This window comes from Bufo bufo, chromosome 1 (genome assembly GCF_905171765.1).
Source record: "Bufo bufo chromosome 1, aBufBuf1.1, whole genome shotgun sequence".
Taxonomy (NCBI): Eukaryota; Metazoa; Chordata; class Amphibia; order Anura; family Bufonidae; genus Bufo; species Bufo bufo.
This window is the reverse complement of record NC_053389.1, coordinates 423,778,027-423,850,115: the sequence shown is the minus strand read 5'-3', so window position 1 is coordinate 423,850,115 and position 72,089 is coordinate 423,778,027. Positions and strand designations below refer to the sequence as shown.

Below are 72,089 nucleotides of genomic sequence, written 5' to 3'. Positions count from 1 at the left end.
GTTCAGTGGGTGACCTCAAAGAATGAGGAGAGCATCAAAAAAGGGACGTGGCCCTGGTCGTGGTGCTGCTGGTGTTGGTGGAGCTCCTGTTGCAGGGAGAGGACATGGTCGATCTGTGCCAGCTACACGCCCCAAATGAATGACCTTCCTCAGGTGCACGTAGGTGACAGAATGTTCAGCGTTATTTTGTAGGCCCGAATACCGGTGTACGAATGGTGAGGCCAGAACAAGTAGAGGCGGTAGTAGATTGGGTGGCTGACAGCGCCTCCAGTTCCTTCACATTGTCTCCCACCCGGTCCCCTGCTGAAACTGCTTAGTTGGCACCTGCAGCCAATGGGCATCTGTCTTTCACCTCACCCCCTTCCAAATCAGGCAAGCAGTCTGAGCCCCAAGTCATGCAGCAGTCAGATGATTCTGCTAGCGGGGTTTCCGTGGGCCATCCACCTAGCCCTGCCCAAGAAGTGGAAGAGATTGAGTGCACCGATGCCCAACCACTTATGTTTCAGGATGTGGACAAGGGAGGACCACAGCAGGATGTCTCTGATGATGATGACAAACCATATGCAGACCGGCAAGGAGGGCAGGGATGAAGAGTGGGTGGAAGATGATGTGGAGGATGATGAGGTCCTAGACCACACATGGAATCAAGGTCATGCGAGTGACGTGTGCAGTTCGGAGGAAGAGGCGGTGGTCACACAGTGCCTGTCGCACAAGCAAAAGAGGGAGCAGGGTGCAAAAGCAGATTGGCCGTCACCCAGTCAGTATGCCTGCTATTGCCCACCGCACCCAAGAACTGAGCAAACCAAAGCCAGCTCCAAGGAGTTCCCTGGCGTGGCAGTTCTTCAGACAATGTGCTGGCGACAAGGCGCAAGTGGTTTGCACGCTGTGCAATCAGAGCCTGAAGCGAGGCATAAATGTTCTAAACCTAAGCACCACCTGCATAACCAGGCATCTAAATGCAAATCACGAGCTGCAGTGGAGTACACATCTGAAAAACGACAAAAGATCTCAGGCTCCTCTTGCTCCCTCTTCTGCTGCGGTCTCGGCCTCTTCCTTCCCTTCTGGAGTGACAGTGGCACCTGCCACTCCGCAAACAGAGGATGTGGAAGCAACACGACCACCGTCACCCAGAATGTCCACACTGTCCCATGGAAGCGTTCAGCTGTCCATCCTCCAAAAACTGGAGAGAGAGAGAGGAAGTACCCTCCAACCCACCCGCGATCCCTTGCCCTGAATGCCAGCATTTCAAAATTTCTGGCCTTTGAAATGTTGTCATTCCTTCTGGTGGAGACAGAGACTTTTAAAAACCTTATGGCAGTGGCTGTTCCACAGTACGTGTTTCCCAGCCGCCACATATTTTCCAGGCGAGCCATCCCTGCCCTGCACAACCAAGTGGTGGACTTCCATGCGGGACGTGCGTGCCGTGTTGCGCTGTTTCGAGTACTCCACCAACATGGCCAGTGCCAATGACGCCGTCCTCAGCGTTACTATCCCACTTCTATGTCTCCTTGAAAAAACGCTTTGGGCGATGATGGAAGAGGATGTGGCACAGGAGGAAGAGGAGGAGGAAAAAGGATAATTTCCACGGTTATCAGGCCAGTCATTCACAAGTGGCTCGGAGGGTGGGTTCCTGCACCAACAGATGCCAGGTACACAACTGTCCAGCCAGGACACAGTTCTGGAGGAAGAGGAGGATGAGGAGGAGAAACAGTGTTCACAGCAGGGTGGCACCCAAAGCAGCTCATGGGCATCACTGGAGCGTGGCTGGGGGAATACAGAGGACACAGACGATACACATCCCACAGAGGACAGCTTGTCGTTGCATCCGGGCAGCCTGGCACACATGAGCGACTACATGCTGCAGTGCCTGCGCAACGACCACCGAGTTTCCCACATTCTAACGAGTGCTGATTACTGGGTGGCCACCCTACTGGATCCCCACTACAAGGACAATGTGCCGTCCTTAATTCTGTCACTGGAGCGTGATCGGAAGATGTGCGAGTACAAGCACACGCTGGTAGATGTGCTGCTCATGGCATTCACACCTGACAGCAGGGACTTAGTGGAAGCACAAGGCGAGGACAGAGGAGGAAGAAGTCTTCAACGCAGCTGGAGCACCGCCAGCACCTCAGAAGGGAGGGTTAGCATGGCTAAAATGTGGAAAAACGTCAGCACGCCACAACAACCAAGCACTACCAGCTGATACGGAAGTTCTTAGCAGGAGGCAGCATTTCAGCAACATGGTGGAACAGTACATGTGCACACGCCTACACGTACTGACTGATGGGTCTGCTCCATTCAACTTCTGGGTTTCCAAATTGGGCACTTGGCCTGAGCTTGCCCTTTACTCCTTGGAGGTGCTGGCCTGCGCTGCAGCCACTGTATTTTCCAAACGTGTGTTTAGCATAGCAGGGGGGGTGATCACAGACAAGAGCAGCCGCCTGTCCACAGCCAACATGGACAGGCTCACATTCATTAAAATGAACCAGGCATGGATCCCACAGGACTTGTCTGTACCTTGTGCTGAGTAGAAAAGTATACAGGCCGTACCCAGCCATTGTTATACTCCAGCGGAATTTCTCTTTGAATTCTCTTTTCTATTTCACAATATTTTGGGGTCTTCCCAAATTTATAAAAAATAAATAAATAATGGAAAATAAATAAAATAAAAAAAACAGTGTTGGCTACCTCCTCCTTCCACCATCGCCACATACACTGCATCCTCAACCTCCTACTCCACTTTGACCTCCGCCTCTTAGTTCAAGATTTTATATTTTTGTTTTATTCTATGTTATTTTAAGTCATTTCCCTATCCACATTTGTTTGCAGGGCAACTGTCCTGCTCTTACCCCCATTTTGCTTCCTTTTGCAGCCCTCTATTCCTTACTAAGACTATTTTACAGCCATTTTAGTGCACCAAAGTTCAGGTCCCCATTGACTTTAATGGGGTTCGGGTTTGGGTTCTAGTTCGGGTGAAGTTCAGGTCCCAAACCCGAACTTTGACCTGTAGTTCGGCCGAACCAGAACATCCACAGGTCTGCTCATCCCTACTAATAATAAAACAATTTTTTTGTTGAACATATACCATTCTTTTCTTTTTGTTAACCAATTGCTGCGGAACTGCCTTACACTTAGTCCATTAGTCCTGGTTAGCTGATTACTGTGCACACCTTGGTTAGATTAGGGACAAGTTCATGATTGGTTAGCCTTCCTTAAGGAAGTTGTCTGGATTCAGAGCTGAACCCAGACATATCACCATTTTCACCCAGGCAGCCCATTTCATGCTCCGAAGCTCTCCTTTGCCCTGCGCTGAATTGCACAGGGCAAAGGCATTTTCTGGAGATCCGGTGACGTACCAGGCTCTCCATGGGTAAAGCCAGGCGGAGGCTTCCACCTAGCAGTGAGCCCAGTGACGTCACCGTCAGTAATGGGCGGGCTTTAGCACTGCCCTAGCCTGTAAAATGGCTAGGGCAGTTCTAAAGCCCAACCATCAGAGCCAGTGATGTCACCACTGCTGTATGGAAGCCTCCACCTAGCAGTGTAAAAATATAAACAAAAGGCCCTTGCCCTGCACGATCCAGCACATGGCAAGGGAGAGCATCAGAGCATAAAATGCTCCGATGCTAATATCAGGGGGCTGCCTGGGTGAAAATGGGGATATGTCTGGGTCTGAATCCCAGACAACCCCTCTAAAATATTCCTCCTTTTACACCCATTCACATGACATTTTTTCCCACGCTGAAATTCCTCCAGTGGCCGCTTCTGCCTTCGATCCTATTCAATGGGGTGCAGCATTGAAGATCATACAGCAGCAGTTTAAAGCTGCGACCATGCTAAGAGGGCACATGTCCCTTCTCGGCATAGTTGCAGCTGCTCCACGATCTTAATCTCTGCTTGGGAGGCAGAGAAAAGAATGGGAGGCAGATATAATGCAGCTGCCGGCAGAATTTGGTCACGGGTGTCCACACTAAAATGCTGCAGATAAAAAAAAAGGTGTGTGAACAGGCCCTAAAGATGCAGTATACAGCATGAGCTCTGTTCATGTATCCATAATCCTTATTACTCTTTGTAAGCTGATTGTAGCCTACATGTGTAACTTGTCAGTTTAGCTGGGTATTTCTAGTCCTCTTAGACCTTAGTTTGTTTCTAACCTTTTAAATCTGAGTAAAACCTGTAGACTCTGTTACGCCTCTTTCACAGGAGCGATATGGTATGTGTCAGGGTCTGACACAAACCAATGGGTTTTCATAAAAATTCTATCACTTTTGGATTGCATCTGTTTTTCATGTGAAAAATGCATTGCATCGAGATACTTCATGCAACCTTATTCATTTCTATCGGGCAAGGGCTACATGAAAAATTATATAGAACAAGATTTTTCCTGCAAAAATGACCAGTGATAAACAATGCTCATGTGCACATATCCAGGGTCAGGATTCAGTCTGGAGGCTGTCCATTCATAGCACGCAACGCATCCGGACGAAAAACTCGCTTATGTGAAATCATCCTTAGTTGTTTATTTTTAAAGTTTCATTTTTTGTTTTCTTGTCTCTGGGTTCTAGAGCCGTTTTGTTATCTTGCTAGGGTTAGTATTGCAGATTAGTGTCAGAATCCGTCAGTGTCATTTATTTCTGTTCGCCATCATTTACTCTCTCCCAATCTGTATAACATCAGCATCATCCATCTGCTGCCTGAGCAGTACAGATGGAGACTGTACACACGGTGCACATGTCTGGGTACACCTGGAAGCATAGCGGCCCATGCACAGTTGGCCTCTGTGCTTACGCTGCTACTCAGAGCAAGACATAGGCACAATATTAAGGGGCTCTAAACCCAGACATAAACACATTTTCACCCAGGCAGCCCCCTGATATGAGCATCGGAGCATTTCATGCTCTGATGCTCTCCCTTACCCTGCGCTGTATCACGCAGGGCAAGGGCTGTTTTTTTTACTAGCCTCCGCCTAGCAGTGCTGCCGGTGACGTCACTGGCACTGATGGGTGGGCTTTAGCCATTAGTGCCGTTGACGTCACAGGGCTCACTGCTAGGTGGAAGCCTTTGCCTAGTTTACCCATGGAGAGCCCGGTACGTGACCGGATCTAAAAAAAAAATTCAAAAAGATTTTTCCCTGCCCGATTCAGCGCAGAATAAAGGAGAGCAGCGGAGTATGAAATGCTCCAATGGTCATATCAAGGGGGCTGCCTGGGTGAAAATGGGAAAATGTCACCCCTTTAACAGGGCCAGGTAAAATGTTTGTCCCGGTCAATTAAATGAGTGGGGAGATGTCTCTTGAGCAGCAGGGCCAGGCCCTCGCTGCTCAAGAAGGCCGATTTTTTTATGAATTTGATTTGTACGAACTGATTCTCTCATCTCTAGTCCCAGGTCAACCCTCTTTTGACTTGATCTATAAACAAGAGAACGGAAAAGAACAAAATCCCTGTTCTTGGCCGAAAAGCAGCATCATCCCTCACTACAGAGATCCTGCTCATTTGGTTTCACAGCAAAGTACCTGAAAGTTAAACTTCTCATTTCTCTTTATAAAGTGACATTGATAAATATACCCTGTAATGACCAGAACAAAGAAGATACAGCTCTCTGGAATGGACAAAAAAAAAGTTGTAGAGACAAGAACAAAAGGCAACTAGCAACATGATGCATGGATACAAAAAAAAAAAAAAAAAAAAACATTAAAAAACCTGAAGATCTAACAACAGTAGTGACATACTGAACAAACACCACTGTCACCATAAGCTGACACTAATAATATTGTTATTGGAATAGCGCCCCCTAATCTCCTAATGGGTTGATTTATCAAAACTAGTGTAAAGGAAAACTGGCTTAGTGGCCCATAGCAACCAATCAGATTCCACCTTTCATTTTTCAGAGCTCTTTTGGAAAACGAAAGGTGGAATCTGATTGGTTGCAATACGCAACTAAGCCAGTTTTCCTTTATACTAGTTTTGATGATTTCCGCCAAAAGGTTTTATCACTTTAAAAAAATTCAATATATTAGAATAGTATAAAGATAGAAATGAGGCCTAGTGATACAAAAAAGCACTACGGTATTAATACCAGATGAAAGGCATCATGTGAAATACCTACTCTTTATAGAGTATTCCATTTCCTTCTAATGAGCTTTAGGAGGGAAATGAGTATAGGAATGACACTGTGTTGTTACATGACAGCTAGTGAAGACAGCAGCACCTTGAACACACAGACCTCACATCCAGAATGTATTACTGGGAAGAACATTCCCCCATTCCCCCAAAAATTATGGTTTCGCATAGATTTTCATAGAATTTTAATAGAATAGTTAACCATGTCTTAAGATTTTTGTCTTCATTACTGCAGTTCCGCAAGTCTGGAATTGGCCTTATACATGAGCATGTGGCAAATGCCCTGGATTTTTGACCTGGTGCCCCAGATCCAAGGGAAAGTGCAACTATAAATTGTAGCCATGTCCTCAGGACACAAATATAGTAGGTATCTATGGTGGAGCAAAGAATCATTGGCTCCCTGCCCGGCTGTTCCCTCTCGTAGGCCGCAGGCTAGGTAGGCTTGGAGTGACATCACTGCGTTCCACCGCCTGTGCTGAGTCACTGATTGTGCAGTGAGATGGAGGCCCCACTTGTCATGGGTACTATTAATGGGGTGGGCAGTGAACAACGGAGATACTACTAATATTTGGGGGCATATTAGGGGATATTACTACTGTTGGGGCACAAAAGGAGGCACTAATTAGAACCATCATTTCTGAGGAGATACCTGAAGGCGACACTGTGACTGTAGGGGCACCAAAAGCTGCACTATTAATGTGTGAGACCTAATGGTGGCTTTAATACTGTATCTGGGTGCACTAATATCATGTGGGGACACAAAAGGGGCACTGCCACTTTGGCGGCACAAATGGAGGCATTACTGTTGTGCATTATTATAGAATGGAGACACAAAGGGTGAATTATTATTAAGTGGGAAAGTAAAAGGGCACTATTACTGTTGGGCAACACAAAGCAGATCTGTGAGTATGTGGGGCCTAAAGGGGGCATTATTATTATGTGGAAGCACTAAAAGTAGCACTATTACTATATGGAACATATATATATATATATATATATATATATATATATATATGAGGCTCTGTATCCTTTTGGGGCACTTTGAATGGGGACAGATGAGGGGGAAGTACTGGAAAAGCGAGGCATCAGGGAAATGTCACCTGTGAGTCACTGGCTGTAAGGCCTCTTTCACACTTGCGTTGTCCGGATCCGTCGTGCACTCCATTTGCCGGAAGTGCGCGCTGGATCCGTAACACCGCAAGTGAACTGAAAGCATTTGAAGACGGATCCGTCTTCAAAATGCGTTCAGTGTTACTATGGCAGCCAGGACGCTATTAAAGTCCTGGCTGCCATAGTAGTAGTGGGGAGCGGTGGAGCGGTATACTTACAGTCCGTGCGGCTCCCGGGGCGCTCCAGAATGACGTCAGAGCGCCCCATGCGCATGGATGACGTGATCCATGCGATGACGTCATCCATGCGCGTGGGGCGCCCTGACATCACTCTGAAGCGCCCCGGGACCCGCACGGACGCTAAGTATACTGCTCCCCCGCTCCCCACTACACTTTACCATGGCAAACAGGATTTTAGTGTCCTGGCAGCCATGGTAACCATTCAGAAAAAGCTAAACGTCGGATCCGGTAATGCGCCGAAACAACATTTAGCTTAAGGCCGGATCCGGATTAATGCCTTTCAATGGGCATTAATTCCGGATCCGGCCTTGCGGCAAGTGTTCAGGATTTTTGACCGGAGCAAAAAGCGCAGCATGCTGCGGTATTTTCTCCGGCCAAAAAACGTTCCATTCCGGAACTGAAGACATCCTGATGCATCCTGAACGGATTTCTCTCCATTCAGAATGCATTGGGATAATCCTGATCAGGATTCTTCCGGCATAGAGCCCCGACGACGGAACTCTATGCCGGAACACAACAACGCAAGTGTGAAAGAGCCCTCTATTGTAATAACTGATATGGTCTGCAGGGCACCTGTGAAGCACTGGGGTCTACCACTCTATGGTCTCTGTATGGGGGTAATATTGGTCTAGTAACAACAGTATGGTGGTATTATCCAGCCACTGATAATGAGTTCTTAGTCTGATGGTAGCATTTGGCCCTTATAGACTGGTAGTATCGGTACTAGCCTTATCATACTGCATTTTTTTCTGTAACAATATGGTGATATTTGCTCCTCTTTTGTGGTATTATTTGTTAGCTGTTATTTAGAAGTATACTATTATACACATATTGCATTAAAAGAGAACTATTTGTAGACTCCACAGTGCTGATTTTCATTTTAAAGTATGGTATATCCATATATCCAGGGGTGGTGTACTGCTGAGTCTGTGTAATGTTTTGTTTTTTTTTTGGAGGGAAAGGGGGTGCTGGGGTGTAGACAAACTTGGACTTGTGCCCATGATCTTTAAAGACCCTAGCAATGACCCCTGCTTGTACCCCATTATTTAAGCTTATCCGTAGAATTTTTTATGACTATAGTTTAGATGCTCTTGGAATCTGTACGTTTGAACAGCTGCAAGCATTCAACATGACTATTAACTTACTGCAATGGGGTTATCAGTCAACAAGGGGATTTCACATAGTTTTATAAGGTTTATTTGACAAATCTAGTTGGAGTATGTGATTGCTGGCGAATGAGAGCGTATTAAATTCTTTAACATAACAGTTGTCCGTTAAGTCACTTACTTAGTTCGTTACTCACAGGGGTGGTCAAATATCTAAATTTTCGGAACCAATCACACCACTGTATAATTCGGTAGGAAATTTTACTTGCCAAGCAATAAGAACTTCCATAACCATCTAAATCAGGAATGCTCAACCTGCGGCCCTCCAGCTGTTGTAAAACTACAACTCCCACCATGCCCTGCTGTAGGCTGATAGCTGTAGGCTGTTCGGGCATGCTGGGAGTTGTAGTTTTGAAACAGCTGGAGGGCCGCAGGGTGAGCATGCCTGATCTAAATAAAAGGAGCAAAAAAGTAATGAACCTGCAGCAAATTTCTAGATGCATTGGTTATCTGACTTCTGGGAGTAATCCAACCCTAAATAACAGTAATACCAAGTAATTATTGAATATTGTGCACTTAAAGGGTGTCTGTATGTTTGCCAATCCTAAATATGAGTGTCTGCATTTGCAAGCTGGCACCTTTTAAAGAGGACCTGTAACATTTCTACTTTAGTAACTATTTGAATCCCCCTTGTAATAACAATTTGGGCGCATCTATTCTGTGTTGTGCCATTACTTTATTATTTCCGCTAGATGTTATGAATTATCGGAATTTTGCAAAGAAGGTGCAGATGGATGTTACCAGTTCGGGGTGTGGTCCCTGCACTGCCTGATACTATCTAGTCAATATCAGTACCCCAACTGGTAACAACCATTTGGATCTTCACTGCAGACTACCAGCAATTCATTCATGCCTTTCAGAAGGAATAAAAGGAATGGCACAACCTACAGTCATGAGAAATGGATGCTTCAGAATTGTTAATTCATGGGGAAAGCAAGTAGTTCCTAAAACGGACATGTCAGAAGAGATTACATGTCCTCTTTAAACCCTCATGCCTATACAGCGAACCATGTAGACAGAAAGCACACATTGATATCAGTCTTGAGGACTGGTTTTCAAAAGACAATGGGGTACATGTATTATTAGTGTCTTACAATTAGACAGCTTGAAACTAGACCAGGCAGGTACAGCATACGCCAAATTTATCACAAGGGCTCATGGTGTGTAACAGATTTGCTCGCAATGTTACACACTATTCTTTCCTTGTTATTGTCACTATAAGGGTCCATTCACACGTCCGTTTTTTCTTTCCTGATCTGTTCCGTTTTTTCTGGAAAAGATCTGGACCAGATCTGGACCCATTCATTTTCAATGGGTCCTGGAAAAAAACGGACAGCACAATGTGTGCTGTCCGTTTCCGTTGTTCCGTTCCGCATGTCCGTTTAAATATAAAACATGTCCTATTCTTTTCCTGAAAAATCGGATCCTGGTACAATACAAAGTCAATAAATCCGTAAAAAACGGAAGACATTCGGATTTCATTACGTATGTCATCCGTTTTATACGGAATCCGTTCCTGGAAATTACCTTAGGCTACATTCACACGTCAGTATTTTTCTATAATCCGATTTTCGGTCTGTTTTTTGCGGATCCGTTGTTCCTGAAAATGTTTTCGTATGTCATCCGTTTTTTGCGGATCCACAAAAAACGGAAACATGTATAAATTTCAATAAGCAAATAAAGTTGTTTGGATTTCTTTAAAAAAAAAAAAAAATAATAAATTTAATGTCATTTCCAGGAACGGATTCCGTATAAAACGGATGACATACGTAATGACATCCGAATGTCTTCCGTTTTTTGCGGATCCATTGACTTTGTATTGTACCAGGATCCGATTTTTCAGGAAAAGAATAGGACATGTTTTATATTTAACCACCTCCGGACCGCCGTACGCAGCGACGCGTCCTGGAGGTGGTTGATTGATTCCGCCTGGACGCGCCGACGCGTCCTCTCGCGAGACGCGAGAATTCCTGTGAACGCGCGCACACAGGCGGGCGCGTTCACAGGATCGGAAGGTAAGCGAGTGGATCTCCAGCCTGCCAGCGGCGATCGTTCGCTGGCAGGCTGGAGATGTGTTTATTTTAACCCCTAACAGGTATATTAGACGCTGTTTTGATAACAACGTCTAATATACCTGCTACCTGGTCCTCTGGTGGTCCCCTTTGTTTGGATCGACCACCAGAGGACACAGATAGCTCAGCAATATGTAGCACCAAGCACCACACTACACTACACCACCCCCCTGTCACTTATTAACCCCTATTAGCCCCTGATCACCCCATATAGACTCCCTGATCACCCCCCTGTCATTGATTACCCCCCTGTCATTGATCACCCCCCTGTAAAGCTCCATTCAGACGTCCGCATGATTTTTACGGATCCACTGATAGATGGATCGGATACGCAAAACGCATACGGACGTCTGAATGGAGCCTTACAGGGGCGTGATCAATGACTGTGGTGATCACCCCATATAGACTCCCTGATCACCCCCCTGTCATTGATCACCCCCCTGTAAAGCTCCATTTAGACGTCCGCATGATTTTTACGGATCCACTGATAGATGGATCGTATCCGCAAAACGCATACGGACGTCTGAATGGAGCCTTACAGGGGCGTGATCAATGACTGTGGTGATCACCCCATATAGACTCCCTGATCACACCCCTGTAAAGCTCCATTCAGACGTCCGCATGATTTTTACGGATCCACTGATAGATGGATCGGATCCGCAAAACGCATACGGACGTCTGAATGGAGCCTTACAGGGGCGTGATCAATGACTGTGGTGATCACCCCATATAGACTCCCTGATCACCCCCCTGTCATTGATTACCCCCCTGTCATTGATCACCCCCCTGTAAAGCTCCATTTAGACGTCCGCATGATTTTTACGGATCCACTGATAGATGGATCGGATCCGCAAAACGCATACGGACGTCTGAATGGAGCCTTACAGGGGCGTGATCAATGACTGTGGTGATCACCCCATATAGACTCCCTGATCACCCCTCTGTCATTGATTACCCCCCCTGTCATTGATCACACCCCTGTAAAGCTCCATTCAGACGTCCGCATGATTTTTACGGATCCACTGATAGATGGATCGGATCCGCAAAACGCATACGGACGTCTGAATGGAGCCTTACAGGGGCGTGATCAATGACTGTGGTGATCACCCCATATAGACTCCCTGATCACCCCCCTGTCATTGATTACCCCCCTGTCATTGATCACCCCCCTGTAAAGCTCAATTTAGACGTCCGCATGATTTTTACGGATCCACTGATAGATGGATCGGATCCGCAAAACGCATACGGAAGTCTGAATGGAGCCTTACAGGGGCGTGATCAATGACTGTGGTGATCACCCCATATAGACTCCCTGATCACCCCCTGTCATTGATTACCCCCCTGTCATTGATCACACCCCTGTAAAGCTCCATTCAGACGTCCGCATGATTTTTACGGATCCACTGATAGATGGATCGGATCCGCAAAACGCATACGGGCGTCTGAATGGAGCCTTACAGGGGCGTGATCAATGACTGTGGTGATAACTCCATATAGACTCCCTGATCACCCCCGTCATTGATCACCCCCCTGTAAGGCTGCATTCAGATGTCCGCATGATTTTTACGGATCCACTGATAGATGGATCGGATCCGCAAAACGCATACGGACGTCTGAATGGAGCCTTATAGGGGGGTGATCAATGACAGGGGGGTGATCACCCCATATAGACTCTCTGATCACCCCCCTGTCATTGATCACCCCCCTGTCATTGATCACCCCCCTGTAAGGCTCCATTCAGAAATTTTTTTGGCCCAAGTTAGCGGAAATTATATTTTTTTTTCTTACAAAGTCTCATATTCCACTAACTTGTGTCAAAAAATAAAATCTCACATGAACTCACCATACCCCTCACGGAATCCAAATGCGTAAATTTTTTTAGACATTTATATTACAGACTTCTTCTCACGCTTTAGGGCCCCTAGAATGCCAGGGCAGTATAAATACCCCACATGTGACCCCATTTCGGAAAGAAGACACCACAAGGTATTCCGTGAGGGGCATATTGAGTCCATGAAAGATTGAAATTTTTGTCCCAAGTTAGCGGAAAGGGAGACTTTGTGAGAAAAAAAAAATATATATCAATTTCTGCTAACTTGTGGCAAAAAAAAAAAATTTCTATGAACTCGCCATGCCCCTCATTGAATACCTTGGGGTGTCTTCTTTCCAAAATGGGGTCACATGTGGGGTATTTATACTGCCCTGGCATTCTAGGGGCCCTAAAGCGTGAGAAGAAGTCTGGGATCCAAATGTCTAAAAATGCCCTCATAAAATGAATGTGGGCCCCTTTGCGCATCTAGGCTGCAAAAAAGTGTCACACGTGGTATCGCCGTACTCAGGAGAAGTTGGGCAATGTGTTTTGGGGTGTCATTTTACATATACCCATGCTGGGTGAGATAAATATCTTGGTCAAATGCCAACTTTGTATAAAAAAATGGGAAAAGTTGTCTTTTGCCGAGATATTTCTCTCACCCAGCATGAGTATATGTAAAAAGACACCCCAAAACACATTCCTCAACTTCTCCTGAATACGGCGATACCACATGTGTGACACTTTTTTGCAGCCTAGGTGGGCAAAGGGGCCCACATTCCAAAGAGCACCTTTAGGATTTCACAGGTCATTTACCTACTTACCACACATTAGGGCCCCTGGAAAATGCCAGGGCAGTATAACTACCCCACAAGTGACCCCATTTTGGAAAGAAGACACCCCAAGGTATTCCGTGAGGGGCATGGCGAGTTCCTAGAATTTTATATTTTTTGTCACAAGTTAGCGGAAAATGATGATTTTATTTTTTTTTTTCCTTACAAAGTCTCATATTCCACTAACTTGTGACAAAAAATAAAAACTTCCATGAACTCACTATGCCCATCACGAAATACCTTGGGGTGTCTTCTTTCCAAAATGGGGTCACTTGTGGGGTAGTAATACTGCCCTGGCATTCTAGGGGCCCAAATGTGTGGTAAGAAGTTTGAAATCAAAATGTGTAAAAAATGACCGGTGAAATCCGAAAGGTGCTCTTTGGAATATGGGCCCCTTTGCCCACCTAGGCTGCAAAAAAGTGTCACACATGTGGTATCTCCGTACTCAGGAGAAGTTGGGGAATGTGTTTTGGGGTGTCATTTTACATATACCCATGCTGGGTGAGAGAAATATCTTGGCAAAAGACAACTTTTCCCATTTTTTTATACAAAGTTGTCTTTTGCCAAGATATTTCTCTCACCCAGCATGGGTATATGTAAAATGACACCCCAAAACACATTCCCCACCTTCTCCTGAGTACGGCGATACCACATGTGTGGCACTTTTTTGCAGCCTAGGTGGGCAAAGGGGCCCACATTCCAAAGAGCACCTTTCGGATTTCACCGGCCATTTTTTACAGAATTTGATTTCAAACTCCTTACCACACATTTGGGCCCCTAGAATGCCAGGGCAGTTTAACTACCCCACAAGTGACCCCATTTTGGAAAGAAGACACCCCAAGGTATTCGCTGATGGGCATAGTGAGTTCATGGAAGTTTTTATTTTTTGTCACAAGTTAGTGGAATATGAGACTTTGTAAGAAAAAAATAAAATAAATCATCATTTTCCGCTAACTTGTGACAAAAAATAAAAAGTTCTATGAACTTACTATGCCCATCAGCGAATACCTTAGGGTGTCTACTTTCCGAAATGGGGTCATTTGTGGGGTGTTTGTACTGTCTGGCCATTGTAGAACCTCAGGAAACATGACAGGTGCTCAGAAAGTCAGAGCTGCTTCAAAAAGCGGAAATTCACATTTTTGTACCATAGTTTGTAAACGCTATAACTTTTACCCAAACCATTTTTTATTTACCCAAACATTTTTTTTTTATCAAAGACATGTAGAACAATAAATTTAGAGCAAAATTTATATATGGATGTCGTTTTTTTGCAAAATTTTCCAACTGAAAGTGAAAAATTTCATTTTTTTGCAAAAAAATCGTTAAATTTCGATTAATAACAAAAAAAGTAAAAATGTCAGCAGCAATGAAATACCACCAAATGAAAGCTCTATTAGTGAGAAGAAAAGGAGGTAAAATTCATTTGGGTGGTAAGTTGCATGACCGAGCAATAAACGGTGAAAGTAGTGTAGGTCAGAAGTGTAAAAAGTGGCCTGGTCTTTCAGGGTGTTTAAGCTATGGGGGCTGAGGTGGTTAAACGGACATGCGGAACGGAACGGAAACGGACAGCACACATTGTGCTGTCCGTTTTTTTCCAGGACCCATTGAAAATGAATGGGTCCAGATCTGGTCCAGATCTGTTCCAGAAAAAACGGAACAGATCAGGAAAGAAAAAACGGACGTGTGAATGGACCCTAACATTGTGAAATCAAGACCAAATCATGTTTCACCAGCAATATATTTTAAGTTTAATTTTGACATTTATCCTATTCCTCCACCAAAAAAGATAGATCAAAGCAGGGGACAAACATAATGCAAAATAAACTGTGAACTGTATCAGTTATTAAACCACATGGGTTTTAAAAGTTATAGAATTCTGCCACAAATGGAACCAACTTGTATGTAGATTATGTGTGCCAAATTTATTATACATTTCAGATCATTTTTAAAAACTGTCTATAAAATGGGATGTTGCTGTGTTGTAAAACGCACCAAATTTGTTTAAGATGGTGTATACCTAACCTATGGCAGCCATAAAGTGGTGTAAAGAAGAGATGTGTGTCTTGCCGAGCATGTGCTACATTGATACATCTGGAGAAGTTAACACAATTTTCACCCCGTTTCTCCCCCATTATCTTCAGCATGCCTAAGGTCATGTTTGGATGAAGGACACCTGCTTCGGTCTTAACTCACCTGCCTGTGTGTTCTGTATGAACACATCTGCGGGAGGGGTGATGGGATGTTCAGTGTCAACAGCCATCTTCTGTTCAGGATGTGGCAGATGCTTCACTTGTGCAGCACCAGATCTCTGAAAAATGACTTGTATGGAAGAAAAAGAGGAACAGATGAACTGTGAACAACCAAACATTTATCTCCACTTCCTTTCCTAAAATGACACAGGGAAGGTCAAGCAACACAAGTGCTGCTCAGAGATATTCCCCAGAACCAAGGCTCTTGGCAACAGTAATAGTAACTTGACTTGTCTTCAACAACTTTAAGGAAATAGCAGCCTTGCCTAAGCTGGACAGAAAACTGTCTCCACAAGATATGGGAACTAGAGGATATTTGTATGTTCTTTGTTGTCTGAAGGTCTGAATGTAGTTTGACCTTTATATATAGAACATAGCACCAATACACCTTGATGAGAGGATTCTGGCCTACACAGCCCAGTTTAAAGTGTGAGAATAGGAGACCTTTCCCCTTGATCAGTCTAAAGGGTTGTCTCACTGGGGCACATGGACGTTATATTGGGGGTCCTCCTTCTCAGGAAACAGACACACTTCTTTGAGCTAAAACCGCTATGTAAATGTGGCTTCTACTCTGCTGGTCACATCCAGGGGAAATGCATGGTGAGATGCTACTTAGTTTAGCCAGACAGGCAACATTCCTATTTAAAAAGGTGGTTGTAGTCATAAGTAGAGTTGAGCGGACACGAACTTGACCCCGAACCCGAACCCCATTGAAGTCAATGGGGACCCAAACTTTGGAGCACTAAAATGGCTCTAAAAAGTAATGGAAAGGGCTAGAGGGCTGCAAAAGGCAGCAAAATGTGGTTAAGAGCATGGCAAGTGCTCTGCAAACAAATGTGGATAGGGAAATGATTTAAAATAACATAAAATACGTAAAAATAAAACATAATAATCTTGATCAAGGAGGAGGAGGTCCATATGGAGTAGGAGGTTGAGGATGCGGTGGATGTGGCGGTGTAGGTGGAAGCGGCGGTGGAGGAGGAGGAGGTGGTAGCCAACACTGGTTTTTGTTTTTGATTTTATTATTATTTTTTTTGTTTAAATTTGGGTAGACCCCAAAACATTGGGAAATATAAACAATAAAACAAAGAGAAAGTGCGCTGGAGTACAACAATGGCTGGGTGAGGCCGGTATACGTGTCTATTTTGCACAAGGTACGGACAAGTCCTGTGGGATCCCTGCCTGGTTCATTTTAATGAACGTGAGCTTGTCCACGTTGGCTGTGGACAGGCGGCTGCGCTTGTCTGTGATAACGTCCCCTGCCGTGCTAAACACACGTTCAGATAATACACTGGCTGCAGGGCAGGCCAGCACCTCCAAGGCGTAAAGGGCTAGCTCAGGCCATGTGCCCAATTTGGAGACCCAGAAGTTGAAGGGGGCAGACCCGTCATTCAGTATGTGTAGGCGTGTGCACACATACTGCTCCACCACGTTGCTGAAATGCTGCCTCCTGCTAAGACGTTCCATATCAGCTGGTGGTGCTGGTTGTTGTGGCGTGCAGACAAAACTTTTCCACATTTCGGCCATGCTAACCCTGCCTTCTGAGGTGCTGGCGGTGCCCCAGCTGTGTTGGCGACCTCTTCCTCCTCCTCAGCCTTCGCCTTGTGCTTCCACTGAGCCCCCGCTGTCAGGTGGGAATGCCATCAGCAGCATGTCTACCAGCGTGCACTTGTAGTCGCGCATCTTCCGATCAGTAACAGATGTTTTTACTAAGTTTAGTTCCCTGTCAGCAATGCAGAACAGGGGTTTTTCACTGGCAAAAATGGGTTAATGTCAACCATCAATGTAACAGACGAATTTGAGAAATTTAGGTCCCTGTCACCTATGCAGAGCAGGGGTTTGTATATGGCAAAAATGGTAAAATGTCACCCGAGACTGTAACAGACGATTTTTAGAAATTTAGGTCCCTGTCACCTATGCAGATCAGGGGTGTATTCATGGCAAAAATGGTAAAATGTCACCCAAGAATGTAACAGACGCTTTTGCACCCTGCTCCCTCTTTTGCTGTGCTGGTGCCTCTGTGCGACCACCGTCTCTTCCTTTAAACTGCACACGTGACTCGCATGACCTTGATTCCATTTGGGGTCTAGTACCTCATCATCCTCCACCCACTCTTTACCCCTGACCTCCTTGTCGGTCTGCAGACTTCAGAAAGCCGCAGCAGTTGGCACCTGTGTTTCGTCATCATCCGAGACGTGCTGCGGTGGTCCTCCCATGTACTCATCCTGAAACATTAGTGGTTGGGCATTGGTGCACTCAATCTCTTCCACTTCTGGGGCAGGGGTATGTGGATGGCCCTGGGAAACCCTGCCAGCAGAGTCATCAAAAAGCAGATGAGACTGCTGCATGACTTGGGGCTCAGACTGCTTGGCTGATTTGCAAGAGGGTGAGGTGAAAGACTGATGGCCATGGGCTGCAGGTGCCAACTCTGATCTTTCAGCAAGGAACTGAGTGGGAGACAATGTGAAAGAACTCGAGGCACTGTCAGCCACCCAATCTACTTTTGCCTGTACTTGTTCTGGCCTTACCATTCGCAGAGCTGCATTCGGCCCTACCAAATAACGCTGCAGGTTCTGTAGCCTACTCACACCTGAGGAAGGTGTTTCACTTGTGCGTGTAGCTGGCACAGATCGACCACGTCCTCTTCCTGCAAAAGGAGCTCTACCAACACCAGCAGCACCACGACCAGGGCCACGTCCCTTGTTTGACGCTCCTCATTGCAGTGCAGGCAGAAAAGGTACTTTATTGCCCAAAAAAAGTTTTTTTCTCACACACAATGAAACAGATGGATTTAACTGTATTTCTTTAACTACCAGAAATGCAGCACAGGGCAAAAAGGTACTTTATTGCCCACCAAAAAGGTTTCTTTTTTAACCCTAAATGAAACAGATGGATTTAACTGAGATTATATTTCACTCTCACAAATGAATCACAGGGGTTTTTTACATTAAAAATGGTGGATATGTCACCCCTACAATGGAACAGATGGATTTGCTGAATTTATGTGCCTGCCTGTCACATATGCAGTGCAGGCCTCAGAGGTACTTTACAACAAAAAATTTAAATATGTCACCTCACAATGGAACAGATGGATTTAACTGATTATATTTCACTCTCAGAAATGCAGCACAGGGGTACTTTACAGAAAGAAATGGGGATTTATCACCCCCTGGGTCTCTGAACTCACAGATGGTATTATTTTCCTTTCCCCTGGCATATATGCAGTGCAGGTGCACTTTAAAAATGGGTGTATGTCGGCCACTGAACTACAAGAACAGGATTAAATGATTGTCCCTGGCACATATGCAGTGCTGGTGCACTGCTCTTGCACAAAATGGCCGCCGACGCCCACCTAACAGACGGATTAAAACTTTTTTTCAGTCTCACTGGGCTCAGGGCAGGGTATAAAAATGTTGCATTGCACCCCCAAACAAAAAACGCTGTAGATCGCAGACTTCACACCAAGTGCAGATATCAGAGTCTTTCCTAATCTCTCCCTCACAGCAGCAGCATCCTATCCCTACAACTAGTAAGAGCAGAGTGAAGTGCGGCGCTACCTGATTCCAGCTTATACAGAGGCTGGGTCACATGCTGCACTTGGCCAATTACAGCCATGCCATTAGTAGGCATGGCTGTGATGGCTTCTAAGGGCACACGAGTTAAACGCTTGTTGATTGGCTGACCTGCAGCCTTTCAACAAGCGCCATTAAATCGCTGAACACCGAACTCGAACTTTTACGAAAATGTTCGGGTTTGGGTACAAAAAACCCTAAAGTTCGGTACGAACCCGAACTTTACAGTTCGGGTTCGCTCAACCCTAGTCATGAGGCAACTACTTTAACCTATATTCATTATAATAACCCAATGAAGTGATAGAAATTAGATTTTTCATAGAGATTACATTTTTCATCAAGATGTTTCAGTGTACCTATTTTGGTCTATAAGTTAGTCTTGCAGTAAATTCACTTCCTTGGGTACTAGCTGCAGTGTACCTTTTCTAAGGTTGTCTTAGGACACATTTAATATTCAATGTAGTCAACAGGGGTCTGGGCCCAGTTTCTATTTAGTTAGAGGCTTTGGGGTCTGTATTTATTTTAGGGTGTGTACTTACTCTGCAGTCTAGTCTGTATTTGTTTGAATTTTGGGGTTATTCTGGGGTCTGTACTTATTTTGGGGTCACTTCATTCTAAGGTATGGTCAGGGTGTTTATTAATTTTGGGGTTTGATAAAGGATAGCTGCACTATTTGTGCTTGGTACGCGGTTGTTTAGCATTGTATGGCGGCATGGCATATGTAAATGGTGGGCTTATGTTAAAAAACGTGGGCGCTTATTATCACACCTCTTTTCAAAATCTCCAAACCAGATGCTACCATGGCAGGCTTCCTGCACTCTCATATCGTGCCAGCCTAGTTGTAGACCAGTACTTGGGGCACCAGACAGCCTGAAGAGGTGTGTAAACCACTGGACACCAGGTACTTGACTTAGAAATGTGCCCTTTAACCCATTCATTTCATTCCCATGCATCACCAGTGTTCACATTAGCTTCTTCTCTAAGAATTGGCAAACATTTTAAATTGATTTTCTTATTTACTTTTCTTATCTGCCTAGGTCACCAAAACACCTTGTCGGCAGGCACCTCATGTGCTGCAAAATAGAACCTGTATTAGAATACCTCCATAACGTACACTGCCTGTCCAAAAAAAAAAGTCGCCACCAAAAAAAAAAGGTCACACATGCCTTTAGCTTTGATTACGGCACGCATTCGCTGTGGCATTGTTTCGATAAGCTTCTGCAATGTCACAAGATTTATTTCTATCCAGTGTTGCATGAATTTTTCACCAAGATCTTGCATTGATGATGGTAGAGTCTGACTGCTGTGCAAAGCCTTCTCCAGCACATCCCAAAGATTCTCAATGGGGTTAAGGTCTGGACTCTATGGTGGCCAATCCTTGTGTGAAAATGATGTCTCATGCTCCCTAAACCACTCTTTCACAATTTGAGCCCGATGAATCCTGGCATTGTCATCTTGGAATATGCCCGTGCCATTAGGGAAGGAAAAATTAATTGATGGAATAACCTGGTCATTCAGTATGTTCAGGTAGTAGGCTGACCGCATTCTTGGAGCACATACTGTTGCTGAACCTAGACCTGACCAACTGCAGCAACCCCAGATCATAGCACTGCCCCCACAGACTTGTACAGTAGGCACTAGGCATGATGGGTGCATCATTTTATCTGCCTCTCTTCTTACCCTGATGCGCCCATCACTCTGCAACAGGGTAAATCTGGACTCATCAGACCAAATGACCGTCTTCCATTGCTCCAGAGTCCAATCTTTATGCCCCCTAGCAAATTGAAGCCTTTTTTTCTGGTTTGCCTCACTGATTAGTGGTTTTCTTATGGCTACACAGCTGTTCTGTCCTAATCCCTTGAGTTCACTTCGCATTGTGCGTGTGGAAATGCTCTTACTTTCACTATTAAACATAGCCCTGAGTTCTACTGTTTTTCTTCGATTTGATTTCAAAAGTTTAAGTGATCACCGATCATTCAGGATTTTTTTCCCGCCACATTTCTTCCTCGAATACGATGGGTCCCCACTATCCTTCCAGTTTTTAATAATGCGTTGGACAGTTCGTAACCAAATTTTAGTAGTTTCTGCAATCTCCTGCTTGATGCATGCCAATGATTTGACCCTTCTCAAACAGACTAACATCTTTTCCATGACCACGAGATGTGTCTTTCGATATGGCTGTTTAAGAAATGAGAAGCAACTTATTGAACCAGTTGGGGTTAAAAAACTTATTGCCAGCTGAAAGATAATCGCCCATGCAGTAATTATCCAATGGGAGGCTCATAACTATTTGCTTAGTTAAATCCAGGTGACTTTTTTTTTTGGGACAGGCAGTGTATAATTATTTCTATTAACAACAGTAAATTGCTCAACTGAATCCAGCAGAAAAAACTTGGTATAAAACCGAAGGCATCTAGAGATACATTATAAACCCATACACGAGTTGTTTACGTGAACCCTATGATCCCGTTTATCCAGCACCTCCTGGTTCACAGGACTTCTGGCACAAATTCTTTGTCACTTATTTAGTCACGACATTTTTAATATCTATTTACACATGACTTAGGGTCTTTTTGACAAAAGGGCACCATGATCTTTATTCTCAAGTATAGAATATAAATCAGCCAATGCTGAATAGCTATCCAAGAGTAGACAAGCGGATCGATCAGTGATGTTTATATTTTTTTCAATTCTAGGTGGAAATTTTCATAAAAATGTGCAAGAACTAACCCACTGTAAGATACGAGCCATGATAATATCAACTACTGACTTATAAACTCGCTGTAAACCCCTTGCCAATAATGAGCATACACAGCACTACATTCTCACATAGAACATTTACAGGCCAACCATTAAGTTCATGCCTATTCCTAAATTAGCCACAGCCGTACAGAGCGTGAAAAGGGATACTCTGCCCTTTTCTGCAGCTGGCAATATTACATTTTCACAATTCTCCATTGAACTATTAAATTGGGGATTCCATTCCAAACGGAGTTTGGAACAAGCAAACAAACAGCACATATCAGCCAGGTCTGTGTGTCGAGTGTGAGAACAGAGCCGCTGTGCACCGTGTTCCCAGTCTGCAAACACAGTCCCTGGATGTGGAGTCAGGGACACAAAACAAGAGGCGCAGAACAGAAGCACAAGCTGGGCCTTTGTTCACATTGTACTCAGCACCTTTAGAAAGCTAACTGTACACTGGATTGGGCCCGGCCCCACTGGAGTCACTCAGAGTAGGTGCAGCCTGTGCCCCATTGACACTGGGGATAGTCCCTGAGGTTTGCTAAGGCTGCAGCTGCATTTGCTACTTCTTGCCACACAATGCTTGGCTCAAATAGACTGGTAAGTTCTCCTCCAAAAGACCAACATAGATATCTGTACTATTGATCAGACAGCCTGGGTATAACATGTGTTGATACAATATGGTTACTCAGAGGGTATAAGCTTTGTTTCTATGCTACAAGTGGTCAACGGGCATAAACTTTGCTCATGTGCTTTTGTTTGTTCATATACAATGTACTGTTAATCAATAGGTAATTTGGCATGTCAATGAGTATAGGTACATGTTAATCTTGGGTATAAATAGATGGGTAGCACTTTATGGATGTTTTATATGTTAGGAGTACTCTAGTTTTATGTATTATTTTTAGTATAATCTTTTTATCATAATTTTCCTTAATGGAAAATATCTTATATTTCTCAATACACTAAATTAGAAAAGATGTGTCCTTTACAGGTGGCTACCTAAAATATGTACCTTGTAATACCAACTTTATCTTGTAGTACACAATACAGTCTGTATATACATACATCTGACAGTAGGCTGTACATACATACATCTGACTGTAACCTGTAATACATAGATCTGACTGTAACCTGTAATACATACATCTGACTGTAACCTGTAATACATACATTTGACTGTAACCTGTAATACATACATCTGACTGTAACCTGTAATACATAGATCTGACTGTAACCTGTAATACATAGATCTGACTGTAACCTGTAATACATACATCTGACTGTAACCTGTAATACATACATCTGACTGTAACCTGTAATACATACATCTGACTGTAACCTGTAATACATACATCTGACTGTAACCTGTAATACATACATCTGACTGTAACCTGTAATACATACATCTGACTGTAACCTGTAATACATACATCTGACAGAAGGCTGTACATACATACATCTGACTGTAACCTGTAATACATACATCTGACTGTAACCTGTAATACATACATCTGACTGTAACCTGTAATACATACATCTGACAGAAGGCTGTACATACATACATCTGACTGTAACCTGTAATACATACATCTGACTGTAACCTGTAATACATACATCTGACAGAAGGCTGTACATACATACATACATATGATCACATCCCATTAATACATACAGTCTGACAGTAGGCTGTACATACATACATGATGTAACCTGTAATACATACATACACTTGTTGAACCTATACAACATAATAGCCTGTAGCACATATGATATAGCTAATTGTAGCAATCTATACATCTCCATGTACACATGACTGTAGCCTGTAATACACAGACGTATATTTGATTTTAGGCAGTAATATCTATAAAATATCATTGTAGTAGGGAATACATATTATAGAAAATGTAGAGTAAGTGGTGACCACTTACTCTACATTTTCTGTTTGACTCAGGTGGTCTCCAATAATTATCCAGTTCATTATTATTTATGGAATACATATTATACAAGCAAATGCAGCCTATAATACATTACATTGTAATTTGTAACACATAAAATATATTCAAATTGGTGCCTGAAAAAATGATAAAACACTTGATTGCAGCCTCTAGTACCTGTTATACTGCTAGCAATTGCCTGTAATTTCTATAATACATTGGCATGTAAAGTGTAATATGTACAACACTTTTAGTTGCCTCATTTAAATAAATAGAATACATCTGATTGTAGACTATAATAAATATCCTGTTGTTGCAGTAGGCCCCAGAATATATTAGTGTGTAGACCATTAATGCTTTATGAAAGTATTTACCCCCTTTGTATTTTTCCTCTTTTGTTGCATTACAACATTGTTGTTTTTTTTTGTTTAGTTTTTTGTGTGTGGGGTGGGCAGGGAGGGTGTTGTACCTTTTGATTTATACAGCATGAAGGTGCTAAATATTCTTAATTTCACACAATAATTAAGACAAAAAAAAATTGAACTTTAATACGCATTTTTTTAACCCTTGAAAGTGGAGAGATATCATATAGAGTAGGTTCCTGTCCAAAAGAGGTCACAATGCTGTGGTGGATGGGCACAAATGGTTTGGATCAAACTATATTTGCTAAATAACTTATATTCATTTGATACACCAAATTTAGCGTTAGTTATATATTCTATACTTGCAAAGTGCTGTTGCATTGTGTTTGCTTTTACTGGGGTATGCCTCTATAAGCTTAGCACATCTGGACACTAGGATTTTTGCCCATTCTACTAGGTAAAACTGCTTCAACTCCTTAAAGTTAGATGGGTTGTGTTGGTGGGCAGCCATCTTCAAGCCATGCAACACATTTTCAATAGTACTGAGCTTTGACTAGGCCATTTCAAGACAAATAAGAGGATTATCTTATGAAAAAATATTCTAATTTTCAAACCAGCATCTGGATCTGAAAAGTTTTGCAATGGCATGTAATAGATCTCCTTCTATGTGCTGCCAGCGTCTGTGCATCCGGTTATCCTTGGTCTTCCCTGGCTGTGTCAGCATACTCCAGTTCTGGACTGGCACTCCGGTCAGATTCTGGGGATCATACTGGCAGGCCACCTGCTTATCAGAGGTCCGACCTGCTTCCTCGCCTACTGTACCTATAGATCTGACTGGACTTCTGCAGCAGTATGCCAGTTTTGCAGATGTCTTCAGTAAGAAAGAGGCCAAGACCGTGCCTCCTCATCGTCCTTATGATTGTCCGATTGACCTTCTAGTGCCACTCCACCTCGTGGTCGAGTCTACCTATTCTCACTTCCTGAGATCCATGCGATGTCTTATTACATCAAGGAGAATCTCGAGAGGGGGCTTATCCGGAAATCTTCTTCACCAGCGGGTGCCGAGTTCTTCTTTGTGCAGAAGAAAGATGGATCCCTACGGCCCTGTATCGACTATTGAGGTCTGAATAAGGTCACAGTCAAGAATCGATACCCTCTTCCGCTAATCTCCGAACTCTTTGACAGGAACCGGGGAGCTTAAGTCTTCACAAAATTCGAACTGCGCGGCGCATACAACCTTATCCGCATTAGAAAGGGCAATGAGTGGAAGACTGCTTTCAACACTCGTGATGGACACTACGAGTATCTAATCATCCCCTTTGGTCTGTGCAATGCTCCCGCAGTATTCCAGGAGTTGCTAAACAATATCTTCCGGGACCTGCTCTATGTCTGTGTGATAGTGTACCTGGACGATATCCAGATTTGACCACTCACCGGAAGCATGTACGGTTTGTTCTACAGCAGTTGAGAGAGAATCGACTTCATGCCAAACTCGAGAAATGCATCTTTGAAAAAATCTACCGTACCATTCCTCGGATACATAATCTTGGATGGTACATTTTGTGTTAGATTAGCTGAACTCTATCATGACCACTTTTTAGTTACCTCAGGTACTATTCAACAAGTGGCATAATAGACTGGGTAATGGTGGAAGTGTATAATGCAGTGGAAGTGCTCAGAGAGCAGCGCCTCTGAAGAGACTAAGAAGTATTGTGTGTGTTGTGTTTTCTAGCTATTCATTTCTGGAGGATGTTTATAGGAACATGTCACTTACTAGTTTATAGTTACTCAGGTCTGCTAGTCTCTCCTTTTCCTGCCCATTGATTTTCATTAAGACCTGAGTGCAGGAAAGAAATAAAAACTGGACTTTTATTCCCTTGTCAGCTCTAAAAACTGTCTATAAGAAGTGCTTATAATGTAATTCACAATTTCTTCACATAACATTAGCAAATGCACAATGGTTTAAAGCGGTTTAAAAACTTTCACAATTGAAATTTAATTTACAAAAAACTATATGTACATGTTTTAAGGCCGATTTATTGGCCTGTATTTGTGGGAGGGGCTCTGCCGCGCTATTTAGGCTCATTTCCCCCTCCCCTACATCCTACGTCTGCTCAACACAGATCGTGGCCATATCCGTGTGCGTCTGGATTAGTTGCCTTCCTGCTCCTTAATCTACACCGTGCGCTGTGTCTACCCCGTTTGCCGTATTTAACCCCGTTGCTCAAAGTCCGGTCGGCAGCGCCGGCTCCCCAAGGTAAGGGGGAGTCACGCTGCACCGGAGCGAACTGCTGGAAGCATCGGCTCCCACACGGCAGTATAGGCAGGGTGCAGGGGTCAGCGTGGTTCCGAACTCATTCACAAATGTCTGGCACGGGCCGCCATGCCATTAGTGAGGCAGGGTATTGTTAAACTTACCTTCGGTGTCCTCTCCTTCTGGTGTCCTCTCCTGCTGCCGCCGGCCCGCTTGCTTCAGTTCGCTCGGCGTCCCAGGCTCGTTCCTGTCTGGCTCCTTGCGCCCCCAGTGGCCACAACTGAGGATGCAGGACGGGGATCTCACTAGACAGTGTGTAGCAGGTCTTGAGGTGAGCACCCTCTGGTGGTCATTTGTGCTACTGCAGTTAAAATAAAATAAAAAAATAAACACACATACATATACTTATGCCATTCTTTTATTCAGGCACACACTCCAAAAAAATAAAAAAATAAAAATAAAAAAGGGATGATAAAAAATTAAAAAAAAGGGGGAAGGGGGGTGCAATAAATACAGTGGTGTGTATATATATATATATATATATAATATATATATATATATATATATATATATATATGCACGTATTACGGGTGAAACAAACTGCCCTGCACATTTGTCACGAGGGTATCGAGAACCACGCCTGACTCAGTTATACCCGGGGTCAGGAAGTCGCAGCGGTTGGCTGCACGCTCTATTTAAGATAGGGCTGTTTTCCTTATGGTAGCTTTCTGGGTTTGCTTTGCAAACCCTTTTGGCTCACTCAGGGATCCGTAGCTCCTTCTCCTCAGCTGTTCCTTGTCCAGCACTCCCAAACCTCCTTAAATTCCTCTCTCACACTTCTCTGGTTGCCAGATATAGAGCTTCCTGCCTGGACATCTATTCTGACCTTCTGGAGCTGTGTTGCTGTGTTCTCTGGTAGTTGGTCCAGAACGCTACCCTCCGGATCCCTGTTGGACCTTTGTGGTCTATTGTGGTCGCCCACCTGGGTGTATGTGTTTGTCTGTTTTGTCTGTCCTCTCCCTGGTGTTTCCCTCTTAGTGACAGTGGTGTGGACTAGCGATCCCACAGGCCCGTTCACTATCTAGGGCTCATTTTAGGGAAAGCCAGGGTTTAGGCACGTGATCGCCGCACGGGTGAGGAACCCGTCTAGGGACGTCAGGGCAGTCAGGTGCCAGCCGCAAGGTGAGTTAGGGGTCACCACCTTTCCCTCTCCCTTGGGCAGGGCTTTCCCTTTTTTCCTCCCTGTGCGTGACGTCGGTCATTACATTATATCTGGCCCTTATTTTGTGTAGGTAAAATTTTTTATTTTTTATTTTTTTTACCTACTTAGAATCCAGTATGGATCAAATTGCTGCTCTGTCCAAACAATCTCATGGCCTGTCTTTGGAGGTGGCAGGATTGAAGGCGTCGGTCCTCCAGCTACAGCAGCGATTGCAACTGACCGCAAGCCCAGCGGTTGCTACTGGTAACCAGGTTGTTGCGGAACCCAAGGTCCCTCTCCCTGACAGATTTTCTGGGGGAAGGGACAAGTTTTTGACATTCCGTGAGGCCTGTAAGTTATATTTTAAACTGCGCCCTTACTCCTCTGGTAATGAAGAACAGCGGGTGGGGGGTTGTTATTTCCCTGCTGCAGGGGGACCCGCAGTCCTGGGCGTTCTCTTTACCTACTGATTCCCAGGCTCTTCGGCCAGTGGATGAGTTTTTCGGGGCCTTGGGTCTCATATATGACGACCCTGACCGAGTCGCACTGGCTGAATCAAGATTACGGAGACTCTTACAAGGAGAGCGGCCGGTAGAGGAGTATTGCTCTAAATTCCGTAGGTGGGCTACGGATACCCAATGAACAACCCAGCTCTCAGGAGTCAGTTCTGCTCGGGGTTATCCGAAAGGGTTAAGGATGCGCTTGCATTATATGAGACCCCCTTTTCCCTTGATGCGGTTATGTCCCTTTCTATCCGTATAGAGAGACGCCTTAGGGACAGGTTGAAAAACCGGAGCAATTGGTAACCCCTCCCAAGCAGCAGTTAGTCTGTACGGACTTAGACGAGCCTATGCAGCTAGGAGGAACTACTCGTCAGGCCCGTCCTCCTGAGGCTCGCCGTAGGCGTGGGGTTTGTTTTTTTTGTGGGGAGAGGGGTCATTTCATTAATGTCTGTCCTTCTTTCCTCAGAAACAAAAGACCGTCGGAAAAACTACTAACCCCAGGCTGTGTGGAGGATGTCAGCCGGGGGGGTATACGTTTCCTCCATACGTACATCGCAATTTGTGTTGCCAGCAGTTATTATTTTTGGTGATAAGACGGAGACTATTTCTTTCTTTCTAGACAGTGGAGCAGGGGTAAATTTGATAGATGCCCATTTTGCCCGCACTTTGGGTTTGTCTCTCTGTACGTTACAGAGACCCATTCCCATATTCGCTATTGATTCTGCTCCCCTGTCTCAGAGAAACCTCACCCACATTGTTCATAATTTACACCTTCGGGTAGGGGACCACCATAACGAGTTGCTTTCATGTTATGTTCTGGAGGGGCTTCCCACTCCGGTAGTGCTGGGTCTTCCCTGGTTGGTAGCGCACAATCCAGTAGTGGATTGGCAGGCTAGGGAGATATTGGAGTGGAGTGAGCAGTGCAGAGAAAATTTCTTAAATAGCAATTGCTTAGTCGCCTCCATAACTACCCTACCTACATTTATTTCGGATTTTGAGGATGTTTTTTCTGAAAAGGGTTGTCAGAAGTTACCACCTCATCGTCCTTATGATTGCCCGGTTAACCTTATTCCCGGCGCAAAATTACCCAAGACCAGGTTATATAATCTTTCGGGTCCAGAGAGACAAGCCATGAAAGATTATATCTCCGAGAGCTTGGCTAAGGGACACATCAGACCCTCTTCTTCACCCGTGGCTGCAGGGTTTTTCTTAGTTAAAAAGAAAGATGGGGGCCTGCGTCCTTGCTTAGATTTTCGCAAATTAAATCGGATAACCATCCGAGACCCATACCCTCTTCCTCTCATTCCTGACCTGTTTAACCAGATTGCGGGTGCTAGGTGGTTCTCCAAACTTGATCTTAGGGGGGCCTACAATCTGATTCGTATTAAGGAGGGGGATGAGTGGAAGACAGCGTTTAACACCCCTGAGGGGCATTATGAAAATCTAGTTATGCCTTTCGGTCTGACCAATGCTCCTGCCGTCTTTCAACACTTCGTTAATGACATTTTTAGTCATCTAATCGGCAGGTTTGTGGTAATATACCTAGATGATATTTTAATTTATTCGTCTGATCTGAAAACACATGAGGTGCATGTCAGACAAGTACTGCAGGTCCTACGGACGAATGAATTATATGCTAAAATCTAAAAATGTGTCTTCGCCGTTCAGGAGATACAATTCCCAGGTTATTTTTTATCTGCTTCAGGTTTCCGTATGGATCCTAGGAAGGTCCAGGCAATTTTAGATTGGGATCTTCCTGAGAACCTCAAAGCACTACAACGGTTCTTGGGCTTCGCGAATTTCTATAGGAAATTCATTAAAAATTATTCACTTATTGTAAAACCGCTTACTGACATGACTAGGAAGGGGACTGATTTTTCTAGATGGCCTGACGCCGCTAAAGTTGCTTTTTCCTCTCTAAAAGAGAGGTTTACCTCAGCACCTGTACTAGTCCAACTTGATGTCTCTCAGCCTTTTATTGTTGAAGTCGATGCGTCAGAGGTGGGAGTGGGGGCGGTGCTGTCTCAGGGTCCGTCTCCTGGCAAATGGCGTCCTTGTGCTTTCTTTTCTAAAAAACTATCTGCAGCAGAAAAGAACTACGATATTGGCAATAGGGAACTATTAGCTATTAAACTTGCGTTTGAGGAGTGGCGTCACTTTTTAGAGGGGGCAGTCCACCCCGTCACTGTGATTACGGACCACAAAAATCTTCTGTACCTCGAATCAGCTAAGCGTCTCACCCCTAGACAGGCTAGGTGGTCGCTATTTTTTACCAGGTTTAACTTTGTGATTACCTATCGTCCTGGGGCAAAGAACACCAAGGCTGATGCACTATCTCGTTGTTTCCCTGGAGGGGTTAATGTTAGTGATCCGGTACCCATTCTTCAAAGAGGAGTGGTTGTTTCTGCGGTACACTCTGTTTTGGAGGGGAGGGTGTTAGAGGCCCAGGGGGACGGCCCGGTCTCTTGCCCCTCAGAGAAATTGTTTGTACCGTTGAACCTACGTTTCGAATTATTAAAGGAACATCATAATTCGGCACTTGCTGGGCACCCGGGTAGTAAAGCAACCTTGAAGCTATTGTCTCGTCGTTTTTGGTGGCCAAGGTTGCGTCAGGATGTATTGGATTTTGTGTCTTCTTGTTCTACCTGTGCGCGCGCAAAAGTTTCACATACACGTCCTGCAGGGTCTCTATTACCACTCGTCATCCCCAATAGACCGTGGACACATCTGTCAATGGATTTTATCACTGACTTACCTTTGTCTGCGGGTAAAACAGTTATTTTGGTAGTAGTGGACAGGTTTAGCAAAATGGTACACTTCATTGCGTTACCCGCACTACCTAATGCTAAGACTCTTGCTCAGGTATTCGTCAGTGAAATCGTGAAGCTTCACGGGGTCCCCTCTGATGTTGTTTCGGATCGGGGTACCCAGTTTATTTCTAAATTTTGGAAAGCTTTTTGTTCCTGTTTGGGGGTACACTTGTCCTTTTCCTCAGCTTTCCATCCTCAGTCGAATGGACAGACTGAGCGTACCAACCAAAACCTGGAGACATATCTAAGATGTTTTGTGTCTGAAAACCAAGAGTTGTGGTCATCATATTTACCGTTAGCTGAGTTTGCTATAAATAATCGTCGTCAGGAATCCACTGGCAAGTCACCATTTCTTGGTGCATATGGTTTTCATCCCCAATTCTGTACTTTTTCAAAGAGGGGGGGTCTTCTGGGGTTCCCGAAGAGGAACGGTTTTCGTCATCTTTCATCGGTATGGCAGAAGGTGCAAGCTAACTTGAAAAATATGGGAGGTAAATACAAATGCATGGCTGATAAGAGACGGTCGCCAGGTCCGGACCTAGGAGTGAATGACTATGTGTGGTTGTCTACTAGGAATATTAAATTGAAGGTTTCCTCTTGGAAACTGGGTCCTAGGTTTATTGGCCCTTACAAAATTGTAGCCATCATCAACCCCGTGGCTTTTCGCCTGGAGTTACCTCAGACTTTTAAAATTCATAATGTTTTTCATAAGTCGTTACTCAAAAAATATGTTCCACCTCTAGAACCGTCATCGCTGCCACCCCCTCCTGTTGTCGTGGATGGTAATCTAGAATTTCATATATCCAAAATTGTTAATTCTCGTCGGGTCCGCCGCTCTCTTCAATATCTGGTGCATTGGAGAGGTTACGGTCCCGAGGAAAGAATGTGGGTTCCTGCGTCTGAGGTAAACGCCGACAGGCTAGTTCGGGTTTTTCATGCCTCTCATCCTGAGAGACCTGGTCCTGAGTGTCCGGAGGCCCCTCGTAGAGAGGGGGGTACTGTCACGATGGTATTAAGAACCACGCCTGACTCCGTTATACCCGGGGTCAGGAAGTCGCAGCGGTTGGCTGCACGCTCTATTTAACCACCTCAGTCCCCAGTGCTTAAACACCCTGAAAGACCAGGCCACTTTTTACACTTCTGACCTACACTACTTTCACCGTTTATTGCTCGGTCATGCAACTTACCACCCAAATGAATTTTACCTCCTTTTCTTCTCACTAATAGAGCTTTCATTTGGTGGTATTTCATTGCTGCTGACATTTTTACTTTTTTTGTTATTAATCGAAATTTAACGATTTTTTTGCAAAAAAATGACATTTTTCACTTTCAGTTGTAAAATTTTGCAAAAAAAAACGAGATCCATATATAAATTTTGCTCTAAATTTATTGTTCTACATGTCTTTGATAAAAAAAAATTGTTTGGGTAAAAAAAAAATGGTTTGGGTAAAAGTTATAGCGTTTACAAACTATGGTACAAAAATGTGAATTTCCGCTTTTTGAAGCAGCTCTGACTTTCTGAGCACCTGTCATGTTTCCTGAGGTTCTACAATGCCCAGACAGTACAAACACCCCACAAATGACCCCATTTCGGAAAGTACACACCCTAAGGTATTCGCTGATGGGCATAGTGAGTTCATAGAACTTTTTATTTTTTGTCACAAGTTAGCGGAAAATGATGATTTTTTTTTTTTTTTTTTTTCTTACAAAGTCTCATATTCCACTAACTTGTGACAAAAAATAAAAAATTCTAGGAACTCGCCATGCCCCTCACGGAATACCTTTGGGTGTCTTATTTCCAAAATGGGGTCACTTGTGGGGTAGTTATACTGCCCTGGCATTCTAGGGGCCCAAATGTGTGGTAAGGAGTTTGAAATCAAATTCTGTATGCCAGGGCAGTATAAATACCCCACATGTGACCCCATTTCGGAAAGAAGACACCACAAGGTATTCCGTGAGGGGCATATTGAGTCCATGAAAGATTGAAATTTTTGTCCCAAGTTAGCGGAAAGGGAGACTTTGTGAGGAAAAAAAAAATATATATCAATTTCTGCTAACTTGTGGCAAAAAAAATAAATTTCTATGAACTCGCCATGCCCCTCATTGAATACCTTGGGGTGTCTTCTTTCCAAAATGGGGTCACATGTGGGGTATTTATACTGCCCTGGCATTCTAGGGGCCCTAAAGCGTGAGAAGAAGTCTGGGATCCAAATGTCTAAAAATGCCCTCATAAAATGAATGTGGGCCCCTTTGCGCATCTAGGCTGCAAAAAAGTGTCACACATGTGGTATCGCCGTACTCAGGAGAAGTTGGGCAATGTGTTTTGGGGTGTCATTTTACATATACCCATGCTGGGTGAGATAAATATCTTGGTCAAATGCCAACTTTGTATATAAAAATGGGAAAAGTTGTCTTTTGCCAAGATATTTCTCTCACCCAGCATGGGTATATGTAAAATGACACCCCAAAACACATTCCCCAACTTCTCCTGAGTACGGAGATACCAGATGTGTGACACTTTTTTGCAGCCTAGGTGGGCAAAGGGGCCCATATTCCAAAGAGCACCTTTCGGATTTCACAGGTCATTTTTTACAGAATTTGATTTCAAACTCCTTACCACACATTTGGGCCCCTAGAATGCCAGGGCAGTATAACTACCCCACAAGTGACCCTATTTTGGAAAGAAGAGACCCCAAGGTATTCGCTGATGGGCATAGTGAGTTCATGGAAGTTTTTATTTTTTGTCACAAGTTAGTGGAATATGAGACTTTGTATGAAAAAAAAAAAAATTTAAATCATCATTTTCCACTAACTTGTGACAAAAAATAAAAAATTCTAGGAACTTGCCATGCCCCTCACGGAATACCTTGGGGTGTCTTCTTTCCAAAATGGGGTCACTTGTGGGGTAGTTATACTGCCCTGGCATTTTCCAGGGGCCCTAATGTGTGGTAAGTAGGTAAATGACCTGTGAAATCCTAAAGGTGCTCTTTGGAATGTGGGCCCCTTTGCCCACCTAGGCTGCAAAAAAGTGTCACACATCTGGTATCTCCGTATTCAGGAGACGTTGGGGAATGTGTTTTGGGGTGTCTTTTTACATATACCCATGCTGGGTGAAAGAAATATCTAGTCAAAAGACAACTTTTCCCATTTTTTTATACAAAGTTGGCATTTGACCAAGATATTTATCTCACCCAGCATGGGTATATGTAAAATGACACCCCAAAACACATTCCCCAACTTCTCCTGAGTACGGCGATACCACATGTGTGACACTTTTTTGCAGCCTAGATGCGCAAAGGGGCCCACATTCATTTTATGAGGGCATTTTTAGACATTTGGATCCCAGACTTCTTCTCACGCTTTAGGACCCCTAGAATGCCAGGGCAGTATAAATACCCCACATGTGACCCCATTTTGGAAAGAAGACACCCCAAGGTATTCAATGAGGGGCATGGCGAGTTCATAGAATTTTTTTTTTTTGGCACAAGTTAGCAGAAATTGATATTTTCTTTTTTTTTCTCACAAAGTCTCCCTTTCCGCTAACTTGGGACAAAAATTTCAATCTTTCATGGACTCAATATGCCCCTCACGGAATACCTTGGGGTGTCTTCTTTCCGAAAGGGGGTCACATGTGGGGTATTTATACTGCCCTGGCATTCTAGGGGCCCTAAAGCGTGAGAAGAAGTCTGGAATATAAATGTCTAAAAAATTTTACGCATTTGGATTCCGTGAGGGGTATGGGGAGTTCATGTGAGATTTTATTTTTTGACACAAGTTAGTGGAATATGAGACTTTGTAAGAAAAAAAATAATAATTTCCGCTAACTTGGGCCAAAAAAATGTCTGAATGGAGCCTTACAGGGGGGTGATCAATGACAGGGGGGTGATCAGGGAGTCTATATGGGGTGATCACCCCCCTGTCATTGATCACCCCCCTGTAAGGCTCCATTCAGATGTCCGTATGTGTTTTGCGGATCCGATCCATGTATCCGTGGATCCGTAAAAATCATATGGACATCTGAATGCAGCATGACAGGGGGGGTGATCAATGACAGGGGGGTGATCAGGGAGTCTATATGGGGTGATCACCCCCCCTGGAAGACGCATGTATGTGTTTTGCGGACATCTGAATGGAGCTTTACAGGGGGTTGATCAATGACAGGGGTGTAATCAATGACAGCGGGGTGATCAGGGAGTCTATATGGGGTGATCACCACAGTCATTGATCACGCCCCTGTAAGGCTTCATTCAGACGTCCGTATGCATTTTGCGGATCCGATCCATCTATCAGTCGATCCGTAAAAATCATGCGGACATCTGAATGGAGCTTTACAGGGGTTTGATCAATGACAGGGGGGTTATAAATGACAGGGAGGTGATCAGGGAGTCTATATGGGGTGATAACCACAGTCATTGATCACGCCCCTGTAAGGCTTCATTCAGACGTCCGTATGCGTTTTGCGGATCCGATCCATCTATCAGTGGATCCGTAAAAATCATGCGGACATCTGAATGGAGCTTTACAGGGGGTTGATCAATGACAGGGGTGTAATCAATGACAGGGGGGTGATCAGGGAGTCTATATGGGGTGATCACCACAGTCATTGATCACACCCCTGTAAGGCTTCATTCAGACGTCCGTATGCGTTTTGCGGATCCGATCCATCTATCAGTGGATCCGTAAAAATCATGCGGACATCTGAATGGAGCTTTACAGGGGGTTGATCAATGACAGGGGGGTGATCAGGGAGTCTATATGGGGTGATCAGGGGTGATCAAGGGTGAATAAGGGGTTAATAAGTGACAGGGGGGGGGTGTAGTGTAGTGGTGCTTGGTGCAACATTTACTGAGCTACCTGTGTCCTCTGGTGGTCGATCCAAACAAAGGGGACCACCAGAGGACCAGGTAGCAGGTATATTAGACGCTGTTATCAAAACAGCGTCTAATATACCTGTTAGGGGTTAAAAAAAACACATCTCCAGCCTGCCAGCGAACGATCGCCGCTGGCAGGCTGGAGATCCACTTTCTTACCTTCCGTTCCTGTGAACGCGCGTTCACAGGAAATCTCGCGTCTCGCGAGAGAACGCGCCGGCGCGTCCACCCAGAAGAGCAGGGCCGCCGCAAAGACGCAATCCTGCGTACGGCGGTCCTGAGGAGGTTAAGATAGGGCTGTTTTCCTTATGGTAGCTTTCTGGGTTTGCTTTGCAAACCCTTTTGGCTCACTCAGGGATCCGTAGCTCCTTCTCCTCAGCTGTTCCTTGTCCAGCACTCCCAAACCTCCTTAAATTCCTCTCTCACACTTCTCTGGTTGCCAGATATGGAGCTTCCTGCCTGGACATCTATTCTGACCTTCTGGAGCTGTGTTGCTGTGTTCTCTGGTAGTTGGTCCAGAACGCTACCCTCCGGATCCCTGTTGGACCTTTGTGGTCTATTGTGGTCGCCCACCTGGGTGTATGTGTTTGTCTGTTTTGTCTGTCCTCTCCCTGGTGTTTCCCTCTTAGTGACAGTGGTGTGGACTAGCGATCCCACAGGCCCGTTCACTATCTAGGGCTCATTTTAGGGAAAGCCAGGGTTTAGGCACGTGATCGCCGCACGGGTGAGGAACCCGTCTAGGGACGTCAGGGCAGTCAGGTGCCAGCCGCAAGGTGAGTTAGGGGTCACCACCTTTCCCTCTCCCTTGGGCAGGGCTTTCCCTTTTTTCCTCTCTGTGCGTGACGTCGGTCATTACAACATTTTATTGGGTCATGTTCAGTCACCTCAGGTACGGGATCCCCACGCTAGTTCGTTTTCAGACCTTCGTAGTTTCCGCATTATACGCACGTATATTCATCGATCTCGTTCACATCTCCAGTCGTGTATAGCCGTTCCTTGTCTGTTTAAGTATGTTTTCTCCGTTCTCTCTCCAGGGACGTTACTTCTTTTCAGGTCAACAGTCGGTTCTCAGTGGCCCAGTTTCGTTTCCAACAGGTATTCTCCTCATCCCGCTATTTGCTCCTTCCGTTCTGTGTCTCATGCCTCTGACATCATGAAGGCCTCGGTCAATGAAAATGCCACCAGGCTGTCCGAAGCGGGTAGCATCCCGTCACTACGGAGTTGGACCGTACCAAGGTTGATGGCGGAGCTGTCCAAGAGGGGTATCCCGTTTACAGCCTCAGCCAGAAAGGTGGAATTATACCGCCTACTCATGTCTTCTGCGAGTCCTCAGCGACAGGAGGAAGTCTCGATGGCCACAGTCCAGACCTCGCTCGCTCAGATTCACCTCATGCTCAACAATCTTACGTCATCAGTCACGGACATCCAATCCAGACTGGACATGGTCGAGTCCCGGGGTGCCGTTCTCACTCCTTCGGGTCCAGAGTTGGCCATCCCGTCCACATCCGCAGCGGGGTGTACCGGTACGACAGTCTCTGTTCCTAACATCACCCCGGCTCACTTCATACCGGCCAACATCAAGAAAGATATTCTGGAAGGCAGGGACGTCAACCTGGCTTCCCTGTTGATTGCTACTCGGGATTTCTCTGACAGCAAAGTCATCGTGTGCAGTGATGTCTCAGTAGTACTCAGGGGCCGTGATCTCAGGCTAAACAGAAAGCTTACCATCCCGGAGTTCCTTTTAGCTTTCAGCCTGTATAGAGATGTGATTTGTTCCGTACGGCCCGACCGCAGGGAGGAATTAGATCTTTATTTGTTTAGGGTAACTGAATTGGGGTACAAATATGGTGGTAGTTCATTTTACGATTATCACTGCTCATTTTCAGCTAAGGCCGCGGCGGCCCTCAGTCAATTTCAATTTCTCACAAACTGGGCTAATATCGACACTGAGATATTTTGCAGACACTTTGCTGGTCTTAGGGCTCCTGCTTGTTCTCTGTGTCAATCCATCTACCACACAGCAGAATGGTGTCACAAAGCTGCCTCAAGTGCAGATACTAGCCCTCCCGCACAGCCGTCTAGGCACCCTGATCCCCAGTATGCCTCTGGTTTAGTCGACAAATTGGGAAGGCCCATTCAATATCTCGGCAGATCACAGATCTGCAATAATTTCAATTTTTCCTCCTGCAATTATAGTCAGTGTAGGCTGTTACATGTTTGTGTGAATTGTTTTAGAGCCCAACCCAAGTCGGTCTATACATTAAAAGCGGATAAGTCGTATCTGAGTGTCCTCAACGTTGATTGCCTGCTGCACTTCCTACGCAACCACCACAACCCTAGCTTCGTTCAGTTCCTCATGTCAGGGTTTAGATCAGGTTTCCACACTGGCCTAATCGCCTTGCCTGAATCGTCTTATGAGTGCAGGAATTTATTGTCAGCGGAACTTCACCCTCAGGCAGCGGATGAATTGATTTCCATCGAGTTGGCTAAGGGATTCCTAATAGGCCCCTTTTCTTCTCCTCCTTTTGGACGGTGGAGAGTTAGCCCTATAGGCGTAGTCACAGGCAAGTTTAGTAACAAAGAAAGGTTGATCATCGATCTATCAGCCCCACATGGTCACTCCACCCCCAGTATTAACTCTCTCATACCCTCCGAAGAAGTCAGTATGAAATACTCCTCCATAGATTAGGCTATCGCCATCATACTGCAGTTAGGCCGTAACTCTATTCTGTCAAAAGCTGATATATCTGACGCCTTTAAGCTACTCCCCATCAGTCCAACTCTGTGGCAGTGGCATGGTATAAAGTCGAGAGATCTTTATTACTTTGCCTCTAAACTCACTTTCGGTTCAAAAAGCAGTCCATGGTTGTTTGACAAACTGGCCCAGGCTCTCCACTGGATACTAGTCAACGAGTTCCATTGTAGTTTTGTGATTCATTACTTGGACGACTTTCTGTTATTGGAACACCCCGGGTCCAATCCAAAAGCACTGCAGTCGCTGCTAAGCTGTTTTCACCAACTTGACATTCCCGTATCCCCAAAAAAGGTTGAAGGTCCGTCCCCAGTTATTACTTTCCTAGGTATCATTCTGGACACTGTAAACATGGTCGCTAAATTACCGGAAAACAAACTGGACAGGATTAGGTTCACCCTCCACAATTTTACACAGACCAGAACCATTAAAAAAATTGAATTACAGTCTCTTTTAAGCATGTTAAATTTTGCTATGCGAGTCATGCCCCAAGGTAGGCCATTCGTGTCAAGACTACTAGCTCTCCTTCCTTCAGCTCCCTCCCAAGACAGCCTCATATGCCTTGACGACCAAATAGTAGCCGATTTAGCCATGTGGGACTATTTTCTTAGTAACTGGAATGGTATTTCTCTCCTCATCGCGGTGGTGTCCAACAGTTCCCCTATAGTCTTCTCTGATGCAGCTCCCAGTTCTGGATTCGCAGCCATTTTTGGCACACATTGGCTAGCGAAAATGTGGCCTGACGAGGTCAAGACACTGCCAGGGTTTCTTCAGCTTCCTGTGAGATTTACCCCTTAGTCGCAGCCGCTCACGTGTGGGGTCACGAGTGGATTGGTCACACAGTATTGTTCATTTCCGATAACGCAGCGGTTATGGATATCCTAAATAACGGGTCATCTAAATCCCCGCAGGTGTTACCATTCCTCAGACGGCTAGTGCTTCTTTCATTGCAATACCAGTTTCGCTACATATGCTCACATAAATCAGGACATAAGAATGTCAGAGCTGATGCGCTGTCTAGAGCGAATTTTGGCCTTTTCTCGCAGGTATTTCCCGACGCAGACAACAGCGGTGCCACAGTCCCTCCGTTCCCTTCTCTGGTCTGGATATAAACTCTCACTTAGCTACAGCTCGTTCTCTACTGGCCAAGTCCCTGTCACCCAACACGGCCAGGGCTTATCATACAGGTTGGAGGGCATTTCTTAAATTTCAAGACAAATTTCCCCAAGGCAGTCTCTATTTTACCAACTACATCCTGGCCTTCATCGGTTATTGTCACTCTGAGTTGAATTTATCACACTCCACACAGGGGAGGACTGAGAACCCTCAGGGCCCCCGGGCAAAATAAATCAAGGGCCCCCTTACAGGCCCCACCCATGTTCTGCTGCAAGCCCCACCCTTGTCCTGCCTCCAGCCACACCCTACACAATCTTTAATAAGATTTCAAAGTTAAAATGACACAAAAGGCACCCAGACCACTTCACCTCATTGAAGTGGTCTGGGTACAGTGTCCCTTTTGCAAATCGAGCTGCAATGTTCTAGAGAAACTGCATTGTTTACGTTCCAGCAATAAGTCAGCCTCTAGTGGCTGGCAGCCACCTGAGGGCTTCCTGGAGTAAAACAGACCTTTGGTCTGGTATCTGACACTGGACGTCCTCACACTCTGCATGATGACCTCCAGGGTCAGATTTTTCCCCATAGGAAAGCATTGATTCAATGCTTTTGTAAGGGGTGATCTAATCTCAGCGTCCATTAGAGAGCCTCTGTTAGAAGCAGTGTGGGCATAACTACTGTGAAGGGGGCACATATCTGGGCATAACTACTGTGAAAGGGGGGGGAGGCCCTTCACAGTAGTTATTAATCCCTTTCAGAAGTCCCCCTTCAGTGAATGGGGGACTGCTGAAAGGGGTTAATAACTACTGTGAAGGGCCTAGCCGTCTGGGCAACCCCACAGATCATTCCCCCCAACCAACTTGTACTTGTTCCACTGATCTGCTACTTGCGGGCTACATGGGCATGAGTTCAGTCACTTTGGTGCGCAATCCCAACCTGCGGCGCGTGATCCCGCGAGACCCGCGACCTACAGCGGCGGGTCTTGCGGGATCACGCGCTGCAGGACGGGATAGCCCACCGAAGTGACTGAACTCATTCCCGCGCAGCCCACAAGTAGCGGAACAATTACAAGAGGGGTGGGGAATAGCCAAATAAAAAAATATTTTGAACCAAAAGGTGTTATGGGGCTCTGTGGATGGCACTGTTATGGGGGCTCTGTGGATGGCACTGTTGTGGGGGCTCTGTGGATGGCACTGTTGTGGGGGCTCTGTGGATGGCACTGTTGTGGGGGCTCTGTGGATGGCACTGTTGTGGGGGCTCTGTGGATGGCACTGTTGTGGGGGCTCTGTGGATGGCACTGTTGTGGGGGCTCTGTGGATGGCACTGTTGTGGGGGCTCTGTGGATGGCACTGTTATGGGGGCTCTGTGGATGGTACTGTTATGGGGGCTCTGTGGATGGCACTGTTGTGGGGGCTCTGTGGATGGCACTGTTGTGGGGGCTCTGTGGATGGCACTGTTGTGGGGGCTCTGTGGATGGCACTGTTGTGGGGGGGGGATCTGTGGGTGACACATATATAGCACCTTATGCTATATATGTGTCATCCACAGATCCCCCCATAACATTGCCCCTGTGAGTGAATGATCCCCAATACAGGGTCTGGGGGCCGGCATCAGGTGTTGTAATGGCAGCGGGGCCCGGTGCAGTCACTGTATTCTATTACACCGGGCCCCGCTCACTGTAATACTAATATTCATATGTGAACAACTTGAAATCCTCTGCGATCCTCTCCCTCTGAGCTCTCTGTACACACAAACTCAGTAGCAAGACGGGCGGCAGCGCAACTCACTGACGTCACGCGCCTGCTCCTCTCACTTTATGAATGAAGCAGGCGGAGCCAGTGGCATTGCTAGGGCTGGTGTCACCCGGTGCGGTAGAAAATGGTGTCAGAAGCAATATTTTTTAGCCATATATGGGGGCTATGGTGGTGCTGCTGCCATAGGGGGCATCCGTTAGCTCAGCAGACCCCCCCTAGCAGTCAGAGCCTGGTCTCGGGAGGGGCACTTCCAGATTATTTTCTGTCAACCACCACAAAACAATGGTGCTTTTTAGAACAGACTACACAGTGTAGCGGTATACCAACCCCCTCCCCCCTCCCCATGTGCCAGTATCAGGTGCCAACCCCCCTCCCCCCCATGTGCCAGTATCAGGTGCCAACCCAACCCCCCTCCCCCATGTGCTAGTATCAGGTGCCAACCCCCCCCATGTGCCAGTATCAGGTGCCTCTCTCCTTCCCCTCCCCATGTGCCAGTATCAGGTGCCAACCCCCCTCCTCCCCCCCATGTGCCAGTATCAAGTGCCTCCCGCTCCCCCCATGGCAGTAACAGTCGGGTATTAAAAAAAACACTCCATGTCAGCGATGCGATGCAGCTTCTTCCTGTGTCCCGCCCTGTATGTCCATATATGGAGTCAGTGCTTGTATTTCAGAAAAGTTTCTGCTGGGATTCGAACCCACGACCTTCTGTATCAGAGGCAAAGCACCTAACCACACAGCCATAAGAGAGGCATTGACACTGTTATTGCTGGCTAAGTGTACATCTATACACATGACTGCTGCCCTAACACACCCAGCACTGCTATATCTCTATATGACAGCTGTCCCAGCACACTCAGCACTGCTATATCTCTATATATGACAGCTTCCCACGCACACCCAGCTCTGCTACATCTAATACACATGACAGCTGCCCAAACACACCCAGCCCTGCTACATCTATACACATGACAGGTGCCCCAGCACACTCAGCTCTGCTATATCTCTATATATCTACTGTATAGCAATACTTAGAGATATATAGATGTAGCAGAGCTGGGTGTGCTGGGGCAGCTGTCATATATAGAGATATAGTAGAGCTGAGTGTGCTGGTGCAGCTGTCATGTGTATTAGATGTAGCAGAGCTGGGTGTGCTGGGGCAGCTATCATATATAGAGATATAGGAGAGCTGAGTGTGCTGGGACAGCTGTCATATAGAGATATAGCAGTGCTGGGTGTGTTAGGGCAGCAGTCATGTGTATAGATGTACACTTAGCCAGCTATAACAGTAGAAGTCAGTGTCAATGCCTTTCTTATGGCCGTGTGGTTAGGTGCTTTGCCTCTGATACTGAAAGTCGTGGGTTCGAATCCCAGCAGAAACTTTTCTGAAATACAGGCTAAATTAGAATACACAAGCACTGACTCCATATATGGACATACAGGGCGGGACACAGGAAGAGTTGCGCTGCCGCCCGGCCTGCTACTGAGTTTGTGAGTACAGAGAGCTCAGAGGGAGAGGATCGCAGAGGATTTCAAGTTGTTCACATATGAATATTAGTATTACAGTGAGAAGGGCCCGGTGTAATAGAATACAGTGACTGCACCGGGCCCCGCTGCCATTACCAGGCCAGCATAACATTCGGAATCGGGGTGCTGGGCATAACATTAACACAATGTTATTCTGCGGCGGGCCCCCATACCATGTCCGAAGTAGTACCTGACCGGTCAGTCCGCCCCTGACTCCACAGTCAAGTCTTACTTAGCCGGTGTACAGCATTTCCGAGCCTCCAGTCAACCGCAAGCTCCCTCACTGTTCTCCATTCACGTAGTCAAGGCTACACTCAGGGGGCTTGAAAAATGCAATCCTAACACGCGGCCGGGCCGCCAGGCAATCACCGGGCAAATATTTTGTCAGTTGTCTGACATGTTAGACCATAGCCCTTTTGGAGCAGCCATATACCTGGCTTTCTATGGCTTCCTGAGACCAGGAGAGTTTACCTCAGCCCGTAGTAGCCAGTATCTGACTGTCGGGCAACTGAAGACTGACACAGATAATTTCATTCTCTCGCTCACGTGCACCAAAACATCACAGTCAGGCCCTCCTACCCAGATCACATACTACCCAACCACCCACCGCTGATGCCCTGTTCGAGTGCTACACCAATTGTTAAGTAGTATTGACAGTACATCACCCCAGAGGCCACTATTGCCTTTCAATGCAGCACATCTCACAAGCTCCCAGTTTGTTTCACATATTCGCTCCCTGATGGCCAACCTAGGTTTAGACCCAGCATCTGCCTCTGGCCACTCTTTTCGGATTGGCGCCGCTTCCGCAGCATCCAAGAACAGAGTTCCTGCTCACGTCATCAGGAAATTAGGGCGCTGGCACTCCTGTTATTCCAGATACATACCTCACCCGAACATTGAGATGTCTCACGCCTGTCAGAATCTTGTACTGTAAGTGCGGTTTGTAAATAAAGTTTTCTGATGGCATATGCTCTTTTTGGCCTCCTTCAGTCATACCTACGACGTTGCGGTTACGGCACAAATCAAACCGTTTAGTTAACTACTAGTTAGGGTCCCGGTCCAGGTGTAGCCCCGACCACAAGTTTTAAGGCCGATTTATTGGCCTGTATTTGTGGGAGGGGCTCTGCCGCGCTATTTAGGCTCATTTCCCCCTCCCCTACATCCTACGTCTGCTCAACACACCCACCCTTCCCACCCTCCATTTCATCATCTCACCAGGAGATGGCCTCCTTCAGTCATCCCTACGACGTTGCGGTTACGGCACAAATCAAACAGTTTAGTTAACTACTAGTTAGGGTCCCGGTCCAGGTGTAGCCCCGACCACAAATAATATATATAAAAAATACCTGCCTATCGATGAATGGCTCATGTGTTATATTCAATTCTGGTTCTTAATGAGTGGTCGTTCATCCAACACAACCCATTTGCAGCACTGGGCAACTAGAATGGATCATAAAAACGACCTGTGTAACTACTCTTAGATTCATCTCTAGTGAGGGTGTCCAGGCACTAAGAATAATTGGGGAAGGCCTCATAGCGGGACAAAAAGAAAAGTAAAAGGAGCCACATATACTCTTAACAATCCCTTATCACTGCTGTCCTGACGCTCAACAGGTCCCGACTAGTCGCTGCAGGAAATACCCAGAGAGGTCTGCTCTGTCAATCTCTAAGGTGGGTCACTGCGGGTGCCAAGTGACAGACACAGGTTGATCAACTTTTTGAAAGGGATTGTTTCTGATCAGTTAACTCCTTTAATGTCCAACCTCAAAATCTATTTTATTTTTTTCTATTTTTAAATAGTATTTCTTTAAACTCCTGTGCTAATTAATTTCCTGATAAATCATTATAGAGGTTAGAGCTCAGGTTTTTTAATACAGAGCTCCAAGTCCCATTCATAGAGTTCAATTCAAAAAACTCGGACTGTCCGAGTTTAGAGGGTCATTTATTAAACAGAAATATGCCTAAATTAGGGGTCCTTTGCACCGCAATCTGCAACTTCTCCCCACTCACGCCAGTTTGAGGTGTAGAAAACGGTCTAAATGGAAGACAGCTAGGAAGCTGTGTTACATTTAGAAGCAGCAGTAGATACACCGAAGTTATGTAGAGGCTGGTGCCTCTTCATAACTCTGGCGGACCCAAACGCCAGGTAAAGGGCTTATTGAGACCGGTGTCTAAAACGCTGGTCTTAATAAATGTACCCCTTAATGTATAAATGATATGCAGTGAGCTGCTCAGCTCCCCCTACTGTTGGCTGCAAACAGATAGACTGTTATTATGTCTATGTCTATGCAAGGATTTGGGGCTCTATATAAAAAAATAAGCTCTGATTAAAGCTATAGAGAGAAATGTTGAAACAGAATGTTGTACCTTAAAGATACATTATGTTATCCCTTATCTAGGGGATCCCAGCGGTAGGACCCCCACCAATCTAATAGTTATCCCCTATAAACAGCAGAGGCCTGTGGTTAATGTCTGTGACCAGCAATGATGCTGACTGCAGGCATTTAACCTTTTAGATGCCATGGTCAAGCGTGACCACATCTAAATGGTGAAAAACGCTTGCTTCCAGGTTAGGATCGGCTCCTCTGATCAGTGCACGTAGGAGCAGTTCCTTTGTTCTAGTGAAGAGACCCAGTGTATCTGAGCTGCAGTTTTTATAGAGGCCTGCAATTGGCAGGTCTCCATAGGATAACCGCTAATGAAGCTTAGACTGTACTTCTATGGAACTACAGTATAAGCAAAAATAAATCTGACTAGTGCATATTGTAGTTATATTTGCATTAGAGAATATAACTTGTCCAGCAAAGAACAACCCCCCTTACGGCTATGTGAATAGAAAAGTAAAAAACTTATGACTCTGTGATGACCGGGACGAAAAATGGAAACGCAAAAATGAAAAACGGTCTTTAAGGGGTTAAGGCTGGGTCTACATGATGTCTTTAAACACAATGTCGCAATGCTAAATCGCAAATTGACTATCGCAAGGATAGTGAATGTGGTCACATTTAAAGGAGTATTCCCTTAACTAGGAGCAGGAGGTGGGGTGAAACAGGGACCAGGCATTGTCAAAACTGCCACAGCAGCAAGGGATCGATGAGGTTAGTATAAGATCTGTTATTCATTTACAGCACCTGGGACTATATTTTTCCTTGTGCTGCGATATCCCTTTCAATATCAGCACAAAAATAATCTGATTATATACATTTTAGGATCCAAATTGCACCAAATAATGAAAAAATATATAAATTGAGGTCTAATATACAGGTAAGAACAGTGGCATAACTAGAAATGACTGGGCCCCACAACAAACTTTTGAACAGGACCCTCCTCCCATGCATCCTCCACTCCTGCGGCTAGTAAAGATCGCTCTCTCAGACGAGGCCGCACATTTATTTCCCAGTCAAAAAGAGGGACATTTAAAGGGCATCTGTCAAAAGATTTGCACCTATGAAACAGGCTGACCTGTTGCATGTGCACTTGTTCATATGTGGCCGCATTGCTGAGAAAAATGATGTTTTAATATATGCAAATGAGCCTCTAGGAGCAATGGGGGCGTTGCTGTTACACCTAAAGGCTCTGTTCTCTCTGCAACTGTTGCACTCTCTGCACTTTGATTGACAGGGCCAGACAGATGTGATGACGTTTTCACTACCTGGCACTGTCAATCAAAGTGGAGAGGGCATGGCAGTTGCAGAGAGAGCAGAGCCTCTAAGTTTAATGGTAACGCCCCCATTGTTCCCAGAGGATAATTTGCATATATTAAAACATCATTTTTCTCAGCAATGTGGGCACATATAAACATGGGACAAACACAGATGTCTTCAGCTGCCAAGTGCACATGGAACAGGGCAGCCAGTTTCATAGGTACAAATCTGCTGATAGATGCCCTTTAAGGAGGAAAGAGGGACAGATGGATTTAAGTAAAAAAGAGGGACTGTTCTTCAAAAAGTGCGACACTTGGGAGGTGTGGAAGAGCAAGTACTTTGGTCACACAGCCTGGTTATTATCTTTCATCTATACTCAGGAACAATTGTATTTAGATGTAAAGTGAAATATGCTCATCCTTGAATATGGTATGTATATAACATGGTTTACTGATGAAACTTTATCTACCCTCACAGCTAATTTTGTATGCCAGTTCACTCCTCCTCGTCCATGTCCTCAGCTCAGACACATTGAAGCCTTCTAAAAACAGGAAAAAGGGTCATGCCAAAGGAAAGGAGAGTTCCAATAAGGACAAAGGCCCGGGGAAAACATCTCCAGACCCCGTGCTGGGTGTAAATTCTTTTGCTCCTTCACAAATTTATAGTTTAGTGGAGGAATATGAACGAAGTTTAATGGAGATGGTGAACCAGCTGCGAAATGGCTCAGAACCTTCTGGTGGAAAATGTGAAGTGAACCTGAGGCTTTGGCTTTCTAACCGAAGAAGCCTATCACCCTGGACTTATAGGTAATGTTTTCTCACGACTAAGTAACATGTTATATTTGCTATAATACAGTCTAAAAAAATTATGTATCCTTACATGGTCACTGCGGTTTCCTACAATTTAGCAAATCAATAGTACAGGCAAATCTAAGAAACGTTATGTTATAGCTTATCAGAGAAAAATGCCTTGTTCTCCAGTTATCAGCTGTTTTCTTTCTACCTGCCTTTTTTACCTAACACTCACTCTGAAATTTGTGAGAAACTCATCTTGTTAAAACCAATACAGGCTGCCTGCTCACTGAAGAATCAGATTGCTTTATTCCATAGCAGTAGGTGGAGATAATAGAATGAGGTGGGTGGAAGTGCAAAGAGAAACAAGAAAACAGATACAACACAGGAATGATTCAGCAGCTAATAGTAAATGTGCGCTACTCAGATCCTTACTACTCTGCTAAGAAATGCCAGATACAAGTCATACAGTATAATGGTCAGATATAGTTTTATCACTCATGTATACAAACATGGCACCTTAAGTTATCTGAAAGTTTAGGTACCCTTTAATAACCTTTAATGACATGAACGCCCTGATATGCCCCTAATACAAGACCAAGCTGTATAACCTGCATTAATAAGAATAATAAGAAAGACCATGCAAAATATTTATTAACCCCTTCAGGACCCTGCCATTTTTCACCTTAAAGGGGTTCTCCAGGAATGAAAAAAATGTAAATACTTAAATATTATTTTATAATAAATATATTCACAAATACCTTTCATTACTTAGAATGGCTTGTTTTTTCTAGGGAGCAATCATTAGAAGAAATAAAATGGCCGCCGTCCTATCAGTACACACAAAACCTGTCCTAATCACACAGGAGGACAAGTTACTTCACAATACTGAGCCAAAGGGCTGCCTCATCCTCCTTTGTGCTCTGCTTGTTAGGAATCTCTGTGGGAATGTAGATTATGGGAATGGGAGGAAGGTGAGGTGTGGCTAATGAGCAGCAGCACTTGTTTACAGTCTCCATTACCACAGCCTGTCCGGTCCATCCTCTCTGTACTTCATGTCGCCTCATGAACAAAATTCCCCAGAGATTCAGCTAAAGTTCTCATCTGTACAGGATCATAATCCCTGACAAGGAGAGAGGAGGAGGAGGATAAGGCAGCACTAAAGCTCCTGCTCCTGCAATTTAGCAGGAGCAGTTCGGGTCCCGGCTGACAGACGCAGCAGGGACCCTGAGGAGAGGACAGGTTTATTACTGCTTCTGTCTTCTCCGGTGCCAACAGGAGGACAGCTCTGAGCCGCTTCCTCTGTTAGTCCCAGCAGTCATGTGACCGCTGGGGTTGTCTGGAGCAGGGGCAGGAGCAGAGCTGCAGGGACACCCGTGTGTCATGCCCCCACAGGGGGCTGTTTTCCTCTGTAAAAAATAAAATAAAAAAAATTGGTGTCCTCCAGAGGTCTTTTAATGATTATGTGCCCAAAATTTTTTTTAAACATAAGTTACATTTTTTTATAAAAAACACAAATAAAAAAAATGTTAAAAAAATATTTAAAATGCCGTCGCTAACAGAAACCGTCACCATAGTCGCCCTATTCTCTCAAATCTATACATGTGATATATGAAAATGATTGTCACAAAATAAGTAACCCATTGCAATAATACATTTTTGTGTCAGTTTTAATCTTTAAGAAATAAAAAGCTATAATAAAAAAAATACTTTTAAAAAATAATTAGCAGTTTTCCTCCAAATAAAACCTAAAAAATAAAAATAAAAAAATACTATTATTTTTGTAGTCAAACAAATAAAAAAAGCTATGGTCACTAAACCACCAGGTGCACAAAATCACAAAAAGTTGCTTGGACATTCAGGCCTTTTTGGGCCCGGTCATGAAAGGGTTAAGGACCAGTTCAGGTCTGAAGTCACTTTGTGGGGCTTATATAATAGAAACCAGCCATAAATGGCCCCATTTTAGAAACTACACCCTCAAGGTATTCAAAACTGATTTTACAAACTTTGTTAACCCTTTAGGTGTTTCACAAGAATTAAAGGAAAATGTAGATGCAAAATCTGCACAAAAAGTGAAATTCTGCAATTTAATTTTAATAAAAAAATTTACGCTACCAAAGCAAGGGTTAACAGCCAAACAAAATAAATATTTATTACCATGATTCTGTAGCTTACAGAAACACCCCATATGTGGTCGTAAACTTTTGGTTGTTTCAGTTTTACATAATAAAGCATTTTTGCAAAAATGATTTTTTTGTGTCTCCATATTCTGAAAGCCATAGTTTTAAAAAAAAAAATTTGGGCGACTATCTTATGTAGGGGTTAATTTTTTTTTGGTATGAGATGACTGATGGTACTATTTTAGGGTGCATATGACTTTTTGATCGCTTGGTATTACACTTTTTGTGATGTAAGGTGACAAAAAATGGCTTTTTTGACACAGGTTTTTTTTTTTTTTTTTTACGGTGTTCACCTGAGGGTTTAGGTCATGTGATATTTTTATACAGTAGGTTCTTATGGACGCAGCGATATCTAATATGTATACTTTTTTTAATTTATTTAAGTTTTACACAATAACAGCATTTTTGAAACAAATAAAATCATGTTTTAATGTCTCCTGAGAACCATAATTTTTTTATTTTTTGGAAGATTGTCTTAGGTAGGGTCTCATTTTTTGCGGGATGAGATGATGGATTAATGGGTACTATTTTGGGTGCGTATAACTTTTTGATCGCTTGGATTTTACACTTTTTGTGATGTAAGGTGACAAAAAATTGCTTTTTCTTTACACCGTTTTTAGTTTATTTATGCTGTTTACCTGATGGGTTAGGTCATGTGATATTTTAATAGACCTTGTTGTTATGGACACGGCGATACCTAATATGTCTACTTTTTTATTTTTTTCACTTTTAACACAATAAGAGCATTTTTGAAACAAAAAGAAAATCCTGTTTTAGTGTCTCCATATTCAGAGAGACATAGTTTTTTTTTTTTTGCCCGATTGTTTTATGTAGAAGATCATTTTTTGTGGGATGAGGCGACGGTTTGATTGGTACTATTTTCGGGGGCATAAGCCTTTTTCATAGCTTGGTGTTGCACTTTTTGTGATGTAAGGTGACAAAAAAAATTATTGTTTTAGCACAGTTTTTATTTAATTTTTTCTACAGTGTTCAGGTGAGGGGGTGAATCATGTGCTATTTTTGTATACCCAATATGTCTGGTTTTCTTTTTTTTCTATTTTTTTTTACAATTTTGTTTTATTTTCGGAAACTTTTTTTTTATTATGAAAAACACTTTTTTTTTAACCTTTTTATTTTTGTCCCACTCTGGGACTTCAACTTCTGGGGTCTGATCCCCTCTGCAATGCATTACAATACATCCTGTATTGTAATACATTGGCTGTCAGCTTTTATGCTGACAGCCTGCCTGTGAGACCCAGCCTAAGGGCTGGATCTCACAGGCTTCGTAGGAGGCAAGCCCCAATGCCTAAGACCCTATGGATGCCTAAGACCCCACCAATCTAACAGTCAACCCTATGGATGGGTGTTCACTTTTGTTACTGAAAATACCAGTTTAAAGAAGCCTTGTCGTACGCCCTGACATGTCTGTAATTGTATTCCCCATGAAATAACAATTCTGGAGCGTCTTTTCTTAGTACTCTGTTGTGCCGTTTCCCTGTTATTCTTCCTATAAATGTATTAATAAATTGACAGCTCAGTGTTACCAGTTGGGGGTGAGCCTACATATACTTACACTGTCCAATGCCAGTGTCAGACTGCACAGGGACACACCCTTTTGACAAGAGGAATGGTAACATCTAGCTGTCAATTTATTTAGAAATTTTTGTAGGAAGAACAAACAGGAATGGCACAATACAGAGGGCTCATGCACATGACCGATTTGCAGTCCGCAAACATACAGATGTAGTCTGTGTGCTGTCTGCTTTTTTGTTGTTGCAGACTCTATTGACTTCAGGCATCATAAAATGCCAGTCTATAATAACCCCCCTCCCCAGTACATACACTATATTATAGAGAACCCTTGCCATACTAGTCTGTTACCATTCATTTTAGGGTGATACTTATAAAAGTTAACCTTGTGCTGCCTATAATCATTTTTCTTATCAACCCAGCAATCTGAAATCCCTCTAAGACGCTTTTCAGCACCTTAGGTTATTTTAGTCACTTTCTTCTCTCTCCAAGTTTCACACACACTTTTCCTCTATTCTGTATGCCCTTTATCTTCTGCCAGGCGGCAGAGAACATGTCAGGACTCTGCTCACATTCATTTTTCAAGTAGCTGGGTCAGTTACTAATTGAAGTGCTTGGAAACCCTCAGCTTCACCCATAACAAGAATGAGATAAAGCCTTTTAGAAAAAGGTTTGTCTACTTTGAGTGCTGTCTCACCGACTTTATTTGCTAATTGGTCATTAACTTGTGAAGTAAGCAAGAAACACAAGTATAGAAAGTCCTACTTCATGCAGATGACATATTTTAGGAGACACAAATATTAGTCTAATAGTTCAGTGTTGTTACCTACCAGCTAGGAAGGTGAATACATTACATCAGGAAGTCTTAGTATATTAATTAAGGGGTACTTCACATGCTAAAATAAAAGAATACTAGAAATGTTCTGTACCTTCTGAAGGCTTAGGTCCTGAGCGTTCATATTGGGGGCCATGGCTGTAAGATAAAACCAGGGACGGACTGGGCACTTAAAGTGGCCCCATCATGTAGTTGGGTCCAAATTGACCTGAGGGCAGGGCCACAACAATTAGGAGGGGCCAGCAAAACCATATTGCGGCACATTATACCATCTGTGTAGATTCAAATACCACAGGGCATCACAAAATACTGCCCCAGCAGCACAAAACACCTCCACAAAAATGCCACTCTGTGGTGGCCAACACCAGCTGTCAGGTGCTGTCCTCCTACTCCAGTTGACTCAGGATGGCAATACAGTACAATTCAAGAGCCAGGAGGGGAGCGTCAGATCATTGCTTCCCTGACTGGTGGCCGTGAGAAGGGCTCAAGTGGCCTCCTGGGCTTCAGCAGTGTCCAGTCTGCCCCTGGATGAAACTGAAAAATTGTTTGCTTACAGGTTTGTAAAACTGATAAGGTATAGGATGTAACTAAGTACCCCAAATTCATGAACGCGAGGTTCCTAGGCAAGCCTCACCCTTCCCACCTCATTATTTCTGAGATACCAGTGGTTAAGGTTCAGATGTATAATAATATATATTTTACAATGTATAAGCATAGCTTAGCCTTATCTCTTTAAACTGTGGAACCCATTAGAAGGCTTTGTATTCCTTTCTAATGCAAGGATACCAAGGCTATCAAAAGGTACACTCTATAGGTAAAGTATATTTCCTAAGATCATTGCAATTATTAGTCTTATTTTTGTTCGTTTGTTTATAAGTCCCTCCCAATACATTTTCTGATATATTTTCAGTTCCCATGACAAGGGGTCTTAAGAACAAAGGATATTAGCAGCAAGAGTGAATCATATTTTGTTATTACTGACAATCAACTTATCTATTGGAAGGTGTGTTCCAGAATTTTAATATTAATGGTCTATCCCCGGGGTCTGACACCCTGCACCAATCAGCTGTTACCTTGTATCTCCAGCACTGGAACTACACAGTCACATCCATTTTTCAGCGATGGAGCATGTACAGCGCCAAAATTGCATAGCTCTATCCACTGTTCAGTGGATGGAGAATTCACTTCAGTGCGAGCAGTGCTGCGGTTACCAGCCACATCTACTACACAATGGATGGAAATGTGTACGCTGAAACAACTGATTGGCGGCAGTACAGAGTGTTGGTCTCCCGCCGATCTGATATTGATGGTCCACCAGAGAATAGGCCATCAACAATAAAATTCTGGAATACACCTTTAAGGGTAGTCACTGATATGCAGGTTTCTCAGTGAAGTGAGAACTGATCAGGTTCCCTATGTGCCAGGATCAACAAAAACATACTTTGGAAAATTCCTGCAGGTTATACTCTTCCAAATGATATCACAATCCTACATTACCTAGTCTACACCAAAAAATGGGCTACATAAGGCCAGTTATATAGATATTATATTAAGTTACTGTTGATAAAATGATCCCCTTGTTCCCCGTTTAGAGAGATGATATGAGGAAATGTTATATGTAACAATTCATTTCCCTGAAAAGTAAAAGGATATGAAAGGGACTATATGAGATTAGAATAACATGGCTGCTTTATTCCAGAAACAGCACCACTCTTGTCCATGGGCTGTGTCTGGTATGACAGCTTTATTCTATTTACAAACTCCTTCCTGCCATCACCCCATACATGTATGGAGGATGTCGGGTCTTTAACCCCTTCACGACTGCCATATGGCTATATACGTGCTAATTACACACGCCCCGTGCAGCTAGCACGTATATAAACGTTATGGCACCTCTTTAATCCAAACGCTGCAAAGCATTTGAATTAAAGCTTCTGCCCCTGCAATGCTGCTGTCACGGACAGCATACAGTCCAGTAATTCCGGCAAAGGACCAATCTATGCACACTAACTAATCGGTGCGCGGCAGTGTTAAAATGCCGGTTTCAGGCTCTGATCTGCACTCTGCAGATCAGAGCCTGAAATCAGGTACCATATCCTCCGTGCCCCCAATCTGTGAACCCCCTGCCCCGATCTGTGCCCTCTTCTGTGCGCCCTACCTCCAGCTTTGCCAGCCGTGCACTGTGTATGTGTCGGCAACTGTGCCTGCCCGCCCCCATCCATGTCCCCTGCCCATCTGTGTCCCCTCCCCAGCCCTCATCTGTTTTCCCTTGTGCGGTGCCACTGCTGTATCTGATGGCGGTGGCTCTGTTCCTGAGCCACCACCATCAGCAGCGAGTGTCAGCTGTATGCTGACAATCTGCTGTAACCCCTTAGATGCCGCTCTCAGCAGCATCCAAGGGGTTAACAGACGGAGGAAGCTCCCTCTCTCAACCATAGGGCTGCCGCGCTTTGATGGCAGCGGCCCGATGGTTGCCATCAATCAGTGTAAAACTGATAGTACTATACTTTGCAATGCAAGAGCATTGCAAAGTGTAGTACAGCCATCAGCCCCACTGGATCTTCAAGATCCAAGTGGGAATTAAAAAAAAGGGTGTAAGTAAAAAAAAAAAGTAAAATAAATAAATAAAAATGTCAATTAAAAATAAAATAAATTACCTTTTCCTATATCCACTCATTTATAAGAGATTAACAAATGAAAAAAATAAACAAACTACACATATCAGCTATCACCGTGTCCGTAACAACCGGCTCTCTATATATCACATGATCCACCCCGTCCGATAAACACCATAAAGAAACAAAAATAAAAAATGTGTCAAAAAAAGCCATTTTTGTCACCTTAAATCACAAAAAGTGCAACACCATGCGATCAAAAAGGCGTATGTCCCACAAAATTGTATCAATAAAACAGTTACTTCATCCCGCATAAAATGAGCCCCTACATAAGAAAATCGCTTAAAAAAATAAAACTATAGCTCTTAGAACATGGAGACACTAAAACATCATTTTTTTTGTTTCAAATATGCTATTATTGTGTTAAAGTGAAATAAATTTTAAAAAGTAGACCTATTCGGTATCTCTGCGTCCGTAACAACCGTAATTTTTTTTTCATAAAAACAGTGCCAAAAAAAGCTATTTTTTGTCACCTTACATTACAAAAATTGCAACATGCAATCAGAAAGGCATATGCCTCCAAAATAGTACCAATCTAACCGTCACCTCATCCCACAAAAAAAATAAGACCCTATCTAAGACGATTGGTCAAATAAAAAAATTTAAAAAGTGGCTCTCAGACTATGGAGACACTAAAACATCATTTGTTTGGTTTCAAAAATGCTATTATTGTGTAAAACTTAAATAAATAAGAAAAAGTATACATATTAGGTTTTGCGAAGTCCATAACGATCTGCTCTATAAAAATGTCACATGACCTAACCCCTCAGGTGAACGCTGTAAAAATAAATAGATGAAAACTGTTTCAAAACAACCAATTTTTTGGTCACCTTGAAAATAAAATGATACCAATAAAAAAGTCCACTCTTTCTGCAAAAAACGAGCCCCTGCATAAGACGATCGGCAGAAAAATAAAAAACATAAGGCGTTCAGAAAATGGAGACACAAAAACAATAATTTTTTTCAAAAATGCTTTATTATGTAAAACTGATACTAAGAAAGTAAACATATTTGATATCATTGCGTCCGTAACAACCTGCTCTATAAAAATAGCACATGATCTACCCTGTCAGATGAATCTTGTAAAAAATAAAAATGGTGCCATTTTTTGGTTACCTTACCTCACAAAAACCGTAATATAGAGAAATTTAAAATCATATGTACCCCAAAATAGTATAAAAAAAACTGGCACCTTATCCCCTAGTTTCCAAAATGGGGTAAATTTTTGGGAGTTCCTACTGTAAGGGTGCATCAGGGGGGCTTCAAATGGGACATGGCATCTAAAAACCAGTCCATCAAAATCTGCCTTCCAAAAAACAAATGGCGCTCCTTTTTTTTCTGCGCCCTGCCGTGTGCCCTTACATCAGTTTATGACCACATGTGGGGTGTTTCTGTAAACGGAGTCTGCCAAAAAAGTGAAATTTTGAAATTTTCTCTCCATTTTCCTTTAGTTCTTGTGGAACACCTAAAGGGTTAAAGTTTGTAAAATCAGTTTTGAGTAACTTGAGGGGTGTAGTTTTTGCAATAAGGGCATTTATGGCGGGTTTCCACTATGTAAGCCCCACAAACTGACTTCAGAACTGAACTGGTCCTTAAAAAGTGGGTTTTGAAAATTTTCTTAAAAATTTTAAGAATTGCTTCTAAATTTCTAAGCCTTCTAATGTCCTAAAAAAAAAAAAAATTACATTTACAAAATCATGCCAACATAAAGTAGACATATAGGGAATGTTAAGTGATAATTATTTTATGAGGTATCAGTTTCTGTGTTAAAAGCAAAGAAATTGAAATATTTAACCCCTTAAGGACTCGGCCCTATTTCACCTTCTGGACTTGGCCATTTTTTGCAAATCTGACCAGTGTCACTTTAAGTGCTGATAACTTTAAAACGCTTTGACTTATCCAGGCCATTCTGAGATAGTTTTTTCGTCACATATTGTACTTCATGACACTGGTAAAATAAAGTAAAAAAAACAAACATTTTTAGTTATAAAAAAATACCAAATTTACCCAATTTTTTTAAAAAATTGCAAATTTCCAAGTTTTAATTTCTCTACTTCTATAATACATAGTAATACCTCCAAAAATAGTTATTACTTTACATTCCACATATGTCTACTTCATGTTTGGATCATTTTGGGAATTATATTTTATTTTTTCGGGATGTTACAAGGCTTAGACGTTTAGAAGCAAATCTTGAAATTTTTCAGAAATTTTCAAAAACCCATTTTTTAGGGACCAGTTCAGGTCTGAAGTCATTTTGCGAGGCTTACATAATAGGAACCACCCAAAAATGACCCTATTCTATAAACTACACCCCCAAGGTATTCAAAACTGATTTTACAAACTTTGTTAACCCTTTAGGTGTTCCACAAGAATTAATGGAAAATAGAGATACAATTTCAAAATTTCCCTTTTTTGGCTGATTTTCCATTTTAATAATTTTTTTCCAGTTACAAAGCAAGGGTTAACAGCCAAACCAAACTCAATATTTATGGCCCTGATTCTGTAGTTTACAGAAACACCCCATATGTGGTCATAAACTACTGTACGGCACACGGCAGGGCGCAGAAGGAAAGGAATGCCATACGGTTTTTGGAAGGCAGATTTTGCTGGACTGTTTTTTTTTGACACCATGTCCCATTTGAAGCCCCCCTGATGCACCCCTAGAGTAGAAACTCCATTTTAGAAACTACGGGATAGGGTGGCAGTATTGTTGGCACTAGTTTAGGGTACATATGATTTTTGGTTGCTCTATATTACACTTTTTGTGAGGCAAGATAACAAGAAATAGCTGTCTTGGCACCGTATTTTTTGTTATTTACAACATTCATCTGACAGATTAGATCATGTGATATTTTTATAGACCAGGTTGTCATGGATGCGGCGATACCTAATATGTATACTTTTTTTTAATTTATGTAAGTTTTACACAATGATTTCATTTTTGAAGCAAAAAAAATCATGTTTTAGTATTTCCATAGTCTGAGAGCCATAATTTTTTCAGTTTTTGGGTGACTACCTTGGGTAGGGTCTGATTTCTGCGGGATGAGATGACTGTTTTATTGGCACTATTTTGGGGTGCGTGTGACTTTTTGATGGCTTGCTATTACACTTTTTGTGATGTAAGGTGACAAAAAATGGTTTATTTAGCACAGTTTTTATTTTACATTTTTTACGGTGTTCATCTGAGGGGTTAGGTCATGTGATATTTTTATAGAGCCGGTCGATACGAACGCGGCGATACCTAATATGTATACTTTTTTTATTTATAACACAACAAGTAAGGAGTGCGTAACACACCAATAATGAGTGATAAAATCAAATTTATTAATGTTTCAGTTAAAAATTAATCATGATTTACAGTACAATATTTTATTTATTAGTGATATAACTGTTGAATAAACATACATAAAATGTAACACTCTTAAAAGAAATAAAATACTAAAAATAGAAAAACTATTGAATACAATAAAACCCAATATAATAGTAATATATAAATTAGCAATATTGCGTTTTAATATCTGTGTAATTTCAATAGTTCGACTGTATATGCACCAAGACTTGTTGAATGGTAAATAATATCAGTCCAGATGGGTTCTTTCACCCAATCGATGCCCCAAAAAAAGGGGATTAATCTGATTATTTGAATAAAGTCTTTTTGAGTAAGGCTTTTTGAATAGTCACTGCCGCTGTTGCGACTTAGTAGTCGCTATGTATATTAAATCAGTGCACTATTGCTGCTTTTTAGTACAGGAGAGCCGAAGCAATTATACTCACAGTTTGTAGTGCAGTATTGTCGGCTTTAGTAAATCACAGGTGGCGTCCCACGTGTGGTGAACAATAGTTGCTCCAGTTACAACAAATCAAAGTGTTGCGGCTTTGGGATCCTCGCTGTTTTTCATATAGCCGTGCTGTATTTGGGGGTCAGTCGGTGATGCGTTCCTTCTGTATTTGAATAAATACTTAACAGGAGTGGACTCTGCCACACAGCCGACTCTCCAAACAGACAGATATCCGGCTTATTGGATATTTCAGAGGCAGCCACTGATGAAGGAGTCGTAGTTAACTCCGAAACATGTTTGGTAATTACCCCATGGAATAAAGCATCACTCCGGAGGACTAAAAGCGCTAAAAGAAAAGGAAAAGAAAAAGGAAATAAAGAAACAAGGCATCGCTGATTTTCCAGCTTGAAATATCCAATAAGCCGGATATCTGTCTGTTTGGAGAGTCGGCTGTGTGGCAGAGTCCACTCCTGTTAAGTATTTATTCAAATACAGAAGGAACGCATCACCGACTGACCCCCAAATACAGCACGGCTATATGAAAAACAGCGAGGATCCCAAAGCCGCAACACTTTGATTTGTTGTAACTGGAGCAACTATTGTTCACCACACGTGGGACGCCACCTGTGATTTACTAAAGCCGACAATACTGCACTACAAACTGTGAGTATAATTGCTTAGGCTCTCCTGTACTAAAAAGCAGCAATAGTGCACTGATTTAATATACATAGCGACTACTAAGTCGCAACAGCGGCAGTGACTATTCAAAAAGCCTTACTCAAAAAGACTTTATTCAAATAATCAGATTAATCCCCTTTTTTTAGGGCATCGATTGGGTGAAAGAACCCATCTGGACTGATATTATTTACCATTCAACAAGTCTTGGTGCATATACAGTCGAACTATTGAAATTACACAGATATTAAAACGCAATATTGCTAATTTATATATTACTATTATATTGGGTTTTATTGTATTCAATAGTTTTTCTATTTTTAGTATTTTATTTCTTTTAAGAGTGTTACATTTTATGTATGTTTATTCAACAGTTATATCACTAATAAATAAAATATTGTTATAATAACCATCCGTGTGGTACCGAATATTGGTGTGCCCTACCATCTTTTGTTCTAATTTTATTACTGTTTTTGAGGATTGGGTGAATCCTCTTGGTAGGTGCACCCATTTCCATTCTTGAACATTCAGGTGAGCCTTCTCTAAATACTTGCATTTAATGATTTACAGTACATCTATGTAAATAAGCAGGGACTGCTTCCTCCTCCTGAGGAAGCGAACATACGCGAAACGCGCGTCGAGGAGCGCCATTGCCCTGGTGTCAGCCCTTGCTATCTTGATATGTTGCCCAATATACTCATGCACCTCTTGGCCGGTAGACTTGGTTGTTTTGTGCCTTGTTAGTGTTGCCTTTATTCACATGGGGCACGCACGCATTTGTATGTATACCTCACATTTTCTGATCTATTATATTTATTAGGACATTGTTCCATTGGTCATTTGGGGTATATCATATTATTACTGTGATAGGGTTGATAGCAGGGTGATGTATGTGATGTGACTGTGGTTAGTCCCTGCTTATTTACATAGATGTACTGTAAATCATGATTAATTTTTAACTGAAACATTAATAAATTTGATTTTTATCACTCATTATTGGTGTGTTACGCACTCCTTACTTGTTGTGTTATCTTATATGCTTTGGGAGTGTACCTTTCTCATTGAGACCGCAGGTGATTTAATTTTTTTTATTTATGTAAGTTTTACACAATGATTTAATTTTTGAAGCAAAAAAATAATAATGTTTTAGTGTTTCCATAGTCTGAGAGCCCTAATTTTTTCAGTTTTTGGGCGATTACCTTGAGTAGGGTCTGATTTTTGCGGGATGAGATGACGGTTTCATTGGCACTATTCTGGGGTGCGTGTGACTTTTTGACCGCTTGCTATTACACTTTTTGTGATGTAAGGTGACAAAAAATTGTTTATTTAGCACAGTTTTTATTTACATTTTTTTACGGTGTTCATCTGAGGGGTTAGGTCATGTGATATTTTTATAGAGCCGGTCGATACGGATGCGGAGATACCTAATATGTATACTTTTTTTTTATTTATCTAAGTTTTACACAATAATATCATTTTTGAAACAAAAAAAAAAATCATGTTTTAGTGTCTCCATATTCTGAGAGCCATAGTTTTTTCAGTTTTTGGGCAATTATCTTAGATAGGGTCTCATTTTTTGTGGGATGAGATGACGGTTTGATTGGCACTATTTTGGGGTGCATATGACTTTTTGATCGCTTGCTATTACACTTTTTGTGATGTAAGGTGACAAAAAATTCTTTATTTAGCACAGTTTTTATTTACATTTTTTTACGGCGTTCATCTGAGGGGTTAGGTCATGTGATATTTTTATAGAGCCGGTCGATACGAACACGGCGATACCAAATATGTATACTTTTTTTTTTATTTATGTAAGTTTTACAGAAATAACAGCTTTTTGAAAACAAAAACAATGATGTTTTAGTGTCTCCATATTCTGAGCCATAGTTTTTTTTATTTTTTGGGCGATTGTCTCAGGTAGGGGCTCATTTTTTGCAGGATGAGGTGACGGTTAGATTGGTACTATTTTGGTGGGCAAACGCCTTTTTTATCGCTTGCTGTTGTACTTTTTGTGATGTAAGGTGACAAAAAATGGTTTATTTAGCGCAGTTTTTATTTTTTAAGGTGTTCATCTGAGGGGTTAGGTCATGTGATGTGTTTATAGAGCCGGTTGATACGGACGCGGCGATACCTAATATGTATACTTTTTTTTCCCACCTATTTTTTACCATTTTTTTTTAACTTTATTTGGGGAAAATGACGTTTTTGTTTATTTTTACTTGAAACTTTAAATTTTTTTGGGGGAAAACTTTCTTTTTTCAACTTTTTTTTCACTTTATTTTTTGTCCCACTTTGGGACTTGAACTTTTGGGGGTCTAATCCTTTACAATGCATTCCAATACTTCTGTATTGGAATGCATTGGCTGTATGAGTAATACTGTGTGTATTACTCATACAGCTTCCGGCCTGTGAGATCCAGGGGGCTGGATCTCACAGGCTCGTCACCCGAAGGCAGCACAGATGCCTCAGGAAGGCATCGCGCTGCCTTCCATGCCATCGCGTCCCCCCCACAGCCCCATGGGGACCCGATGGCACCACCACCGCACCAGGTAAAAGCCGCAAACCAGAGGTCTGAATTGACCTGCGGTTTGCGGCGAACGCCGACACTGGGGAGTCACGGGACCCCCCTGCGCATTTAGCCGAGGTGCCTGCTCAATGATTTGATTGGAACACCACATGACGTACCGGTACATCATGGGTCCTTAAGGACTCGGGAACCATGCCGTACCGATACGTCATGGGTCCCTAAGGGGTTAAAATTGCGAATTTTTTTATTTAATTTTTTTATTTAGGATTTTTTTATAAATAAAGGTGAAATATAGTGACTCAAATTTATGAAATTATGAAATATCATGAAGTACAATGTTTCAAGAGAAAACATTCTCAGAATGGTTTAGATAAGTAAAAGCGTTCCAAAGTTATTACCACATAAAGTGACATATGTCAGATTTTGAAAACTAGACATGGTCACGGGGGCATCAATGACCCTTGGTCATGAAAGGGTTAAAGATTGTGCCCACTGTTTTGTTGTATGTTTTCTTTGATATGCACTGGTTCTATATGCACATTTCTCCCCCAGGAGATGTTTTGTTTAAGATCCTATGTCCTTTTAGGACACCTAAGTTATATTAAGATTAGACACTGTTGTTGTGTAACTGGCCTGCATTTTTCAGAAGTGATGTCTCCACCATACTATCTGAGATTCATTTTGTACGTGACTCTACTTGCATTTCTTGTTTATTCAGTAATAAAAAGAGATTTATGAGAAAAAAGATGACATCTGCTCAAGAGCTGGGTGGGCGCCATAACTATCAGGTGACTGCAGTGTTTGTGATTGGAGGCAACTCCAACCACATAAATGTAATCCCTCAGATGCTGCGATCAATTGCGACCATTGCATCTGGGAGGAGTCATTTACTGGGAGCAGGATGCTCTCAGTAACTGAACGCTTCCCAGTTAGAAAGATCATGGAAGTCATTCTCTTGCTATGGTAGCCTGGAGCCTTGTGAAGGCTCCCAGGACTGCCATAGCAAAGTTCCTATTGAGCTCCGTAAGTGGCAGGGCTTAATAGGAACATAGAGACTTTCCAAAAGACTGCAATAGTAAATCATTGCAAGCTATGGTATAAGCAAGTCCCTATGTACCCCAAAGTCCCCTAGGGAAGGCTGCGTATAAAGTAAAAAAAAGTTTCAAATATAAAAGGAATTAATAATCACTACCTTTACTCATCTACACTGAACAAAAATATAAACTCAACGCTTTCGGTTTTGCTCCCATTTTGCATGAGCTGAACTGAAAGTTCTAAAACATTTTCTACATACACAAAAGACTCATTACTCTCAAATATTGTTCACAAATCTGTCTAAATCTGTGTTAGTGAGCACTCCGTTGCCGAGATAATCTATCCCACCTCACAGGTGTGGCATATCAAGGTGCTGATTAGAATTCAGGAAGAAAAAGAATTGGTGGAGCGCCAGGGTATGAGAAGGAGGAAGGCAGAAAATAGTAGCCCTCGAAGGTCTATATTCTTTCTATGTGGTGTAAAGTCAAAAAACCCAGAAATCCAATGTGAGGAATCAGGGAAAAAAAATGAAAGAAGAAGAAACCACAGTGACAGGGTGATCGGCAGATGCACAAATTACCCGAGTAATCATGGGTAGTGGATAAAGGGGCTTTTTTAAAAACAGCAGCAGATGAAATGTAAATATTAATATTATTAAAGACAATTACGTAAGACTGATGAGGTCTATATAGGAGAACAAAACCCAGTAGGGTGTATATACACTGTGTGTTACTCACTTCACTAGGGAGGGTGATGCAAGATAAACTCAAGACTCTTGACGCCAAGCCCTCCCTCGCCGAGGTCGCCTGTAGAATAGTGGTCCCCTTGGTGTCCTTCAGATGGATGACCCGGACTCTCAGGACTCTCAGTAGGATACAAGGTTGTTTATTTCAGAAAAGCTTAACGCGTTTCGGGATATTCAAAACCCCTTCATCAGGAGCACAACATATCACATACCACATGGAAGCTAACAAGTATATGTAGTGTCCATCTACAGAAAAAATTGTGGTTCCACGTGGTGGGGTGTTCACCTCCGGCCCCATGACCCCGGAACCGGAAGTGCCCTCCAATCATGGGACATATATTTAATGTAAACTGTTCATAATTTTAAAAATATATGTATAAATAGAGGTGATGCAGGACCAACATTTATTAGTACCTCGCTGCCCAGAGAGTCCTGAATTCCTAGTGGAATTGTAGATCCAGCAGTAGCTTGGACCGGATGATAGCGGGGAGCAGGAAGGCTTCCGGTCACGTGGCCCCGGATGTTCAATATGCGTTCCACCAGTGGAGCGCATATGGAGCGCGATTAGATTACCGCTGCAGTTTCTTCACACACCAGAAGTCACGCTTGCGTTTCAATCGTGGAACGCATCCCGGCCGTCAAAATAGGGAGAAGGGGAGCATTGGTTTCCATAATAGAAAAATGGAATCAGAAATGGAATATAAATAACAAATAAAGGAGAGATAATTATAAAGCAGACTCTAAATAAGAATATAAAGGATATACATATAAATATAAAAACATACATAATAAAAGACTATAAATTCATTTGGTAAAACATATATACGGCTGATTGATAAATTAAAATCGAAATATACATGGTCCTTTCAGAGTCAGCATAAATAAATAAAAAAATAATATCACGAGTATAAGAAATGGGCTGGAAGGCATATATAATATTGGTGGGTAGACCTAAGTGTATACCGTTCCTCTTAGTTTTTGCACACTCTGAAAAGTTTTGCCTTACTGAGGGGGGGGGGGTCAGAAAACCAGTCAGTATCTGGTGTGGCCACCATTTGCCTCATGCAAGGCAACACATCTCCGTCGCATAGAGTTGATCAGGTTGTTGATTGTGGCCTGTGGAATGTTGGTCCACTCCTCTTCAATAGCTGTGCGAAGTTGCAGAATATTGGCAGGAACTGGAACACGCTGTCGTATATGCCGATCCAGAGCATCCCAAACATGCTCAATAGGTGACATGTCTGGTGAGTATGCTGGCCATGCAAGAACTGGGATGTTTTCAGCTTCCAGGAATTGTGTACAGATCCTTGCAATATGGGGCCGTGCATTATCATGCTGCAACATGAGGTGATGGTCGTGGATGAATGGCACAACAATGGGCCTCAGGATCTCATCACGGTATCTCTGTGCATCCAAAATGCCATCAATAAAATGCACCTGTGTTCGTTGTCCATAACGTATGCCTGCCCATACCATAACCCCACCGCCACCATGGGCCACTCGATCCACAATATTGACGTCAGCAAACCGCTCACCCACACGATGCCACACACGCTGTCTGCCATCTGCCACGAACAGTGAAAACTGGGACTTATCCGTGAACAGATCGCCTCTCCAACGTGGCAGACGCCATCGAATGTGAGCATTTGCCCACTCAAATCGGTTACGACGACGAACTGCAGTCAGGTCCAGACCCCAATGAGGACGACGAGCTTCCCTGAGACAGTTTCTGACAGTTTGTGCAGAAATTCTTTGGTTATGCAAACCGATTGTTGCTGCAGCTGTCCGGGTGGCTGGTCTCAGACGATCATGGAGGTGAACATGCTGGATGTGGAGGTCCTGGGCTGGTGTGGTTACACATGGTCTGCAGTTGTGAGGCCGGTTGGATGTACTGCCAAATTCTCTGAAACGCCTTTGGAGATGGCTTATGGTAGAGAAATGAACATTCATTGCACGGGCAACAGCTCTGGTAGACATTCCTGCAGTCAGCATGCCAATTGCACTCTTCTTCAAACGTTGTGACATCTGTGGCATTGTGCTGTGTGATCAAACAGCACATTTCAGAGTGGCCTTTTATTGTGGGAAGTCTAAGGCACACCTGTGCAATATTTATGCTGTCTAATCAGCACCTTCATATGCCGCACCTGTGAGGTGGGATGGATTGTCTCGGCAAAGGAGAAGTGATCACTAACACAGATTTAGACAGATTTGTGAACAATATTTGAGAATAATAGGTCTTTTGTATATGTAGAAAATGTTTCAGATCTTTGAGTTCAGCTCATGCAAAATGGGAGCAAAACCGAAAGTGTTGCGTTTATATTTTTGTTCAGTGTATATATGCAAAACGCAACCATCGATTTCAACAAAACTTGGTATACACATCCCTTGCTACCTGGAAAGAAATCTTGTTGGGGTCTCAGCTCTCTAGGACGTACCGTTCCTGAGATATTCCCAAAAAATGACCTGCATTAGCCAATACAAGTCTGCAAGTCTTTCTCTTCATATCCCAACTGCCATACACACAGTCACATGTCCCTTATCAGCCAATAGAAGCTCGAAGGCCCTTAGTCTCCACATACACACAGTTTTACTCCAGGTTTCCATAAAAACCCAGTCATTTTTCTTCACTGCTGTAGGTCAGCTTTAGGCTAAGACTACACAACGACAATAAGTCTCACGACACATAGGGCACAACTACACTTCTACATGTGTCGGGCGACATTGATGTTGCACCAATGTCACGCAACAATTTTTTATAATGATAGTCTATGGTGTTGCACTGTGACATGTGACATGACATGCTGCGACTGCGACGCGACAGTCGCAGAAAAATCCATCTTGGATGGATTTTTTGCAACTGTCGTGTCGCAGTCGCAGCATGTCACATGTCGCAGTGCAACACCATAGACTATCATTATAAAAAATTGAGACAAAAAGTCATGTTGCCGTGTAGCACTAGCATTAAAGGGGCAGGGCCTTGTGGAGGTCACTGTTAAGGGGGCAGGGGCCTCTATTTAAGGGGCGAATACTGTGGAGGTCACTGTTAAGGCAGCAGGGTACTGTGAGGTCACTGTTAAGGCAGCAGGGTACTGTGGAGGTCACTGTTAAGGGGGCGGACCCCTGAGAAGGTCACTGTCAAGGGAGTGGGGTGCTGTGAAACTCACTGTTAAAGGGGCGGGCTGCTAAGAAGTTCAAAGTTAAGGGGAGGGGCTGCTGTGGAGGTCCCATTTTGAAGTGGCAGGGCACTGTGGGGGGTCAGCGTTAAGGGGTGGGGCACTGTGGAGTTCACTGTTAAAGAGGCGGGGTCTGTAGAGGTCACTGTTATGGGGGATACTGTCGATATCTTTTAACAACACACACAAACATTAAATGAAATATACCCGTGCGAAGCTGGGTATTTCTGCTAGTTTTACATAAAAAAATAAGTAAACCAGATAATGAACGTTATTGATATTGCCGTGTCAGAAAATATCTAATTATCAAAATATAAACTATGGAACATCTTTTCTTAGAAACCTGCATTGTACCATTCCTCTGTTATTCCTCCTTCAAATTTATAAATAAATTGACAGCTAGGTGTTACCAGTTAGGGGTGTGTCCCTAAAAACTCTTTCACTGTCCAATCAGTGCTACCAGCATTAGACTGTGTAGAGATAAGCCCCTTTGTCAAGAGCCCAGTTGTAACGCCCAGTTGTCAATTTAATAAAAAATATTCAGGAGGAAAAAAAATGAAGAATAGCGCAATGCATAGTTATGAGAAAAGATGCTCCAGATTTGTCATTTCATGGGGAACGCAAGGATTTACAAAAACACACATGTCAGGAGAGGTGACAGGTCCTCTTTAAACATTGTGGTCAGAGCTTTATAGTCATCTTGATTAGATTTGATCAATATTCATGAGATATTTATTTGTCTCCTTCCAGCATAAACCATGATGAGAACCGTATCCCAGTCGACATACCAGAAGCTCGATGTTTGTGCTCTGGCTGTGTCAACCCTTTTACCATGCAGGAGGACCTGAGCATGTCCAGCATTCCCATCTATAGCAAGATACCCGTACGCAGGCGTTTTTGTGAGAAAAGCTTAGAAGGACTGAGGGGAAGAAGAAGGAAGAAGTGCCACAAAGAATACACCGCTGTCATGGAGAACATAGCTGTAGGCTGTACCTGTATCTTCTGAAGAGAGTGCTGCCTCCCATCCTTTCATATCTTCATTCCTGTATACATAGAAATACAGTAGCAATGTGAGTCAAAAGTCAGTAATTTAGTGACAGAACACATATGCACTGTGTGCCTTTCTCTCTGTGCTATGTGTAAAAGTGAACTTTTCTATTTATTTCAAAATACTCCACAAACACAAAAATTACTGCAAACAATACTTGTCTGGAATTTAACTCAAGGCAACGCATCTACTAATAAAAAGCAATCAATGGTAAATCCCTTATATACCGTATATAAACATAAGTTTCTATCTGTCCTAACGTCTGTCTGTCTGTTCTTTATGCGCGACCAAACGACTAAACCGATCTTCACCAAATTTGACACACAGGTACATCAGGTGTCCGGGAAGGTTTTAGATCGGGTCTCAACACTCTAGGACGTACCGTTCCTGAGATATTCCCCAAAAATTACCTGCATTAGCCAATACAAGCCTGCAAGTCTTTCTCTTCAAATCCCAACTGCCATACACACGGTCACATGTCCCTTATCAGCCAATAGAAGCTTGCAGGCTCTTAGTCTCCACGTACACACAGTTTTACTCCAGGTTTACATAACAACCCAGCCATTTATTTTCACTGCTGTAGGTCAGCTTTAGGCTAGGGCTACACGACGACATGTGTTGCTTGACAATATGTCTCACGACACATAGGACGCAACTACACTGCGACATTGATGTCGCACGACAATTTTATAATGATAGTCTATGGTGTTGCACTGCGACATGCTGCAACTGCGACGCGACAGTCACAGAAAAATCCATCTTGGATGGATTTTTTGCGAGTGTCATGTAGCAGTCGCAGAGCGTACACCATAGCCTATCATTATAAAAATTGTTGTGCAACATTGGTACGACACAATGTCGTTGTGTAGCCCTAGCCTTAAAGGGGCAAGGCACTGTGGAGGTCACTGTTAAGGGGGCAGGGGCCACTATTAAAAGGGCAGCTGTGGAGGTCACTGTTAAGTCAGCAGGGTACTGTGAGGCCACTGTTAAGGGAGCGGAGTACTGTGGAGGTCATTGTTAAGGGAACGGGGTACTATGGAGGTCACGGTTAAGGGGAAGGGGTACTGTGGCAGTCACTGTTAAAGGGACAGGTGCTGTGGAGGTCTCTGTTAAGGGGGCAGGAAACAGTGGAGGACACAGATAAGGGGACGGTCCCCTGTGGAGGTAAGTGTTAAGAGGTGGGTGCTGTAGAGGTCACTGTTAAGGGGGTGGGGTGCTGTGAAACTCACTGTTAAAGGGGCGGGCGGCTGTGAAGGTCAAAGTTAAGGGGATGGGTTGCTGTGCAGGTCCCATTTTAAGGAGGCGGGGCACTGTGGGGGGGGCAGTGTGGATGTCACTGTTATAGTACTGTTATAGTGGATACTGTCAATATGTTTGAACAACACACACAAACATTAAATGAAATAAATTAAATATAACTGTGCGGAGCCGGGTCCTTCAGCTAGTGAAGAATAATTTATGACATCTTTTTATATGTGATTATCAATTTCTAATCTCAAACAGCCCCCCCTGTCGTAAAGTATATTGTTACTCAATATAATTAAAGGGGTTATCCAATATCATAAACAGCCCCCCATGTGCCGGGCCCCTCATCTGCCGGACCCCTCATACTGAATATACTTACCCCGCTCCATGCACCACTCCTAGAAACATCCGGTGTCGGGGGGGGGGGGGGGGAGAAGCAGCCAATGGCAGGCGGGGACAAGCCTCCCTAGTGTCACCCCTTTAATGTACATAGCATACTGTATAGTATGATGTTCTCAGTATATGCATCATTATGTCAGATCTGCATCTACTGATCCATGCGGTTTGCCTGTTTCACTTGCATTCATTTATTAAAGACACATTTAACTGCCCAAAGCGAAGGTGTACAATTATACATGTTCTCAATGAGGACTTCTTTTAGGAGTGCTGGCTCCAAACCAGTAATCCATGTTACAACATTGCCATAGTAGTTGTCTTCTGTACACTATGAGATATGAGGAGCCGGTGCAGATGATGGGAGTGGTTGTGGCCCTAATGAGATGTTGTGTCACGGTGTACTACCTCAGCCTGTCACTCCCTCAGCCCGTTGCTCCCTGGCGTTCGTTGCTGTGAAAAGGTAGTTTGTAGAACCAGGCTAGAAGTAAAAAGTAATAACAGTCCCACTTAACTTGTGGCACATCCAGCAGCAATAAATACAAAAATGCAGTCTTTGGCACCAGTTAATTAGGCATGGTGGTTGGTTGGAGGGGAATAGGGTGGCACTAGCAAGCACTTGTGGATTCCATCCAGAAAAAGTGATATTTAGTCACTGGCCAACGTTTAGGTCCACTGGCCACGTTAGATTTCTAAATTTTTCCATCAACCTCCTCATCCTGGTGTCCCCACAGTGTCATCCTGCCATCCCCAATACTGTGCCCGTTGTGCTCCCCAATGCCCCAGGAACTATACTGCTGAAAAAATAGTGACCCTAATAGACATAATTGGGGTAATTTATCAAACTGGTGTAAAGTAGAACTGGATTTCCAAAAGAGCTGTCAAATATAAAAGGTGGAATCTGATTGGCTGCTATGGGCAACTAAGCCAGTTCTGCCTTACACCAGTTTGATAAATTACCCCAAATGTTCCTATAGTGTCCACAGCAGCTATAATGTCCCCTAGAGTGTCCCCAGTAATAATAACACCCTATATTGTGCTCCAGGTAATAATCCCTGTATAGTGTCCCCAGAAATAATAGAATTGCCCCTACAGTGCCTCCCCAATAGCAACACCCCCATATAGTAATTTCCACTACACTGCCCACACATAGTAATCCCCCCATAGTAATTTGCCCCCATACAGTAATTTCCCTCAAACTGCCCCATATAGTATTTTCCCCCCACACAGTAATTTGCCCCACACTGCCCCCACATAGTAATTTCCACCACACTGCCCCCACATAGTAATTTGCCCCAACATAGCAATTTCCCCACACAGCAATTTCTCCACACAGCAATTTCTCCACTGTCCCCACATAGAAATTACCCCACACTGTCCCCACATAGAAATTTCCCCACACTGTCCCCACATGGCAATTTCCCCCACACAATAGTTTCCCCCACACTGCCCCCATATAGAAATTTGCCCCCACATAGTAGTCCCTCCCATAATAATTTGCCCCCACACTGCCCCCACATAGCAATTTGCCCCCACACTGCCCCATCTAGTAATTTGCCCCCACATAGTAGTCCCTCTTATAGCAATTTGCCCCCACATAGCAATTTGCCCCCACACTGCCCATCTAGTAATTTGCCCCCACATAGTAGTCCCTCTCATAATTATTTGTCCCCACAGTCATTTGCCCCCACATAGTAGTCCCTCTCATAATAATTTGCCCCCACATAATAATTTGCCCCCACATAGTAATTTGTCCCCACATAGTATTCCCTCCCATAATAATTTGCCCCCACACTGCCCCATCTAGTAATTTGCCCCCACATAGTAGTCCCTCTCATAATAATTTGCCCCCACACAGCAATTTGCCCCCACACTGCCCCATCTAGTAATTTGCCCCCACATAGTAGTCCCTCTCATAATTATTTGTCCCCACATAGTAATTTGCCCCCACATAATAATTTGCCCCCACATAGTATTCCCTCCCATAATAATTTGCCCCCACACTGCCCCATCTAGTAATTTGCCCCCACATAATATTCCCTCCCATAATAATTTGGCCCCATACAGCCCCCACATTCCCCCCCTGTACTCGATTTATCTTCCCTAATATGTCCTCCTGTGTGTCCCCCCCAAAGTAGGCACATGAAATAAAAAAATAAAAAAAAAATGAAAAGATTAATACTCACCTATGTCCAGGGCCAGGCGCTTGCTCGCAGAGGAAGGCGGGATGAGACAGGCGCGTCACAGTGCTGCGTCCCGGCACAGGCGCGCAATGACGTCATCACGCACGCCTGCGCCGGGATTTCACTACCGCATAGGCCTTAGGCCTACAAGGCCTGAAGCCTATGGCTGTGATCGGCGTCAGGACAGGGAGCTATGCGCTCCCGTGCCCCGCCGCAGTATGTGGGCGTTCGGGTCAGCGCTGGGCCCAGGGCTGCCGACCCGGACTTCCTTATAGTAATCCGCCACTGATTGGAGGTGTTGGTTACAGCTGCCCTGCCCTATAAAAAACACACACCAGTTCGGGGTTTGCTTTTCACAAGAAGCATTGCCTAAAGTGAATGATGCCTCGCACAAAAGAGCTCTCAGAAGACCTACGATTAAGAATTGTTGACTTGCATTAAGCTGGAAAGGGTTATAAAAGTATCTCCAAAAGCCTTGCTGTTCATCAGTCCACGGTAAAACAAATGGTCTATAAATGGAGAAAGTTCAGCACTGCTGCTACTCTCCCTAGGAGTGGCCCTCCTGTAAAGATCACTGCAAGAGCACAGCGCAGACTGCTCAATGAGGTGAAGAAGAATCCTAGAGTGTCAGCTAAAGA

General features: G+C 43.6%; 1 protein-coding gene across 1 annotated transcript; it reads left to right on the top strand.

Moving 5' to 3' along the window:
- The first annotated feature begins 22,205 nt into the window (after positions 1–22,205).
- IL17B (interleukin 17B) lies at positions 22,206–67,886 on the top strand. Its single transcript, XM_040406515.1, has 3 exons — positions 22,206–22,509; positions 47,112–47,440; positions 67,333–67,886. Exons 1-3 carry the CDS (start codon positions 22,489–22,491, stop codon positions 67,586–67,588), a joined length of 606 nt encoding a protein of 201 aa, XP_040262449.1. The 5' UTR covers positions 22,206–22,488; the 3' UTR covers positions 67,589–67,886.
- Positions 67,887–72,089: the final 4,203 nt, after the last annotated feature.

Coding starts and splice junctions, on each gene's coding strand:
- IL17B (XM_040406515.1), top strand. CDS start 22,489: ATGCTTGGCTCAAATAGACTG. Junction 22,510..47,111: donor TGCTTGGCTCAAATAGACTG/GTAAGTTCTCCT, acceptor CTACCCTCACAG/CTAATTTTGTATGCCAGTTC. Junction 47,441..67,332: donor CTATCACCCTGGACTTATAG/GTAATGTTTTCT, acceptor GTCTCCTTCCAG/CATAAACCATGATGAGAACC.